The sequence below is a fragment of the Mustela nivalis genome (assembly GCF_964662115.1).
Source record: "Mustela nivalis genome assembly, chromosome: 10".
Taxonomy (NCBI): domain Eukaryota; kingdom Metazoa; phylum Chordata; class Mammalia; order Carnivora; family Mustelidae; genus Mustela; species Mustela nivalis.
In genome coordinates, this window is record NC_139029.1 from 41,025,811 (window position 1) to 41,097,088 (window position 71,278).

At 47.0% G+C, this 71,278-nt stretch overlaps 1 protein-coding gene, 1 long non-coding RNA gene and 1 pseudogene across 3 annotated transcripts; 1 reads left to right on the forward strand and 2 right to left on the reverse strand.

Annotated features, from left to right (window-relative positions):
• Positions 1-12,982: 12,982 nt before the first annotated feature.
• On the reverse strand, positions 12,983-38,579 carry LOC309843166. Its single transcript, XR_014299983.1, has 3 exons — positions 38,379-38,579; positions 27,956-28,122; positions 12,983-13,178 (listed from the first exon to the last, which is right to left on the reverse strand). It is a non-coding gene; the product is annotated as an uncharacterized lncRNA (long non-coding RNA).
• LOC309843165 (solute carrier family 25 member 3 pseudogene) lies at positions 35,704-38,304 on the reverse strand (annotated as a pseudogene). The gene has a single exon. The product of its transcript is annotated as a solute carrier family 25 member 3 pseudogene (transcript).
• Positions 38,580-50,233: 11,654 nt separating the features above from the next.
• On the forward strand, positions 50,234-58,297 carry DMRTB1 (DMRT like family B with proline rich C-terminal 1). The gene is made up of 4 exons (XM_082688556.1): positions 50,234-50,852; positions 52,458-52,663; positions 55,937-56,153; positions 57,394-58,297. Exons 1-4 carry the CDS (start codon positions 50,273-50,275, stop codon positions 57,474-57,476), a joined length of 1,086 nt encoding a protein of 361 aa, XP_082544682.1. The 5' UTR covers positions 50,234-50,272; the 3' UTR covers positions 57,477-58,297.
• Positions 58,298-71,278: the final 12,981 nt, after the last annotated feature.

Here is a 71,278-nt window from a genome sequence, read left to right on the forward strand (position 1 = left end):
CCGCCCCCCCCCACCCCATTCAGAGGCTGGCTCTTTGTTGCCTGACCTAACTCGTCGAAAAGGGTTAGAGCTCAGAGTCTTAACCCGATGACATGAGTCTGAATCCCGACTCCTCTGCTTACCAGCTGAGTAACCTTGGGCAAGTTCCTACCCCAATCTGGACCTCCTCCATAAAGTGAGGCAGCGGTAATAGTCATGACGTAGTCCTATGGATTAAGTCAGTATTCACGTAGACCTGCCCCCAGGAAGCACATAGCGAGGGTCTGGTGCCTGTTGCTACTACTCTCAAAGTTCAAGTGCATGACCAGGAAGACACCCAGGAGCCTCTCCTAGCCCAGCGGTAGCAATGCCCTTCATCTCAAGTGCCAGTTTCCTGAAGTGCTATGTTGAGGAGGATTCGGAGACCAAATCTGGGCTCAGTATAGAAATCTTTGAGCACTTAGAGACGTGGACATAGGCAGGAGAGGGCGATATGGGGGTCTAAGCTTCCCAAACTCACTCCTCCTGATCCAGCCTGACTTCTGATCTTCCAGATAAAGAACCACGCCCTGGAGAGGGCAAGGGATGTGTCCTAGGTCCGAGCTGGCATTTGGGCTAAGACCTCTGACTCAGTCCAGGGCTCCTGCTAACTTTCCTTCTGCCCCTGAGAGGGCGGGGTTACCCAGAGCAGCCAGCCAGCCTTTCCCAGGGAGCTACCATAACGTCTCCCTCCACGCCGCTCTGCTGGGGTCCAGGAGCTTGCAGTAGGCCTAATTGGGCTTGGGAACATTTGAGGCGAAACACAGGCCTGTGGAGAGCGTTCGCTTGAATGGCACTTTTTACGATGATGAATGTGCTTGTTTGGATTTGAATGAGGCCGAATCAGCAGATACGGTACTGCGCTGGAAACCGAAGGGGTGGGGACTCTCCTTTTTTCCCTTGAAAAAGCATGATTTTTTATATTGCAATTAAACAGCCCTTTGGGCTGATTTTGCTTCTCTGCTGCTGACATTGAAAAATGCCAAACAAAGATAGCAGCTCTGCTGTCCTTGAGATGTGACTCCAGGGATGGGGAGGCAGCCGCCGCCGCTTCTCAGGAAAACAGGGTAAAGGATGCAGACACCATCCTGAGAACCATGGCTCCCAGCTTCTATGGAAATAGCTCCAGGAAATGGCTCCTGGACATCGAGGGGACCCAGTTCTACTGTCACCACCAAGGACCACCAGCCCAAGCTCCAAGTTACCCACTCTACCCCCAAACCCAAAAATGACCCTATTTGCTAAGGAGCCTAGAGTCTGTGTGCCTAGCTCCCCACCTGGGGGCCTAAGGTTTTGAGGGCCGTACATGGCAGACAGTCTTCATTAGGACTGTAGGGGCCACTGATCCTTGAGGATTAGCCAGTATCTGAAACACCTTCCACATGTGGGGGACTATCAAGACAGTCCCAGGGCCATGCCTCCCACTGTGGAAATCCAGGCAGAACAGATGATCCTCTCTCCTCTCCTTGCCGTGAAAGGCGGGACATGGACTTAGCTCCAAACTCTGCTGGGACCTTGGCTCCTGAAGGAGGGACCCAAAGCAGGAAGACCATCAGAGATAATAGCCAGAAAGCCAACTGTGGTTATGAAGAGTGTGGGCTTCAGAACAAGCCTGCCAGATGGAATCCTGGCTCTTCCATGTACGAGCTGTTAATCGTGGGCAACTTGCTTCGCCTCACCATGTTTTGGTTTCCTGATCTATGAAATGAATTACTCGGGTCAAGCATTTGGTATGTGCCTGGAGCCCCCGGTGAGGGCTCAGTGAGGTCAGCTATTACTATAGAATATCCTTCTAACAAACCCCTTTCCTGCTCCAGCAGCTCAAGTCTATTTTTGTTGTCCTGACCAAGGACCCTGAAGGGTACATGTCATAATTAATCCACAGAGTGGTTTAGAAGAAGCCTCAGAATCAATTTGTGTGGTCAGGGCAGCCTTGGATTAAGAGTATAATATCCGTTATCTGTCTGATCCTCCATATCCCCTCTCCCTCCAGGAGGGACAGAGCGCCTTCTGTTTTCCACTCTGTAAGTATGTGTAGAGTCACACAGGAGACGATAAATACAAAGTCTGGCCACCGGTGGGTCGTCTCTTAGCCTGGTATGAGGGGGTCCTCAGCAGGCCTTCATTTAACCCGTTTCCTTTTACTTTCTTTGGACAAATTATCCCTCACCCCTGGGCTTGGTTTCCTCATCAGTAAAGTTGGAAGAATGATACCCAGAGGATTCTAAGAGAGCCTACACCACACTGGGAGTGTCGGTTAGCAGGACAATTGACAGACTTCACTAAAGAATTTTCTGGTTCTTTTAGAGCTCAGGGCAGTTGAAGGGCTCTGGGACGTGGGGGGAGGTTGTGGGTACGGGGACAGGAGAGATCTGCGCTGGGCAGAGGACCTACTCAGGCCACTCACAGTCAGGATTTCTTAGGGCTCGGTACTTCTCAGACTACCCCAGCCACCTAAGCTCCCCTGGAATTCTTGTGGGGGAGAAGGGCGGGTGGGAATTGGGAGTGTGTGTGGGGAGACTTCTATTAGCTAAACAAATCACAGTGCTTCAGAGAAATGTTTGTGGAGTTAGGTCATCTGGGAATTCCACCAATTCGCTGTGTGACCTTGAGCAAGTTACTTCACTTCCCTGAGCTGTAATTTCCCGATCTAACCCTCACATCGTTTTTGTAAGGATTACACACTGAGCACTGAGTCAATAAATGATCGTAATTAAGTATTGCCTGGCTGCTGAGTTTATCTTATCAACCCCCTCATAACGTGCTCCTTTTATCTTCTCCCCCAGGTCTCCACCAGCGCCACAGGAAACAAAAGTGGTGTTGGCGTTGGGCTAACAACAGGCCTTGGCCTGCTCCAGGCTCCCAGAGAGGCGTTCTTGGGGTTCACCAGTCTCTGGAGCAAATCCTTGCCCAGCTCTGGTGCCCAAGAAGTTGCCTGGTGGGAGCTCCAGTTATTATTATTTTGGGCACAGGGCCTCATTCAGAAAGTGGATGAGTTTAATTACAGGAAAACTGTGAATAATGTGATCCTTTCATTCCTGTAACTGTGACTCCCAGACACCTGCTCCATTCAGGAAAAAAATAGGTTTAAATTGAAAAACGCTTCTTCTGCAGTCTTTAATCACCACCTCATTGAAGTTCGTGGCACAGAATGTGTTCTGTTAGGAAGTGCGTCAGAATGATGGGCAAAGTCTGAGGAGGGAAGGCAGAGTCCCTGCTGTGGGAAGGGTCATGCCTTTTCTACTTGGCGGGGGCTGGGATTATCCAGACTCAGGGACAAGATCGATGAAACTTGGCCATGCCCTTGACAGGAGATTTTTGTCTCCCTCACAGTGACATCTGTGGACAGTTTATGGCCCCATGAAAATGCTTATGTTAAAATGCTGAGTAAGAAAAACAGAGAATTTGGACTACCCAAAACCAGTTCTCCATGAAAAGAGGAACTTTGTGTCCAATTGAGACAGAAGAGCGAGAACCTGATTTACCCTTCCACCCGACCGGTGCTGGTAGAATATATGAAACAATGGATTTCTGAGAGAAGAACTGCCCTGAAGAGTGAGCCTTTCTTACCTCAGCATTCCTGTCTGGAAAGTGTGCTCAGGCCGCAGTACAGTTAGAGGAATCCAGGCAGAGCCTGGGCCCCCCCAGGAGACAAAGTCTAGAGAGCCGTGACACTAATGTCCACTGGCGCCAGAGGAGAGATGTCCAGAGAGAAAGTTCTGGAAATCTGTTTCACTCATGCTTTCAGCTGAGAACCAACCAGGGCTTGTGGTATAGGAACAACCCAAGTCTAGGGAAAGAGCCACCTACAAGGAGCAGGGGACTTGATGTTCCTCATGTACAATAGGGAACCATTCGTGTTCCCCACCAGCCGTGGTTGCAAAATTCTTAACAATCCAGCAATATATAAAAAAAGGTTAACGTCATGACTAAGTGGAGTCGATCCTAGGAATATAAGGAGAGTTTAACAGAGTAACAGACTAAAAAAGAAAAATATATGATCATCTTAATACAAGAAAAATGTTTTGACAAAATCTAGTCTCTGTTCGTGCTCTCATGCAAGCTAAGGACAGACAGCAATTTTCTCAACCTGATATGAAAGGCATCCACAAAATACCTTCAGCTGATATCATACGTAATGGCAAAAGTCTGAGTGATTTCTAAGAAAGCAGAATCCTTCTAAGATCAGGAACAAGGCAAGGATGACCTCTTTATCACTTTTGTTAAGTATTATCCTGGAGGTGTTAGCCAGTATGATAAGGAAAGAAAAAAAAAAAATACTGACAGATTAGAAAGGAAGAAGTTAAACTTCTTTATTCACAGATGACATGATCATTTATGTAGAAAATCTTACACCGCCTAAAAAAGCTACTAGAAATAATAAGGGAGTTAAACAAGTTTGCAGGATACAAGTCCAATGGAATCAACTGTATTTCTTTTTTTCTTTTTTAAAAGATTTTATTTTTTATTTGCTAGAGATAGAGTGAGAGAGAGGGAGAGAGAGAGCGAGTGCAAAAGCAGGAGGAGCAGCAACCAGAGGAAGAAGCAGGCTCCCTGCTGAGCAAGAAACCCGATCAAGGACTCAATCCCAGGACCTTGGGATCATGACCTGAGCCACCCAGGCGTCCCCAGCTGTATTTCTACATACTAGAAATAAACACTTGGAAATTGATATTTTGAAAGTAATATGATTATAATTTCAAAAATGGGAAACACTTAAGAACAAATTTGTCAAAAGATATTCAAAATCCAAATATTGAAACAATATGGAGAGAAATTAAGACCTAAATAAATGGAGAAATAGACTGTCTATGGGTCAGAAGACTGTATTGCTAAGAAGTCGGTTCTCCCCAGGGCACTTGGGTGGTGCAGTTGGATAAGCATCAGACTTTGGTTACGGCTTGGGTCCTGATCTCCGGGTCATGGGATCGAGCTACTCATTGGGCTCCACGCTCAGTGGAGAGTCTGCTTAGGACTCTCTCTGCTCCTCCCTCAGCCACTCCCTCTTTCTTTCTTTTCATAAATAAATAAATAAATAAATAAATCTTTAAAGAGAGAGAGGGAGAGAGGGGAATCAGTTCTCCCCAAAATGATGTACAAATTCGATGCAATTCCAATAAAAACCATCAGGATTTTTTGCAAGTGTGGAAATTGACAAGCTGATTTCAAAATGTACATATAAATGCAAAGGATCTGGAATAGGCAAAACACCTTTGAAAGGCAAGAACACACCTAAAGTATATATACTGCCTGATTTCAAGACTTACTATAAAGCTGCTGTAATTAAGACAGTGTGGTATTGGCATTAAAATAGACAAATCAATGAAACAAAATAGAGATTCCAGAAAAGGGCCCATGCATAGGTGGCCAACTGATTTTCAGTAAAATGAAAAAGGTGAATGGATGTTCTTTTCCACAAATGGCGGCATATGACCAAAGTGACAGCAACAACAACAAAACCTGGGCTCTTATCTCACGCCACATACAAAAATCAACCTGAAGAGGCAATAGACCTAAATATAAGAGCTAAAAACAGTAAAACTTTTAAGAGAAAACATAGAGGAGAAAATCTTCATGACTTTGGTTTTTGCCAGGATTTCTTAAACTAAAAATTACAAAAGACAAATAATGAATAAATTGGACTTCATCAAAATCATAAAGGTTTGTTCTTCCCAAAGACTCTGTTAAAAAAATGGAAAAGCTGGGACACCTGGGTGGCTCAGGGGGTTAAGCCTCTGCCCTCGGCTTAGGTCATGGTCTCAGGGTCCTGGGATCGAGCCCTGCATCGGGCTCTCTGCTCAGCAGGGAGCCTGCTTTCCCCTCTCTCTGTCAAATAAATAAATAAAATCTTAAAAAAAAGAAGAGAGGAAGAGAAAGAAAATGGAAAAGCAAGCCACAGAGGGAGAGGAAATATCTGTAAGCATATATAACCAACATAACGATGCATAACTTTGTGAATATGCTGAAAGCCACTGAGTTATAACATTTTAAAAGGATGAACTTTATGGTATGTGAATTATATCTCAATAAAGTTATGAATGAAAACAAAAAATATCCCACGAAGGGCTTGTAGCTAGAATATATAAAGAGTTCTTGCCACTCAATTACATTTTAAAAACTCAATCTGAAAAGTTGAGCAGAAGATTTGAAGAGACACAACCGCAAAGATGATACAGGAAAGGCAGGAGATCACATACCAGCGTGCTCCAGATTCCCTGTCAATAGACACAGGCAAGTTAAAACCACAAGGGGACGCCACCACCACCGCAATGGCTCCAACTTCAGTTGTCATGTTGGCTCTCAGGCAGTGCCATCAATTTGGCTCACCAGCTCCTAGCAGTCTGAAGGAGACGGTTTGCCCCACCGTCTGTCCTCCACCTACAGCTTTCAACCCAGCACCCCCAAATACCCACCGTGTTTGGGAGCTGACTTAACTGCATTTGGCTGGCCAGCACCCGGGGCAACTCTGGTGGACGACAGCCACAGCCCCTGCCGTCCAGGGACGGGTGTGGGCGAGGCTGCCCCCTGGCTGCCACCTGTTGTATCATGGGGGAAGCTTGGGGATAGAGGAAGAAGGGTAAAGAATGAAGGCGAACCAGGCAGTTTCAAGGATGTGAAGTCAGAGAGGGATTGAGGAAGAGCAAAGCGGGCAGAAGAATTTAGCAGTAGCCTGAATGGTGGTGGTGGGGTTGGAGGACAAAGTCAGGAGTGAAGATGAACCAGGGGCTGGTGTCATGCTATTCACCAAGGCAGAGAGTACAAGGAGGAGGAAGTGGCACACGGAAAGACACCAGCTACCACCTTGCAAATGTGTGGTTTGGGTGCCTGTGGGCAGCCAGGCACCCATCCTGCAGGCTGCTGGCCGTCTGGGTCCAAGCAGGCACTGTGGTGGTCCACAGAGGGAAGTGTCTGGAGAGGGCAAAGTTGCTGGGGGGTGGGGTGAGGAGGACAGAGGAGCCAGGGCCAGGTGATGAGATGCACCTATGTTAAGGGAAGACCAAGTGCTTGCAAAGGGAAATAAAAACAAGTGGCCTGTTCGCCTGCCAGCTCCTTCCTGGCTGTGACTTGAGATGGCATAAGGGAGAGAGGGGAGTGGGGGAAGACTCTGGCCTTGAAATTGGAGGATACAGGCCCTCTAGGAGGTGGCAGACAAAGTGCTCATCCCAAAGAACAAGCCAACCTGGTGTTCTAACGTCCCAATCTGATTTATTTATTTATTTATTTAGTAAGAAGTTGGACCAAATTCATATCTGCAGTCCACCAGCCCTGCTTTTTCCTTTGTCATTCCCTCCTTCATCGAGCAAGTAGTCACTGAGCTCCCTTCACCACACCAGGCATAGCTTAGTGCTGAGGATACTCGGTCCTCCTATCTTCATTCCTTGGCAACATCTCCACTCTTAAGGCTTCCAGAAGCTCCCCTCTGCTGACCTAACACGGTGCCTACTCACCCCCATGATCCCCAGCCCATCTGGCTGCCCATAGGCATGTGAGCCATGCATTTGCAAAGTGGAAGCTGGTGGCTTTCCATGGATAGCCTCCTCCTTATACTCTCTGCCTTGTGAATGATGTCAAAGCTTCAGAAACAGCCAACATAAAACCAAAGAATCACCGAAATAGTAATTAGTAACGAATTATTGTGCATACATCGAAAAAGACAATTTGCAAACTGGGAGCATTCAAACCAAAACATGGAACGAGGCTCAGGGGTATGTCGTTATAAAACAGCTTATCTTAGCGAGAAGCCATGACTGTTTATTCTTCACAGCAACTGGTTATAATATTAGAATGTTCTTAAATGATAGGAAACTGGTGAGTGGTTACTTCATATCATCCTTGGAAAACAAGTTTTGTTTATGATTTTCAGAGGCATAAGCAAGAAATGACCCAGGTCATGTTAGTCTTGCAAAATAAACTAAATGAAGCTTTGTTTGTGTGACTAAACTGGTTTTGTCCCCTCAGGAAATTTTCAAGGCTGGACTCCTTTTGGTTTTGATTGTAACAATAGCAGGATGTTGGCCCCCGGCTCATCCTCACTCCTCTCTCTCTCTCAACAAATCCATTCATTTAGGGAGTCCCATTGGTGATGTCTGTCAAGTTCTTCTTGAACCTGTCCACTTCTCTCTCTCCCTAATATCTTCCCAAGTTCAGGCCCTCTTATCTGATTGGTTCCCTCTCATTCCCCACCTATCTTCCTTCGGCCTTAAATTTCTCTACTGTGAGATATTTTTACTTGTAAGTGGCATAAACCTAAGTCAAATTGACTTAAACAAAAAATTGAGGGGCGCCTGGGTAGCTGAGTGGGTTAAAGCCTCTGCTTTCGGCTCAGGTCATGATCCTAGGGTCCTGGGATCGAGCCACGCATCAGGCTATCTGCTTAGCGGGAAGCCTGCTTCCCTCTCTTTCTGCCTGCCTCTCTGGCTACTTGTAATCTCTCTCTCCCTGTCAAATAAATAAATTTTTAAAAATTGAATTTATTGGTTTTCATAACATAAAAGTTCATGGTGGCTTCAGGCATGGCTGGATCCAGGAGATCAATCATGTCCATAGGATCTGGTCTCTCTGCTTTTTTCCCCCTCTCCTCAACTAGCATAATGGGTTGATGTCACTTTCTCCACATTGAGGCCCCCAGAAAGAGAGATTTCTTTCTTCTCTAAAGATCTAACCAAAGTCTAATGGTTAAGTGTCACTGACAATGACTGGGTTGCATGCCCATTTCTAAGCTAGTCACTGGGGCATAGGTGTGTGTGGTGTTCTGACTGGGCATATCTGGGTCACATGTCCACTCTTGAAGTTGGGCATGGGGATGGCACCATCTAAACCACGAGGACTGCAAGTAAGAGAAGGAAGATTCCGACAATCAATGTCTCTGTCCAGGTGGGTAGGCTGGACATGAAACTAGGGTCAAGAGAAACCATCACCTCTACTTTAGCAAGGAAAGCATTAGCAGCGGACGGGAAGCTGGGAAAAGGTTTGCTGAGCAAATGCAGGATTCATTTTAGTCCTTTACACAGCACATTTTCTATTTCTGTCCAATTATCATGCCGCACACGTGCCATCACACGTGTCTTCACGTAGGTGTGGGATTAACTTTGTTGTGCGTAGTACTTAATTACAGCATTGAACTCTGCTTGCTTGAGGCTTATCTGCGCAGCACACGGCACGCTCCAGAGCAAGGCTGTCCGCCCTCAGCCTGAAGTAACTAAAGAAGACCTCCTCCAGCCCCACAGTACCCTCTGCCATCCAGGGCAGTTTTGGGCTGCCCTTAGAACTAACTTCAGGATGAACTTGACTCAAACCCTCAGCCTTGGGTCAGAACCAAACCTGCCCAGTGTGGGTATTGTGGGAGTAGGGTCCCAAGATTGTGACACCCCCGCAGATCCCTGGGAGTGGGGGCCTAATGAGAGAACAAGTTGAGTGGGCTTTGAGAAATGGCTCTGGTGAATGTTAGTAGGGGCCCCTGGGAACCTTGTCCAATCAGCAGCTCCCCACCGCCCAGCCTTCTCCCTACAATTATCCGTCTGCCTTACTTGGTTAATGAGACTGTCCAGTCGTCTTGGAAAAGCTTCTCCTGGTGAGCAGGACTTGTTCCAGAGGGCTGGTGGGCCTGGTGAAGAGTGTCACATGCATAAGGGCTCGTCTGAACATGATTTACAGAAGACATCTGATCATCTGGGCTTTGGGAAAAGAGGAAGAGCAGGGACACTCCTCTTGTGTGTGTGAAGGACAGGATTTCTGGGTGATCCTTGTGGACCCGTCCAAAGAAGTCGGCTGTCCTGGGGCGCCCCCTGCTGGTCATATCCCCAAATGGCATCCAGGCGAGCTCAGGCCTCTGCTGTGTGGACAAAGGTTCAGAGGGTGGGGGCAGACCTACTCAGTGTGTCAGGCCCAGAGCTTTCCAGGCTGGCCTGGCAGTCTTCCTGGGCACAGGCAGGTGGCACCCCATGGGAGACGGCTCAGGCTTCACAGCCTCTGACAACACCCAACCACTGAACATAGAAATGTGTGCATGATGTTTTCTCCTCTCCCTCTTTTGCAGACCCTGTGAAGAGGAATGGACCAGGCTCCAGTGTGGGCCGCCACACAATGGCTGGGAACCTGTGAATGACTCTTCATCATGCGCCCACCCGTAAGATGGGGTTCAAACACGTGCTGGCTTCCCAGGGCTGTCTGAGGTGGGTCATCATAGCTGTGCCTCTGTGTATGTTCCTTGAGACAGGGCACACATGAGTGCCCTGTGAGAGCTGTGCATGTCTTCAGTGTGTGGCTGTGGCTCACAGAAAGCCACCACGAGGGTTTTCCTCCAGTGCCAGTCTGATGACCTTGCTCTCCAGGGGCCTCACCACCACCCTAGGAAAGTTCAAAGTCCAGGGGTCTCAGAGCCTTCAGACCCAACAGGGCCCTTACCAGCTGCCTTTTTTGGGTCATTCTCCAGCAAGAACCAGTGGTGCTCCCTCCCCAGGCTCCCTCTCCAAACTCCAGCTACCTCGTGCTTGTCCTGGTTCACAATGTTCTCCTGGCCGCTTACCAGCTAAGTCCTCCCATCCCCGTCTCAGTCTAGCCTGAATGTCACTTCTGCCAGGAAGCCTTCCTTTCTGATCTCCCATCAAGATAAGCTTCTCCTTGAGGAAGTCAAGGAATTCCCTCCGCCTTGCACTGCCTTAGGTGTCTGCACCTGGCTCTGTCACCCCCACTAGAGTGTGAGTGCCTTCAGGGAAGGTTCCTGTCCCCCAGCATCTGCATGGGGCTTGGCACCCAGGAGGGGCTCAGTGGGACCCGGGGGTGAAGCAAGCAGGCAGTCCTCTGGAGCCCAGCCATGATGGCATCTACCAGGGAGCCTGCTGGGCAGAGGCCAGAGACCTGCCATTCCTCTCATCTGTGGGAGGTACCCCTCCTGGTGGGGTTGTCTGTGGATTCATTCGTTCACACATTAGGGTGAGTGCTGGGTCCAGGGCCTGCTGTGAACTTTCCATGGGCGCTGCTCTTCCCCAGAAAGATACTGACGGAACCCCTCCCAGATGACTGTCACCCAGCCACAGTCAGTGGCTGCCACCCTTCCCTCTTTCCCTTCCTTCCTTACTTTTTCAGCGATCTTCAATCAGTTGTATTGAGGGATAATTCACGTGATAAAATTTACCTTTTAGCACAGTTTGAGAAGTTTTGGAAAACAAACATAGAGCATTTCCATTGTCCCCAAAAGTTACCTGGGGACTCTATGCCATTGATGCCTGCCCCCTCCCCCTGCCAGCTCTGGTCCTTCTACACTTTCTATCACGGTAGCTTTACCTTGAGTCCATCACAGAAATGGACTCATGAAGTATGTGTCCTGAGATTGGCTTTCATCATTTAGTATTTTCTTTCTGAGATTCAGTGGTGTTGCTGCGTGTGTGGGTAGTTCCCTCCTTTTTACTGCTGAGTAGTATTCCATGGGAAGGACAAACCACAGTTCGCTTAGTCCCCAGCAGAGGGAGCACTCCCCGCCTTGGGAGAGAACAATGAAAGGTCTTAAAGAACTGTGTAGATGATGTGGTTCCGGGACAAAAAGTGTGGTAGGGACCCCTTCCAGGGAGGACAGTCAGGGCAGGCCCCTCCCAAAGTCTTCTCGAATGGGGTCATTGTCTCTATTCCCAATGGGGCTGTGGAAATAATTCTTTCCCGGCTTGCATTCCCAAATCGGATCAAAAGCTTTCCCCAACCAGTCTTTTTTGATCAGTGCGTTCATTTAATTTTCTCTGTGTGTGGGTGTTCTTCTTTTTCCAATGGGCAGGTATTAAAGGTCTTTTAAAAAGCTGCATCCACTCTCCTGGATGATGCCTGTTTTTCCTGAGCCCAACAGAGAAATCGGGGCATCAGGAGCACCCCTGCTTGTCCAAATGGGTGGCAGCTACAAGGGTGTCTTTCTTTACCCTGAGTGTGCGGCCGTAGCAAGAAAGCCCCTTCACTAGCAGCCTGGAGTGTGGCCCTGCAGGAGTCAGGAGACAAAGGAACAGGACTGGAGAGACAGAGAGACCTGGATCCCTGGCTCCGGCCAGCAGTGCCCTCAGCAAGATCCTCTCGGATCTGAGTAAGTGGGGACTCATGGTTCTTAGAGAGTCGTGGGCAAGTCCCAGCTTGTACTCGCTAGTGTGTGTGGGGGGGTCCTAGCCAAGTTGTACCCCTTGTTCCAAATCTTGTACCCTTGACTGCATTAATACATTTCTTAAACAGGGAATCTTCTTTGTTTTTTGTTTTTTTTTTTGGGTATACTCTTTGATGTTTTGACATATGTCTATCTTCTGGGAAACCATCTCCATCATCTAGAGAGAACGTACCTATTGCCCCCAAAAGTTTTCTCTTGCCCCTTAGAAGTCACTTTCTCCCAACTCCCACTTTCTCCAGGCAGCCACGGGTCTGCTTTCTGTCACTATAAATTAATCGGCGCTTTCTCGAGTTTTATGTGTACCCTTGTTTTGCCCGGCTTCTTTCACTCAGAATCACAATTTTGAGATTCGTCCCGGTGTGGTGTGCTTCAGGGGTTGGGATCATCTTTGAGTTCCTGTGATAAGCCCTACTCAGTCATGGCCTGTTTTTAATCTTCTGTTAGATTTGGTTTGCTAATAGTTCCCTGAGGACATGAGCATTCGTATTCCTTGGTGAGGGCAATGAACCAAGACTTGGATCCAGAATAGACCAACCAGCTAGACAAGGGCAGTCTAGAAAAAAAAAAAATGTGGTTTAGAAGCTTTAGGGCACTAAGAAGGACAATTTAGAAAATGCTGGGATTGCAGGATCCTGTATCTGTGTGCAAACCCCACAGAAGAGGCCCACGGTGGGCTCCTGTTAACAAGGGACCAGCAACTGTCTCCTCCACTGGGCACAGAGTGGGCTCATGCTGAATTAACTGACCCATCTCCGTTTGGGGCTTCCTTAGAAGAAGGAAAAAAACAGTCTTTTTTTTTTTTTTTTTTAACTTTATTAATTCCGGAGAGAATGCAGAAGGGTGAAAAGCCAAAAATTATTATAAAACACTTGAAAAAAGCAGCCCCAATCTATGACAAGCTGGAGAGGAAAGCCTTCATGTGCTCACTGGAACAAAGCAGACACTCGGGATTTTTATAACAACTGAGAAACATTCTCCCTGGTCATCGGGTCTGAGAAAAAGATGGTGTCTTCTAGGCAGGTACCTAAGCAAGGTGGAACAGGGAGAGAGAGAGACAAAAAAAGGACAGAATAAGAGAGGGGGAAGGGGAAGGAAAAAGAAAAGAGATAGAGAGAGGGAGAGGAGGAGAGAAAAGGGACCAGGAAAAGAGAAAGATGTTTGTCATTTAAAAAAGTATTGAATAAGGGGAGGTCAGTCAATGCTCTTTCTGAATCTTTTAGCAAAATAATTGTCCCTGAGCATTGCTAAGGCCAGGAGGGCAGGGGAATAAGAAGAGGAGGTCTGTAATGGGTTGGATTTTGTCTCCCCAAAAGATATGTTCAAGGTCTAACTCCCAATACCTGTGAATGTGACCTAATGTGGAAAGAGAGCTCACAGGTAGAATCAAGTTAAGGGTGCTCATGCTAGATCAGGGTGCCCTTCTAAGGAGAGAGAAGTTTAGACACACACACACACACACCCAGAGAGGAAAGTACCATGAGACGTGGAGGCAGAGACTGGAAGGACAGTTCTACAAGCCAAGGAATGCCAAGCATTGCCAGAAAACACCAGAGCTGGGACAAGCAAAGAACAAACCTGCTCTGGAGCCTTTGGATACAAAACATGGCCCTGCCAACACCTTGATTTCAAACTTCCAGGCTCCAGAACTGGAAGAAGATCAGCTTTGGTTATGTCAAGGCACTCACTCCGTGGTCATCTGTTATGGTGGCCCTAGGAGCAGGGTCCCTAGGAAAATAAAGCATCCGGAGCTTCCTGTCATGGTGGAATGGTGTCCGCTCCAAGTTCTCATGTGGATGACCTCAGAACACAACTGTATTCTGAGAGAAGCTCTTTAAAGAAGGGATTAAGTGAAAATGGAATGATTAGGGTGAAGCCTAATCCACCTTAGGAGAGGATATTGGGACACAGGTGGCAGGAAGACCATGTGGAGACAGGAGGAGAAAATGAGCCAGCAAGCCAAGGAGAAGAGCCTCTGGAGATGGACCCTGCTGATAGCTGGATCTTGGACTTCTAGTCTCTAGAACTGTGAGAAAATGAAGTTCTGTTGTTTAAGCCACCCAGCCTTGTGATGATAGCTCGAGCAAACTAGTAGAGCTCCTCCATCCTTCAGCGTTCCTCAGTGCCACTGAGTGGGGAGGGTGACTGGAGCCTCTCCTATCTGCTTCTTGGGGCTGGCTTCCAGGACGGCCATGGCCGCTGCCTCAAGCTCAGATGGAGGAGCCAGCACACAGTGCTGTGGGCTCTGCCTGGTACCTGCCCAGCCCTGAGGGAGCACAGAATCGGTCTAGCTCCCATGTCAGCAGCCCAAGGTGCACCCCTGAACAGTCTGCTACCCCAGGTCACTCTCCTGCCCGATTCCCTACAGGCCTTGGCCTGAACCCTTTCTCCCATGACCTGGAGCTTCTTCCCTCACACGGTTTTGGACACCTTTCCTGCCAACCCCCCACCAGCCATTAGCATGAAGTGACAAGATACTAACAGTGACAGACTGGGGTTTCCACAACTGGGTGAATGATCCTTAGGTTTACAATTTTGTCCCTAACCCTTCACTTTCTGTCAGGTCCGGGAATTCACCTTTCAGAGCTGCCGGCTGTTGAGTGGGCTCAAATTCCTGAGGAGAATGTCAGAGCAGAAGGGTCCAGCCTCCTTGTGTGTTTTTATTTTTGTTTTGAACAGATGAGGAAACCAAGGCCCAGAGTTGGGGAGGAACTTGCCCTAGGTCACACAGCTATTTGAGGGTGAGCTGAATCCAGAACACGAGGCTCCTGAGGCCAGCCAAGGCCAAAGCATGCTCAACACAAGTAGCCCAAGAATTCTTAGATAATACAATTAGGTCACTGTTTTTTTTTCCCCTGCCTCACACTCATAGTAAGATTTGGGGTGGGCTGCAGAGGTTGTGTTTTGTTTTGTTTTATTTTTTAATTTTCCCAATTTTAAAAGCACTCAGTATCTTATTACAGCAAAATCCAGTTCATGTCACTGTTAATAAAACTGTGATTTAACAAAGGGCTTTTATTACAAAAATAAATTCCAGTAATAACTGCTCAACCAGACACTTTGCAATTAAAAATAAAACTGTGCAGTAAAGAGAAATGCAATTCACAATAAACTAAGTCATTCCCTCTCCCTGCTCTCCACCCGCCTGGCTTCCACAATAGTGCTTCTCAACTGCGAACCATTTTCTGGCATTAGGCTGTTTAGTACTGCTCTGTTCTCCAAATAATGAAACAATTTCATATTTTTAGCTTGGGGCTGATTCCCGAACAGATAGTCACACTTCCTCTCAGTCAATAACCAGCTCTAAGGAACCAGGAGCCAGCGACACCTGCCCTCGCCAGCCCGGCAAAGCCAATAACAAACCCCATTCCCCTCCCTGCCCACAGCTGCTTGAGTGTGTCCCTTTGCTTAAAGCAATCCCAAATTTTGATCTCATCACTGTCTAAGATGAAAGCACGGAGTGTAGGAAACCCAACTTAGGAGTCAGCTAGGGCTGCCATAACAAAATACCACAGACTGGGGGCTTAAACAACAGATATCTATTCTCTCGCTGTCCCGGAGACTGAAATCCAAGAGCAGGTCGAGTTCTGCTGAGCTCACTCTTCCTGGCTTGCAGAGGACCCCTTCTTGCTCTGTCCTGGAGGGGCACAGAGAGAGAGGAAGCAAGACCTTTGCTGTTGCTTCTCATAAGGGCGCTGATCCCATCATAGGCCCCACCCTTATGGCCTCATCAGAAACCTAATTACATCCCAAAGTCCCCGTCTCCAAATTCCATCACACTGGGGGTTAGAGCTCCAACATATGAAGAGGGGGGCCCACAATTCGGTCCATGGCCCCCACCCACTAAAACAGCTGACTGGTGGTGTTTGCAGGGTCCTTACGGGCAAATTTGCACCTGGAATCATATTAACGGGAATAGTTTTTCCCCTGGCATGTCTCCTGTGCAAAAAACCTTTTTGCCTCCAAGCAAATTCCCCTTTAGTCTGTTGGCAAGGACAATTGAGAAGGAGTGGACTGTGTCTGAGTCCCAGGAGTTAAAAGCAAATGGAAGGCTTAATTGCTGTTCATAGCTCTGGAACTGCTTGGTTTACCTGCAAAGGTTCTGATCCACTGCTAGTAGGAGACCCCAGGGAATTCCTATAATTCCCCCTTGATTATCGTTGCATTAATTCTTCACTCCTCCAACCTTTCTGTAGTTTATGGGTGAAACAGCTCTAAAAGAAGAGAACAAATTAGGCAAATGCTTTTGATTGTAAGAGCAGATGATACACACCCCACAGGCTCTCTTTTGTGGGTTTTTTCTATATATATTGACACAGCTAATCTTTGTTTCAGCAGCATGCATATAAATATTATCCAAGATGACTGGCATATGGAACTGTTATGAGTCTTTTAAGAAAATCTCCAACTGAATCCGATGTTTCCCATGTGGCACCTGATCCACAGTGGGTGTGGGATATTTATAGAACAGTAATAATGATATTTGAAAACACTGTAACGTCTAAAGCCTCTATTTCCCTGCAAATTTCATCTCGAAGGCTGCATATTGCAGACATAAGCTCCTGCCAGCCATTCGCGCTGATTGCTGGAATGCGGGGCATTGTTGAGATTCACAAAGCGGCTGTTTTGAGCATTATTGCCTGTGAACCCTTCAGAAGGAAAGTCACCTTCTCATGTGGATGGAAATGTTTGCAGGTAAGGACTTGCCAGCTGACTTGGCCTTCCAGTGTTGGTCTTTTGCCCTTCAGGAGAATTCCATTTTGGATGCATGTGCCCCTAAAAGCCACAGTAGGGCCTCAGGCTTCGTACGACAGTTCATGAAATTGCAGAATCAAAGGATCTTATGATCCGACAATCTATAGGCTGGGAGGGCAACTAGCTCCCATTTTAACCAATTTCCCTCCTTTTAAACCAACGAGGGTGTCAACAATAGCCAAACTATGGAAAGAACCTAGATGTCTATCAACAGATGAATAGATAAAGAAGATGTGGTATATATATATATACAATGGAATACTATGCAGCCATCAAAAGAAATGAAATCTTGCCATTTGTGATGATGTGGATGGAACTAGAAGGTATTATGCTTAGTAAAATAAGTCAATTGGAGAAAGACAACTATCATATGATCTCCCTGATATGAGGAAGTGGAGATGCAACAGTGGGGGGTAGTTGGGGGGTAGGAGAAGAATAAATGAAACAAGATGGTATCAGGAGGGAGACAAACCAGAAGAGACTCTTAATGTCACAAAAGAAACTGAAGGGGGACAGGGGGAGGGGTATAGGGAGAGGGTGGTGGGGTTATGGACATTGGGGAAGGTGTGTGTTATGGTGAGTGCTGTGGAGTGTGTAAACCTGGCGATTCACAGACCTGTACCCCCGGGGCTAATAATATACTATATGTTTATTAAAAAAAATAATAATAAAAAAACCAATGAGGGTATTGGTTTGGTGGTAGAGGTGGAACTGATGCCTTTTTGTTCCTCTCCCAATGCTCCCTCCATCACCCGTAGCTGCTTCTGTTGCTTGTGTCATAGTGTGTGTCCTAGTGGATTCAGACCTATCATTTAATACATGTTTACTAAAAAGCTCACTGGGAGAATAACTTCTACTTTTCAGTGTCTACTTTGTGCAGACCCTCTACCAGGCCCTTATTTGCAAACCCTCATTTCATTTTTTTTTTTTAAGATTTCATTTATTTATTTGACAGACAGAGATCACAAGTAGGCAGAGAGGCAGGCAGAGAGAGAGGAGGAAGCAGGCTCCCCGCCGAGCAGAGAGCCCGATGCGGGACTCGATCCCAGGACCCTGAGATCACGACCCGAGCCGAAGGCAGCGGCCCAACCCACTGAGCCACCCAGGCACCCCCCTCATTTCATTTTTTTATCAGAACTTTATGAGGCAGGCATTAACATCCCCATTTTACACATGGGAAAACAAAGTTTCAGAGAGGTTGTCCAAAGTTCCCTGACTAGGAAGTGGCCAAGTCAGTGTGGGAAGCTGGGACTGTTCGGCCCTGTAGCCCCCATCTTGCCATCGGAGCGGAGAGGAGGAGAAGGTGAAGCTGGAGTAAGCAAGACACGTTCTTCTCTCTGGACAGACCGGAGGCCTGGGCTTTGCATATTCACAGCTGGGGGGCCCAGAGGCGAATAGATAATGCCCTCTGCCTGGGAAGAACATTCCAGGTTTGTGGGAGACACAGGTATAAACAGAAGCAACAGCTTGTGTTCCAGGCTGGACAAAGAAGTGTTGGCAGGGGGTGCGGGGGATGGCAAGGAGTCAGCCAGCTTCGAAGGGGGCTGGGAGGGGAGGTAGGCCTGCAGGCAGGGGACCTGCATGGAGAAGGCCCAGGAAGTAGGAAGTGTAGAGGGAGAGGACCGTGGTAGAGCGACTGACAGACACCAGATCACAGAGGGCCATGGATGTACTGACAAATTCGGGGGTAGACCTCACCCAGGAAGCCTGAGGGTCACAGACGGGGAGGGAATCTGACTTGGACAGCTAACCTATTCAGTGTCAGGGGAGGCCTGAGCAAGGGGTCCAGGCTGGGGGCAGGGTGATAGTGACCATGGGAAGTGACAGAAGGGAGCCTGACAGGAAGCGAGATGGATAGACAGCCTGAAGGAAGGAAGAGAGAATCAGGGGCGACTTCCAGGTACCAGAAGAAGGGGGATGGGAGGTGGCGGGCATTGCCGGCAGTTTAGAAAATGTGGAGGCTGAGATTCCCCTGAGAGAGCTAGAGCCAGAGGATGGGGGGAGTAGGCAGGGGGCTCCGGAGAGGAGTAAGGGGCTGAGCAGCCGGTGGGCTGGAATAGGGAGAATGACCGTTGGGAACAGCCCAGCAGTGCTCAGCAGCCTGGGTAGGCACAGAGGAGGGGGACTGTGGGGTTGTCCTTGGGGTGGGCTTGCCAGCAGGGTGAGGGAAGGACTGGGGCCCAGGTATGTGGGTATGTTTGGGCCTGGCAAGGAGGGGGCGCCAGGATGAACTCCCAGGGCACAAACCCCACAGGATCTGAAGAAAGCCATAGGACAAGGTCACGTAAGTCTCTAGACAGTGGTGCCAGGGTGACTTGTGTCCGATCTTCCAGGAAGCCCCCCAGTCAACAGCGGCCAGACCCCAAAACAGCTGCTCTAAGCACAGCGTTTGCTGCCCGCCTTCCTGCCGGCGTGAGGCTGGCTGTGTTGCCAAGGCAGCCGGAGCAGCACATCTGAACAGCGTCTCCCTGGCAACTCCACTCAGGTCACACACGCCCAGGGCAGCATGGGGAACAGAAGGAGCACTGGACCAGGAGTCTGGGGAGATCACCCATGGGTCTGCCATGGCCCTCCGTTACCCCATCTGGGAGCCAGATGGTCAGTCTGGTCTCTTCTGGCTCTTTGAAGCCATTAGTGCCAGCTCGGAAGGGGGAACCCATGAGAGGAGAGGCAAGCGCCTTCAGGAGAAGCCCTTGCAGGGAAGTCGGCGCACCCTGTCACAGAGAAGCTAAGGAAACCCACGGGGAATTTCAGCCCATGTCCCCGGGCCTATGTGGGAGTCTACATACTGTTGGGGAGCTCAGCAGAAGGAGAGTCTTGGGCGCTTGGCAGTCCCTCTTGGCTCATGGCGGCTTCAGACCTCAGGACAATCTCTTACATGCCTCATGGGTGGCCGTTTCTTAAAGATAGTCACCATGAACACACCCCCCAGTGAACAGGACACCCGGGCGTGGTGCTTCTGCACCTGTGAGCCTGGCGACAATGCTTGGAGGTGGGCATTACCACGCCCACTTTCCCGGCGAGGAGATCAAGGCTCCCGTTTGGTTAGGGAGCTTGTGCAGGTGGCTGGGCCGGAGTCTGCCTCCAGATCCGAGTGCCCCCACACGGAGACCCAGGGACCTCAGGAGACTCACCCACCTGTCCAGGCAGAAAGATGGCTGCTTTGGGGCCACGGCCATTTTGGGGGATGTGCCACATGCTAAAAAGTCACCCTGAGGGTCCAGGTGGCCACTCTCAAGGAACTTCCAGTGTGATCAGCAACCTTAGAGAAGGTTTAAGGAAACTGCCTTTATGGGATTTAGACCCGTGGGAAAGATGAGCCCCCTAAGCAACCAGTAGCATGGCCTGTCTGGAAGCCACTGGCGACCAGCACCCCCCTGCCCCCCGCCCATCAACACACCCCAGCAGCTTCCCACTGAGGCTGCACACATCTGCCCTGCCACTCTGGGGCAGACAACAGGAGATGACACGTCTACACCAAAGGGAGTGTGAGCCCGACGTGTCTAGGAGGAGAGGTGCTGGGGGCTCCTCCTCTCCTCCCAGGGCCCCCCCAGCCCCACAGCGCGTGGACTTCCATCTGTGCTGGCATTTTCTAATGCAGCCTGGCAGGTGCTTGGGCTGCGGGGCAGGAGGATAAGGGTCTGGATGGAACGTTGGTTCATTTTTGTGGCAGGAGATGGATGAGATGTTTGAGGGTGGCAGGATGCACTCTAGTTCACCACCTTCAGGAAAGGATCAAGCTGGTGGAAACAAATTCAGTCATTCCAATTTAGGAAAAGGCATCTTGAGGCCTTTTCCTTTCTTTTTGTATCACCCCCTGGAGTCTCTCTCTCTCTTCTTCTTCTTCTTCTTCTTCTTCTTTTTTTTTTTTTTGTAAGATTTTATTTATTTATTTGACAGAGATCACAGGTAGGCAGAGAGGCACGCAGAGAGAGAGGAGGAAGCAGTCTCCCCGCTGAGCAGAGAGCTGGATGTGGGGTTTGATCCCAGGACCCTGGAATCATGATCTGAGCCGAAGGCAGAGGCTTTAACCCACTGAACCACCCAGGCGCCCCTCTCTCTCTTCTTTTTTAAGATTGTATTTTTAAGTAATCTCTATACCTAGTATGGGACTCGAACTTACAACCCTGAGGTCGGGTCGCACACTCTTCTGACTGAGAAAGCCATGTGTCGCACTCCTGAAGTCTTAAATTTTAAATTACCTTTTCATTCAAAACACATTTATTTTTAAAGGACTGGCCCATTGTCATTTTAGAAACCTTACCCAGAGTTGAGTTTAAGGAGCTCATCGGGTACCTTTAACTACAACTTGGGCTTGCCAAAGACATAGTGCACTGCGTATATTTTGTTTTTAGAAGGATGGGTTTAATGTTCAGACTTCATCTGACTGTCATGCCCACTACAATTATGGATAATTATGCTGTCTTGCTGAGAAATCACAGCAAGATATGGGCTGTGCAGAAGAAGACAGACTGACACACAGGGTCTGCCTGATAGATTCAGACCTGAAATCGCCATGTTTAGGTTTTAGTAATGGCGCGGAACACGAAGAATTCTCTCATGCTGTGTGTGTGTCGCGGGGAGGTGGAGAATGAAAATTACTTCCAAAAACAAAAAGCCCTTTCCAACAGTGCAAATGGAGGTAATCAGTCATCTAAAAGGAGGTAAGAAACAGGGAAATAAATAAAGGACTGAAAAATTAGGATACTTTAAGACTGAAAATGAGGCTTTGTTTGTAACATGCTCACAAAAAAAAAAAAAAAAAAAAAAAAAGGGAAAAAAACCCCCATCAATCTCTCCATAAAGGAGACAATTACTGGCATGTAATTACTGGTGTGACAAGCCTCTGTTTCTCATTCCTCAATGCAGCAAATATTGATTAGGTGTCTACCATGTACCAGATTCCAAAGATGCCAATTAAAAAAAATTAGAAATCCTTAAATGTCAAATTCTCTTGCTATCCATGTTACAGTCACTGGATGATAAGACATTAAAAAAAAAACCTTATAAACATTAGATTTCTAAATGTTAGTATACTCCTTTTTTTTTCATGATTTAGATCCTGAAACAGATCCTCCAAAGGACAAATAGTTTTAAAATATAGTGGAGGAATTTTTCATCTAGAATGAATTTGGGCATTTTGTATCCTGGTGCATTTCTGATTTGGGCCACAGACTCTTTGGAGCCAAGAGGGGGGCTGCACAGACAGATGGGGGCTTGAGGGGGCCAGGGTGAGAGCCCAGAGGGCCAATGGAGAGGGCGGGCCTGGAAACCAAGGAAAACAGGGCAGAAAGGAGGAGAGGAGGCTAGTGGTGGGAATCGGGGCCGCTGGCTAATATGAGAAAGGCTCCTGTGTGGTTTACCTGTGGCTTCCAGAGCCTCAGTAGACAATGACTGACTTCCGTCTAAACCACGCTGGTGAAGCTTGACTCACAGTTCTGTCTCTTCCTGGCTGTGTGATCTTGACCGTGTTACTCAGTTTCCTGTGCCACGGTTTCTCATCTGTAGAATGAAGACCCCTCAAACAGGCTTGTGGTGAGGACTGAATGAATTCATCCCTTTCAGTGCGTGGCACAGTGCTCTGTAAATGTTAGCTCTTATTATCGGAAGGAGTGATGAGGACATTTTCCCTCTTTTGACTACCCAACATCCAAATCTCCTCCTGTGTGGGTCCTGGGGGGAAGCAGGGCTTGCTTTGCCCAGAGGACACAAGAAAGTGGGCCTGGGGCAGATAAACACACAAGATATTTTAATCCTGAGCGAGGGAGGTAGAGGTGCTGGCCCACACTTGAAGATGATTTGCAGAGCTGGTAGCCATGAGGAAGCATGGCTGGGTTGACATGCTAGGGCGGCTGGACTGTCCCCGTGGTAACTTAGCATAGTCCTGGCTGCCAACCTCCTTGGCTTCTGCCCCTTCTCTTGCAATAAATTCCTTTTCTGCTGCGTTAGCCAGAGGCCGTCCTATGGTTTGCAATCGAGAACTCTTAGAGGAGCCATGCTCCTGCTAGAGCACCTCCTGCTAGAGACCACGGGGAGGGAGCACAGCCCCCTGGACTTCCCGCAGACTAGGGAGAGAAGGCAGACCTCAAAGTCCATTGCCGAGTCCAGAATGACTCCAGAATGGAACAGCAAGACCCCAGAGCAGATATCGCTCATAGGGAGAACTTGGTAGACTGCCCAGAAGGGCCAGAAGCATCACGATGGAGTCCCTAGGAGGGCAAGGCCAGGAGCGATGACACACCATACCTCTGAACTTGAAGATGGCAGGGGGCTGGGAGGCCGTGGAGGTAGGGGAGATGAGCAAACATTTACCCAGTGCCTAAACCATGGCTTTTGGGTCTCTAATCCTTTATTACTATTTTTCTGCCAACTGCTTCCTTGCAGGGAGCGGGAGATTTTTCTGCAAGTGGGGCAGGGGTGTGTTTATCCGATTGTTGCAAATTACATGGTAAACACAGATCCCCCCCGGTTGAGGCAGTCACCGAGTCTCTTTGTTAGATTAATAAGATTACAACAATCTGGGCAGACTTTCAAGTGTTTATTTTCGAAACCTTACTTCAGGGGGTGGTAGTCACATAGTACCAGACCTGACTGGCTTCCTCCTATTTGGGTAGAGAGTGTTTCTGTTCCAAGGGCTTATTTTCCCACATATGGAAGGGAAAAAAGATCATTCACCCTTAACTTCTACCAATTTATAATCAGTACCCTATAGCCTGTTTTGCGATCGACAAGTTAGTGTTTATTTTAACACCTACGTGGCGGTTGGCCTTTCCTGCAGATTTTAAAGGGAATCCCTGTTACAGGGAACGATTTCCTGCAACTTGAAAGCCTTTCGGCAGACTGGCCTTCGGTCTGTTAACTGTACGCATTTCAATAAAATTGACTCAAAGCAAAACCAACAAACCCTGTTGACTTGCTTTATGACATTATGGATGTCGTAGCTCCTTGGCAAAAACACACCACTCCTGCCACCCAGGGCCAGGAAGGAGGATTGGGGAACTCAGGGGGCACAGCTGGGCTGGTGGCTGGAGTGGTGGTCTTTGCTGCCCTTTGGTACTTCCCATCATGGTCTGCCCTTCAGACTCACGGCTCAGCACTGTGGGCCACGGGCTGAGCCCTGAGAGCCGTGCGGGGATAAGAGGGACTGATTCTGATCTTGGCCTTCAAGGAGGTGTCAGCTCAGCTGGGACCAGAACCCTTGGTACCATCCCAGCACACAAGCACAGAAAACCTTCATCCCAGGTCAGGATTGTGTGTCCTGCCTCCGGTCCTGCCACAATTTCCCTAGGTCCACCCTGCCCCATTCCACTCTCCTCTCTAACCCACAGCCCCAGACCCAGCTCCTTGGCCCCCACTGCAGATCCCCCACACCCTAAGAAGTCTCACACTCCCTCCATCAGCTTCCTCCACCTGCTACGTCCTCCTTCCCCTCACCGCATTCTTCCAGACCCAAACACAGGGCCTGCGTTCTGGAACTCATCCCTCAGCCTTCTCACATTCTACAGCACCCACCTGGTTTTAGACTTGACTGCCTCCCTGTCTGATTCTCCCATGAGGCTCTCTGGGAACATTTCAAATTCTTCTTGATATCCCCACATGCTGGGCTTGTGATGTACCAAATACTGGGAATTTTTAATAAATGTTAAATGAATAACTAGATGAATGAATGAAAAAAATGATGACTATGCTGGTAGAGATACCAGTAATAATTAGCTTTATTTAAAGGCTTTTCAGTTTATAGGGGTTTCCTACTCATCAATTTATATAATCCTCATAGCAAGTTAGAAAGGTGGTTACTCTTGCCTGAATTTCACAAAGAGGTTAAATTATTATGATAATAATAAGAGCTCGAATGTCCAAGGGCTGACTGTGTGTCAGGTAGGCAGTCATCTTTTACCATTGGGGAAACTGAATCTCAGAAGCTTGTCTAAAGCCAGAGCCAAGATTGAAGCCCACATCTTGGGTCTCCAAAACCTTTGTTGAGTCCTTGACACCACACTGGCAGACAGGGTACCGGAGCCAAATCTGCACAGATAAAGGGCACCTGAGCTAAATCTTAAAGGACTGAAGTGAAGATCAGTGAGGGTCAGACAACGTGGTCAGTGGGACTCACCTAGACAAAGGAGGGAGCTGGAAGTCAGCAGATCAGACTTGGGGCCTGGCCCCCAGGAACAGTGTGTGAGCAGGAAGCGATCAATGTCAGTGGCAGGGGGGTGTGGGATCAACTCACCACAGGCCTCAATGCTCTGGGTAAGCTGCTCAGACTTCATCCGGCAGTGGTGTGGTGTGGTGTGTGTGTGTGTGTGTGTGTGTGTATAGAGGGGGCAAGGATGAACACTGCAGGAGCTTTTGAAGTATTCTTTTTTTTTTTTTTAAGATTTTATTTATTTGACAGACAGCGATCACAAGTAGGCAGACAGGCAGGCAGAGAGAGAGAGAAGCAGGCTCCCCGCTGAGCAGAGAACCCCACGCGGGGCTCAATCCCAGGACCCTGGGATCATGACTTGAGCCAAAGGCAGAGGCTTTAACCCACTGAGCCACCCAGGCACCCCACTTTTGAAGTATTCTTACATGTTAGTAGGGGAAGGAGCTGAGAGCAGCAACATCAGTTACAAACTATGACAATAGTTTGGTCAAGTTATAAGGTGACTTAACATGATGTAGAAATACTAAAGGGGAAACAAATACAGAACATATTGAGAATATTTCCCATCCCTCTCCCATTCTCTGTTCTTAGGCCAAGGGAATTTCTCCTATGAAAAACTTACCCACACTCTCCTGGTTCAGGCCCCCGTGCCTTTGTATGTACTGTTGGATCTGCCTCAGGCGCTCTCTCCCCTATATGCCCTTACCCACCTGGAGAATTACCTATTTATTCTTCAAAATATTTCATAGATGTAACTCTTCCAAAATCTTTCCTCACTACAGGCATGATGGAGCTAATGACCTCCCCTTTGTAGGATGTACATACTTCTGCGGGGACATGGGTGTGAGTGGAATTGTTTCTACATCTGCTTCCCCTGAGAGACAGTGAATCCTGCAAGGGTTGTAACGGGTTTCCGGTTTGGGTTCCTGTGCTTCCGGTAATGCCTGACCCACGCTAAGCACGATGTTGAATGAATGAATGCATGTGGGCATAAAGGAGGAAATGAATGAGTGATGCTATTATTCCCCTCCCTCTTTTCCAGCCATTCCTGATGTCCGATAGAAGAAAGCTAACTTGTCATTCTCTCTCAGATGAGGTGTTTTATCTTGAAAAATGCCCCGAACTTAAGCTTTGTTTTTGTGAAATTAGTGAGTGTCTCATTTGGCATCCATCACTAGCAAAAAAGGCCTGGGTGGAAAAGAAAAGGAAGAGGAGAGAGGAGAAGCATGGTGGGCCATTGGCTGACAGGTGCTGTTTGATAAAGAAAAACAAAACACCCAAAGGGTGGTGGGCCTTTCATATAAGTGACCTCAGAGGAACTTTTTCCTCCCAAAAGGAGCCAATAGGAAAAGACTTTGAAAACCGTAAGGAACAGTGGCAAAAAGATGTATTATTACCTGACTGGATGGTAAAATATTGCCTTGCTAAGTAAGAGCTAGCTTTCCATGTTCCTATCCTTCGAAACGGATGATTTTTAATATTAAATGTACTCCTTTCACTTACTAAGACACACATTAATTATGAGGAAAATGTTTCCAAAACATAAATTTGAATCTGTTGATAAGCACACAACTTCACAGAAAAGTAGGAAGTAATGGAGATCAGCAGCTTAACCTGCACAGGGAAGCCATCTGTGACTTTGGAACAAGCACATTTACTAACTGGAGGGGGCACGCCATTGTGAAATGCTAAATTAAATACCACTAAACATTATTATGGCTTCACAAAGTAGTTACAGGCTTCAGTAAGCGCACTTTTATCACAAGGACACACAATCGAAAGCCAAATAGTTCAGTTTAATGTGCCAAAAATACGCTCACCCCATACATTGTTAGAAAGAGCAGTAGGAAAAGAAATCTGAAATTTGCTGCTAATTCATTTGACGGCAGCCAACATCGCCTATCTTCCTTGGCAAGAGGGCCGTTTTTCTATGCTGTATTTTGCACACAGAAATCTGCATAGAGTGATTTGCATACCAAAAACACATTTGTAAAGGAAACTGTTTGCCTAGAAGCCAGGGAGAGATGGGGTTGCCTCTGTTGGCTTTTACACACACAACACCCCCAGGCTACTTGCTTTTCATTTCCCTATACACGACATTTCCACAAAGGGTTATGTACTTTATGAAGCATGAAAAATTAAAGCAAAAAATCTTGTATATATCCAAGAACAACCATAAGAACAATAACCATACAGGCTCCATTTCTCTAGGCTAACAGACTTCAGTGTTGACTAAGGAGGGGGTAGTCGCAACTAATAATAATATAGTGAGCTTTTATTTTATATCAGGCATTCTGCATAAATTATTGCAAATTCTCACAGTCTTCAAGATAGGTGCTGTGGTTCCCCATCTCACCCAGGACGACACTGAGGCTCGGGGAGCTGGAGGTAAGGTAACTTGTCAAAGCCACAAGAGCCAGCACCGGTGAAGCCAGGTTTGGGAACCTGTCTCCTCTCTCAGCCCTTTCCTGCCACACCCCTGCTGCCTCTCTTGTTCCCCAGTTTTGTTGCATACCGTTGTCTCATTTCCAAGGGCTGAATCTACCAGTCTGGGGTGGGGGGTAGGGAGTCATGCTGGGAGAGGTGCACCCCTTTGGTTTCCTGGCATTTTTTCTGACCAGCGCTTGGAAGCAGGACAGCCCATCTCAAGGCCCAGTGAAGGTGCCCAGTAAAGCAGCTCAGTGACGGACACGGGGTGAATGGGCAATGGCCTGCGATTCAGAGGGTGTTGGGGCTGTGAGGGAGGTGGCTTGGTCCCCGCACAAAGAAGGTACATGGTATTTGAGAGGCACTGGAACCCTCCGGCTCAGTGCCCATGCACTATTGCCCATTTGGTGCTAGCCCAGCTGTATTCTTGGAAACACAGAATGGTTTTGTGTGTGCTTAATTACAATGCTACTTACAGAGAATTGATCAGCAGTGAATCAGATGCTTGAATTGATCAGCAGTGAATCAGATGCTTGATGTATTTCTTAAGGAAAAAAACTGGTGGTGGCACTTTGGAATTTGTTTGTCTGATGAATCCTTTGGATTCCTCCAGGGTACAGCCTTCAAAAGAAATCGGTCATTTCTGGAAAATCAAGAGAGGGAAAAGGGCAGGATGAAAAGACAGGATGACTGCAAAGCAGAATTATAAACTTTTGCTGTCTTTTCAGATGTTTCTTTGTGTGTATTTTCTCACCTACTTTCTCTTTTTCAGAGGACAGCAAAATTTATCCCTAATCATCTCTCGTTATTTGTGGATTGCCATTGTCCAAAGATTCCTGGCTTTGAGACTTCCTTATTATTTAGTCACTGTTAGAAAGCAGTTTTTCTGACACTTTCAGTAATAAATCTCTTTTAATCTGATCTATAGTAGCTCTGTTCATAGCAAGTTCCAGGCTAAAGCAAGTAAAGTGACAGCAAACTGCTGCGTGGGCAGAAAGTCCCGGTTTGAATCCTGGTTTTGTCACTATGGTTTTTACCTCACTTAATCCCTCTGAGCCGCTGTTTCCTCATCTATGAAATGGGGGAGGCTATAAGGGCAGAGCCTTCTTGGTCAACAGCTAGTCCACTCTCCTTCCTTGCTGACAGCAGCAGCAGCAGCAACGAACCCACATTTATTTGGCTCCAAGTGGACCTAATCCCAGCAGATACATTGCACCGACCTAAGTCCCCTGCTGTTGCTGGTGAGCCATTTATGGAGGCCACAGGAAAGCAAGTGACCTAATTCTGGCCAATGAGGCCAGAGGAGAAATCTGGCAGAAGCTTCTGAGGAAGATTTTCCTCTCTGATAAGAGAGACAAATGAAGAGAAAGCCCCCCTGCCTTTGCCCTTCTTGCTTCCTGGTCTGGATGCTGTTGCCAATAAATGACATTTGGTGCTAAGGCAGCCGTGTCTTCAAAATATGGGGGAGCATCACCGACATATTAAAGATGGCAGAGCCGAAGGACTGGAAGAGCTTAGGTCCTTGGAGTAACTATTGAACCATCTTGGTTGAATCAAGATCTATTGAACCAAACTTGGTTTACCTATCTCCAGATTTCTCCTTAACAATAAACGTCTTTTTTTAAAAAAAGATTTTATTTATTTATTTGACAGAGATCATAAGTAGGCAGAGAGGCAGGCAGAGAGAGAGAGAGAGAGGAGGAAGCACGATCCCCACTGAGCAGAGAGCATGACTTGGGGCTTGATCTGAGGACCCTGGGATCATGACCTGAGCCAAAGGCAGAGGCTTTAACCCATTGAGCCACCCAGGCACCCCCAGTAAACGTCTTTTATTGTTTAACCTGTTGTGTGTTGGGTTTTGTGCTGCTGGCAGCGGGCAAAACAAAATCTTAACTTACACAAATACCAATCTCACAAAATGGTTATAAATACAGGATACGATGGATGTAATATATTTAGTATAATACCTGGGCCAGTGAATTGCTGCTATAATTATTAGTAACAACAGTTAGTAGATACAGGTGATGATCGAAGAGAACAAAAGTTTCCAAACACAACAGGCGAATCAAATGAATGGTACTGATTCAACACAACAAAAAAGCTTTGTATTTTTGATAAGGGTCGGGGGAGACATCGAAGTCTAAGACAATGACTGCAGCGACAAATCCTCGTGTCTGGGAGTGAGATGTAAGTACGGGCCTGAGTGCAGACGTTAATAGAGATGAAAGGACTGGGGCTCTTTGCCAGGTTTCCGTCCACCCTCTTACAAACGGACAATCGCCCTGTCAGCAGCTCTGATTCATGTCTGAAGACTAACAATTACGCGTATGTGAATTACCAGCCTTGAGAAGGAGCAGAACGCTTTCAACCCACAAAATCTCTTTACAGAATACCAAATTTTACTAGCATTTTCCAAAAACATGTTTTATGTCTTTGTGGCAGGAGAGATAGATATACTGACATATATTAAACATATAATAACTTAGAAATATCATTTCCTTAGATATAGCCTGCCATTTCTGAGTGCTGTCATAACTCGCAGGACAACATCTAGTTTACACATGAAATCACTAGTTTTTGAAACAACCTAATAGAACACAAAGGATAAACCAAGATAACATGCGAAAGTACCTAGCATAATAGAAGTGATATCATAGATTGGACACTCAGTAGTAATTTTATTTTATTATTTTATTATTTTTAAAATATTTTATTTATTTATTTGACAGAGATCACAAGTAGGCAGAGAGGCAGGCAGAGAGAGAGGAGGAAGCAGGCTCCCCACTGAGCCCAATGCGGGGCTCCATCCCAGGACCCTGGGATCATGACCTGAGCCGAAGGCAGAGGCTTTAACCCACTGAGCCACCCAGGCACCCCACAGTAAGTAATTTTAAAGTAAGCTAGATTTCCCCCTTCACTCTGCTTTAGCAAAGAAGCAAATGACAAGATATCAGTCAGTGAGGATTAAACACACATATACTCACATCCATATGCACTTATGTATAGGGTCAGTGTACCTCTGTCCAAAAGCCTTATACTTTCTATGGCAAGACAATAACATTGATTTTCATAACCGATAGACACGAAGCTTTCTGAATCTCTGAATTATTCATCATATTTGGCAGAGTATAAAAAAGAAGTACTCAGGCATATAGACAAAAGTTCATCAAGAACTGAAGACAAAAAAGGATTTCTGGTTATCTTGCAGTTAATTAAATAAAACCACCAATTCTTGAACATTTTGGTTAACTGAGATTTTCTTGTACTTTATACACACATCTGCCTTTCTCAAAAGCCATCTGCTCCTCTTTCTTTCTTACAATAAAGGGCAAAACTGTTGGCAGCTCAACTCACGTTGTGAGGTGATTCTCCAAAATGAATGATCTCTGTGTCATTAAGAGATGGAGATACCATTCATTCCTTAGAGGCGATTTCCAGCCTTTAGGATGACATACTGGACTTTTCCTTACTCACTTATATGGAATTTAACATGACAATGACACCAGCTAGCGGCTTACTTTTGCAGCTGTTGTCTTTGTGGTTTTTTTTTTTTTTTTTTTAACCCTAGGTTTCTTATTGTTTGACTTGAAGTATAATTGACATAGAACATCATCTTAGTTTCAGGTGTACAACATAACAATTCAATATTTGCATACACTGTGAAACGATCACCACAGTAAGTCTAGATTGAGAAAGACAGAAGTAAGGTCTATATCTTGAGGAAGGAAAAGATATCTGAGGTGTATGTAATAGTCTCAAGACATTTTTTTTATTATAACAGCTTTATTGAGATATAATCACATATCACGAAATTCATCTTTTTAAAGTGTATTCACAAAATTGAGTGTATTCACAAAATTGAGCAACCATCACCACTAATTCCACAACACTTTCATCATATCAAAAAGAAACTACCCACTACACATGAGCGGTCACTCCCCATTCCTCCCTCCCAACCCTCCAACCCCACACCAGCCTCTGGCAACCACTGATCTACTCTCTACGGGTTTGCCTATTCTGGACATTTCATAGAAATGAAATCACACAGTATTTGGCTGTGTCAGTCCTTAGCATATGATTTCAAGTTTCATCACGTTGTAGCATGTATGTTATTTTGTCGAATAGAGTTGTATTCCTTTTTATGGTGAAAATATTCCATTGTATGGATATGAAATATTTTTAATCTATTCATCAGTTGATGGGCAGTTGGGTTGTTTCCACTTTGGGACTATTGCAAATAAAACATCCCATATCTTGATTGAGGTGAAATTAATTTAGCACACAATTAATCATCTTTAAGTGTATAATTGTCATTCAGTGCATTCAAAAGGTGGTTCAATGACCACCTCTCCCTGCTTTCAAAACTTTATCACCCCAGAAAAATACTCCATATCCAGTAAGTAATCACTTCCCCTTCCCTTCACCCTAGCCCCTGGTAACCACTCATCTGCTTTCTATCTCTATGAATTTGCCTATTTTGATGTATTATAGAAATCATACAATATGTGACCTTTTGTGTCTGACTTTGTTCAGTTAGCATAAAGTCTTTGAAGTTCATCCATGCTGCAGCATATATCAGTACTTTGTTCCTTTTTATGATTGAGTAATATTCCATCCTATGGATAGACCACAATTTATCCATCAAACAGACATTTGGGTTGTTTCCACCTTCTGACTTCTCATGATATTTTAACATCCCCCATTGTCATCATCCTAGTCCAGGCTTCCCTAAATTCTCTCACTGAATTACAGCAACATTTTAACTGATCTCCTCTCCCCCTACTCCATTTGTTTCCTGAAAGTCATTCCAGCAACCTGAAAGTCATTCCATGCTTAAGGTCAGCATTCCATGCTGAAGGTCACTCCATGCCTTTCGTGGGTTTTCTAATGGCTGTACGAACGATCTAAGGAGCCCAGATTTTTAAACATGAACTACAAAGTAGGAGTCACCCCCTTCCTGTTTACCTTTCCCACTTCATTTCATACCCCTCCCCCTAGAACTGGAAGGCTCCATTCAAAATAAACTTCTCAGTTCCTCAAAACCATCAGCCTTTCTCTTTCTTCAGGGCAGGTGCACATGTTGTGCCCACTGCCATATACCGTCTCTTTGCCGGTCTAACTCCTACTTATTCTCTAGGTCTCATCTCAAATGGCAGATGTGCAATCTTACATATACCCTGTACTTCTTCGCAGCACTTTGCAGAACTGTAAATTATTTTTCCTACTAGACTGTGAGTTCCATAACGGCAAGAAGCATGTATTATGCTCATCACAAAAACCCTTCTGCCTAGCCCAACACTAGGCATATGATAAACGATGATTAATAGTAGTTATAGACTGGGCATGGGCAGAATTATCAAATTGTCCCTAGAATTTTAGATACTCTATTACTGAAGGTCTTAAAATACACGAACACACATACACATAAATCTTAGTTATAATTACATTGTCAGAACTCTCCCTACTTATCCACTCACTCAAATACAGCTTTCAGAAAAGACAAGACCGTGGTGCCTGGGGCGGGGAGCTCATCAGCTGAGCATCTGACTCTTGACTTTGGCTCAGGTCATGATCTCAGTCGGGCTCTACACTCAGTGCAGAGTGTGTTTGTCCCTCTCCCTCTGCTCCTCCCCCTCCTCACTCTCTCTCTCTCTCTCTTTAAAGAATACATTTTTAAAAATTCTAAAAAAAGAAAAAAAAAGAAAAAGCAAGATGAAGCCTTTTAAATATTAAAATTTAAATTCCCTTTCAGGGATGCCCAGGTGGCTTAGTCAGTTAACCATCCCACTCTTCATCCTAGGTCAGGTCTTAATCTCTGAGTTGTGAGCTTAAGCCCTACGTTGGGCTCCAAACTGGGTATGGAACTTACTTTAAATAAATCAATGAAGAGATAGATAGATAAATAAACAAATAAATTTCCTTTCAAACTGTTCTTTGTTCATGATTTTTGAAAAAATGATCTTTTAAAAAAATATTTATTTGACAGAGAGAGAGAGAGATCACAAGTAGGCAGAGAGGCAGGCAGGGGGGAGGGGGAAGCAGGCTCCCTTTCTGAGCAGAGAGCCTGATGTGGGGCTCAATCCCAGGACCCTGAGATCATGACCTGAGCAGAAGGCAGAGGCTTAACCCACTGGGCCACCCAGGCCCCCTAAAACAATGATCTTTCAGAGCACATAGAACAAGCCTACTATAACTGAATGGCTGCCTATCAAAATGTGATCTTCTGACTTCAGAGATTATTCTTGCCTTTGAAAGGCTCAAAAGAAATACCTTCTAAAGACACACTTAAACAGTAAGGAAAAATACTCGTAACATTAATACCTTGATTCTTTCTAATCTTTATCAGTGTGGTTTAACATGTAAATATGGCTTTTGTTTTTCAAGATTTTACCTACTCTATTCGCTTCTCAGAGAACAGATCAATGGATGAGATTACAGCTCCCGATCATGAAATTAATTTCATATACTTGAAAAAGCTACTTTGATCACCACCTGGGGGAAAAGATAAATAGCCTAAGCCAGCTTTTTTAGCTGCAGGAACTGAAGATTAGAGGAAAGAATTAGAAAATGTGATAAAATAAAGCCTTGAAACTGAAGTACCACAAGTTACAAGAAAAAAATTAAGACACACTGTTTTTATGACCATCAGTCCTCTCAATTTAGGACTGATGCACTGACCTGATGTGGAAAATGACTTAAATATTAAATTAAATGTATTTAAGTATTTAGCAGTTTGATTACTTCTAAGCAATTATGCCATAGGTTTTTCCACAACTGAACCATGTTACAAACTTTCCATTAGTGCAAAATTAGGAAAGCTTTATAGTACAAATAGAAATCCTTTTTTACAAAAAGAAATGTAAAAAAATATTTTTGAGGGTTTATAAAAAGCAATTTATGAAAAAGATAATTATTTGTTATGTCAAGGTGCTGAGCTTGAGTAGTGAAGAAAATGTGAACTCTGATTCAGACTGTATCACTTATTAGCTATATGATGTTGAGAAAGTTACCTAGCTCCTGAGTCCCAGTTTCTTTATATACAAAATGTACAACTTCAAGGATTGAGATTATGAGAAAATGCACATAAATTGTCTCACAATACCAAGGCACCTGGGTGGCTCAGCCATTGAGCATCTGACTCTTGGTTTTGGCTCAGGTCGTGGTCTCAGGATCAGGGGGCTGAGCCCCTCATTAGGCTCAGCTCTCAGTGGGGAGTCTGCTTGAGATTCTCTCCCTTTCCCTCTGCAGCTTCCCACCCCCTACCTTCCCACCTCCATTTGCGTGCATGTACAGGCTCACTTGCTCTTACTTAGGTAAATAAATGAATCTTAAAAAAAAAAAAAGTCTCACAATACTAGACATATACTATGGCTTTTCTAATTCTAACAGATTTGCATAATTTCACAGAACAGTAATTACAAAGTAAAACATTGAATAGAAGTTTCAGTTGTACCAAAGGAATAGTAACTAGGAAAAAAATCCCCAATGACTTTGAACGTAAAAGAGTCATTAAATTATTTAATTAAATTAATTTTTACTTAGTAATCTTACTTAAATGTATTTGTTTATTAACCTTTATTAACCTTACTTGAATTAATTTTTATTCTTTATTGTTAGCTACTGTGGCCCCTATTTAGTCAGACATTTATAAACCAGCAACCAAAAAAAAGTGAATAGAAATCTAGGAACTGAAGAGGAAAACTGCTGACCCAAACTAAATAAATTTCCTTGACCATGTCCACGATAGTCAAAATCATAGCCAAAGAGTTCTCCTTAGATTATAATCCTATAAGCATACGCAGTGTATACTGCAGAAATCATCTGGTGTTCTCAACAGAACAATCAAGAAATATCACAGAACAGAACAAGTGGTATCCTGAAACTCCACAAAGATTTTGCAGCAACCCCCTAAATTATAGTAAAGATAGAACTTTACTTAATAAATTGTTGACCAAAGAAACTTCCTACAAACATTTTACAAGGCAACACTAGACAGAAAGACACTTGTCTTAAAAATTTCCAAGAAAGATCCCACACAATTTAGTCCCTTGAAATTTATCATTCTCCTTCATTGAGAACTTCTCTTTTCAAAAACCTGGACACTAAGTGCCTACGGAAAGTCAGTGTCTTAATAATATATAGTATCCTTCCCTTGCATCCTCCCCCAAAACAAACAAAATAGGACTAAATATAAATTTGATTCTAGTTCATTCACAAGTTCTGATTTTTCCAAGTTCTTTATTATCAAATCAAGACAATTCAAATATACTTACTTAAATTTAGACATTTTAAAACTTCTGTTAACCCCTAAACAGTTTACTATTACACAGTTAAAACATCCATATATTTTAAATTTGCTGTCCTTAATACAAGTTAAGGCAATCATGTAACACTGTGACAAATTGCAGCAAATATCACATTAAAATTTATTTCTTACTTACATTCTACAAACATCTCTAATTCACAGTTGCACTAATTTTATAATTTCCCCAATGAGAGATGTGAAGGCTACAGAAAACCATATGTGCTTTATAACTTCAGTAAATTTTATGAACCTCAACCATCATAAGGATCATGGAAACATGTACCAAATTAAATGAAGGCATTTGTGACATTAAAAGTGAGATTTTCCTTCCAAAGTCACCAAAACCACTCTTTAATATTCAACAAAAAATTGGAATTGCAGGGTTTCATGTGTGTGTTTTTAAATGTCAGGGTGGTATGATCTTCTTTGGATGTATGGCTGTTGAAAGCTGACTTGTACAAAAGAAATTTTTAGAGAACAGAGGCTTTTCTTTACATATTTATTCCCAGAGCCTGCCCTTCATCTCATTTTGGTTTTCCACATTGATCCAATTGTAGCACTTCCTGGAGAGAGCTATGTTCTAATCAGCAACATCAGGAAGAGAATTGGACAAAGCAAAATGAGAAAATGCAGATCTTCTCATGTCACGTCTCTTTGAAAATAGTGAATACATTCTAAGTTACGAGGCAATAGAAGCCACCATTTATTTAACTTTTAATAGTTTTTTCCTGTGATGGACATGAACAGGAAACATGGAATGGGTCCTTCATCTATTCAATAGGTGCACAATTTCTATTGAGGTGAGTAGCAGAATTTGACTTTGTTCCCTGCCCTGCGCGGTAGTGCTGACCTTCAAACCTCATTAGTCGGCTATTCAGTAAATCTCCACTGAATGGTGACTCAAATGAGAAACAATCTAGAGACCCTAAATTACCTAACATTACTTCCCGTTAAGAATTTTCTCCTTAAAGTTGCCGGAAAGCTACCGAGTTAAAGCAGCCGTGCCGATTCCCCAAAGGTAATGGTTTGGACTCCTACTAATTGAAAAGGCTGCAGTTGGCAAAAAAGGAAGGAATCAATCCTTTAAAGAGAACTCTGGACTACATTTCGTCACCTCTCCAAAGCTAGAAAACGAAATATGTGACACACTAGCACTGCCTGGACACTTGGGCCCAGGGTGGCCGCACGAGCTGCCAAATCCACGCCTACTCCGGCTGCTTCTGGGTTGGGGGCGCTTGGGCGGCCGGAGGGCGAGGCAGCTTGAAATAGACCTTGACCGAGTCATAGATGAACCACTGCAGCGACGTCAGGGTGCCGATCATGATGATGCGGGCGAAGAGGCCCTTCCAGACACCCTTAAAGCCCAGTCTGCGCAGAACCTCGAAGGCCGTGCTGCCCTTCTCCTTGTTCAAAACGGACACGACGGAGTCGGCCGGGTGGGACACGACGGCGCAGAAGATGCCGGCGATGTAGCCGGCCACGAAGGTGACGGCTAGCTGCTCGGCCTTGGTGCACTGGCATTGGGGCTTGGGGACCACATACTTGTAGAGAGCCTCCACCGTGCGCTCGAAGCAGGCGAACTTCATCATGGTGTAGGGGATCTGCCGCAGCCACAGCGGCGCCACGCCCTTGTAGAAGGCCCACAGGCCCTCCTCGGCGAACATCCGCTGGGCGGCGGCGCGCAGCATGAGGGCGAAGCCGGGCTGCGTCTGCATGCGCACCTTCACCGCCTCCATGGGGGCCAGCGCCACATCGGCAAAGAACTCAGCGCTGGCCGACGCGGCCAGGTACAGGCTGGTTCTCCACTCGTACGCCCCCTCCGGGCCCAGCAGCTCGCTGTATCGGATCTTGAAGACCTCGTAGAGCCCGAACTTGAACAGGCCCTGCAGGGAGTACCCCAGGAGGGTCGGGGCCCAGCCTCGGGCCAGGTCGCGCAGCCCGTCCTCGCGCACGGTCGCACTGAAGCCGCTGAGGATGCCCTTGTACTTGCCGGGGTCCGCCTGCATGCGGCACTTGACCAGGTCCAGGGGCACGATGACCGTGTGCGTCAGCCCGCAGCTCAGCATGCCGCCCAGGCCGCACAGCAGCAGGTACCTCGTGGAGCCATACTCGTAGCTCTGCTTCTCCTCTTCCCCCACCGCCGCCGCCCCCCAGAGCCTACCCCGGAGCGGGCCCGTGCTTCCCGCCTGCCGGCCTCTGTAACCGCCAGCGTCACGCATGACCGCGCCCGCTCCGGTCACACACTTTGGTCTCCTGAGCTCTTTCCTCGCGGGGGCCGCGGAACAAGTGCGTGTGCGTCGTGCGCTTCCCCCGCGCGCCCGCGAGCCCAACGGTCGGGTCGGTCGGTGGGTCGGTCAGGGTGGGCCACAGGTGCAGCTGGGAGCCGCCAGGCTTCTTCTGCCCAAGCTCCAGGTGCGCCTGCGCAGGCCCCACTGGCGGGTGAGGTGGCTGTACCGAGTCCCGCTCCCGCGTTGGGGAAATCAAGGAGGAGTGTCCCCTTGCCCTTCACCACCAGGACCGTCCTCCATCCCTCCCTCACGCCTCCAGGGCCTCCCGTCAGCCCTCCCTCACCCGAGGGACAGTGGTCCCCTCACCTTGAGTGGTAGGTAAGGCTTTGCTCTGTCCAGCCCAGCTGCCTAGTCTTCTACTAAGATGCTAAAGAAATAAATCAACAGGTACAAACAGGAGTACACACAGGAATAGGCAAGCAGATAGATCAGGAGTTGGACGAGGGGACAAAGAGTCGCCATGCACTGCTGCCTTCCTGAGGGGCCTTTCTGGAGTCCGTGCCTCACTGAGCCCACTTAGGACAATGGTCATCTCCATAGCAACGGAGTGTTCTACGGAGGGAACGGCTAGAAAGAATTGGGAACATGGTGTTGGAGGCCAGTCCTGCGGCTCCTGGCCTGACATTCTCATCTGTTAGATAGGGACATCTGCCCCCAGCACTCCCACTCCACGGCTGTTTCTCGCCAAGAGTTGCAGTGAGGGCCTAGGAAGCATGGAGGTATTCACTAAATTGGGGGGACAGAGTCTGTTGATTATTTTCGTTCATTAGGTATTTTTTCATTGACTGCTGAGCTCCTGGCATAATTTTGGAGTTCACAAAGTGAGTCAAAACCCCTCACTTCCCTGAGGGAGACTGCGGTCTCACTCGCCTGGGAAATAAGAGCTAAGTGACTCCACTGGTAAATCAGTAGCATACCTTCATTCATTCACCCACTGTGTGTCCTGCTGTGTGCAGAGCTGGGGGTTTAAGAAAGAGTTAGACATAATCCTGCTTATATCTAAACAAGGAGATTTAAAAATCAGCATCGTGTGGTATGTAGTATAATAGGGGTCTGAATAAAATTCTGGATGAACAATGAGAGCAATAATACTGCATCATGAGGTTGAGAAGACTTCCCAGAGGAGATGACAATGTAGCTAGGTTTTGAAAGATGAGTAAGAGCCCATCACTCACATAGAGTAGATGGAAAGGTAAGTCCAGGTTATGGGAAACATGAATACGTGAACTACTGAGGAGAGGTGACTAATTCAACATGGTGGAAACTAGCCAGGGTTGAGTCCAGAAAAGTAGAATTGGGTCAAATTAGGGAAAGCCTTAACATCCTGTTCAGTATCTTGCCTTTTATGCTCTCGGGAGGCCAGCGTTTCTCAAAAGGGTGATCCATAGACCGCCTGTGTCAGGATCACCTGGAATGCTTTTATTTAAAATCCAGGATCATACCCCCAGGTCCTCTGAATGAGAATCTCTGAGGGTAGGAATGTGCCATTTTAATAAGCTCCCCTAGATGGATTCGTCATTAACTTCACTGAAGTTTGAAATCCACAGTATGTGGATGAGGGGAGGTCAAAGATTTTTTTTTAAGTTTCTCTGATCAAGAATTTAGTACTTTTATCTGGAAGTAGGTGTGTATACAACTCTGCAAATTCATCATGAAGCTGTACACTTAAGATTACTGAACACTAGACACTTTATGTATGTTATACTACTTTTTAAGTTGATGGTATAAAATTCTAATCACAAACTGAGGATGTTGGCCATTGGGAGAGCAGAGGCAGATATAGGTTTTCTCGATCACCCAGTCTTATTGAACTCCTGTCCTTACTGTAATCTTACACCAGTGTTAAATTAATTAAACAAAGCAAATAGACTAGGGTGGCTTTAATGCTTTAGCAGTCTATGTAAGGAAACCGAAATCTAAGCCTGCAAATCTATCAATGTTAAGATATTGAAAGCCAAGGACAGCCTATCACAAATGACCAAGCTGGGCTTTTCCAAATAAGGCAACCACTTAAGCAACAGCCTATCAAAACAAATCATTTCTTTGGTCTGTTTTGGCATCTTCTCTATAGAAGTCTTTCCCTAGTTCCTGTCATTGGAGTCTTCTAGCTACTTCCGATTTGGTTGTTGCTGCCCAACTGAAATTGATCTTTGCACTAATAAACTCTTAAAACTTTTAATATGTCTCAGTGTATCTTTTAACGTCAGGAATTTTGGTGTGAAAGAGAAGATTCTCTCCTGGAGTCATAAGAAAACAACAAAGTGTTAAACTATCTCATTCTGAATAAATCGGGATTCCTAGAGTCTGTTCCTGGGAATATTGTTCCACTTGAAAAATGTCAGGGGTTGGTCAAACATGTCTAAGGAGCATTTCCTACCAGAACCTACATTCTCAAATGAAGCAATATCATCCCCAAGGGTCAAAAATTAGTTCTTAGGGAGCAAAAAACTCTCCATACAATGGTTTGTGGCCCCCCAAAACTCAACTTACTTACCAAAGTCTTGTTCCTTAGTATTTAGTCTGGCGGAGGGTGGGGACAGGTGGATGGAAAGGAGCGATTAGGGGATTGTCTAAAAAAACTTCTAGAGATGGAGGGCTAATAATGAATAACAGGTTGAGAACACAGCACTAGCGTTTCCTTGTGGAGATTCACTGGGTTTGTGAACATACTATAGAGTGAGAAGTTCCATCGTAAAGAACTTGAACTTTGCTAATGTAGGGTGTGCTAATTTTTACTAGATTTCAGAACACCTTTTATATACGATACCTAGTCTCATGTCACAGACGTATTCTTCCATGGAGCATGTTTCGGGAAATGCTGAACTCTATCAAATATAGAGCTTAAAGAAAATAAAGAATAAGGAAAGGCCAGAGTAATAATAGCAGGTACAATTTACTTACACCTCTATTTCCTAAACGTATAATGTAGATTTTTTATTTGTTTTAAAGATTTGATTTATTTGAGATAGAGCAAGAGAGAGACAGCGTAAGCACATGTACAAGCAGTGGGGAAGGGCAGAGGGAGAGGGAGAAGCAGGTTCTCCGCTGAGCAGGGAGCCCAACACGGGGCTCGATCCCAGCAGCGTGGTAGGATCATGACCTGAGCCGAAGGAGCCACCCAGGCGTCCATAACTTGGAAGTTTTGCTAACACGTAGCATGTGTCACTGGCTACTTTATGAAAACAGAGGTTAAATCAGTTTATCTCATTCATAGGAGATACATGTTCTGCACCACTAAAATATTGGTAAAGAAAATATACAAGTTGAAGGAAGCAATTTAGTGATCTTCACTACCAAATTTTTTCAAAAAATTTTTTTCTAGCTGCATGATCTGAGCCAAGTTTTTTAGCCTCTTCCTGAGCTTCATTTGTTTATTTTTTAAAATCTGTAATTAGGATTAATTATAACTACCTTTAGAGTTGTTAAAAGATGAGATAATGCACACAAACTACCTGGCCTAGCACCTTGTATGTTAATAAGCATTCCATGAATGTCAGTTTTTGTTACTCTCCCACCTTTTCTGGCCTTCATTGGTCCTCACAGCATTCACGGTTCTGTGATGGCCCAGTCTCGGCTCTTTCCCCTCCACTTGAGTGATTTATTCAGTTAACTGAATTCCCACTAACTGATGGTTTAGGGCAGGGACTGAAGAAATCAGAAGTGGCAGGGATGTGAACACCTTTGACAGTGCCCCAGGATGTGTCACAGCATCAAATAAATAGGACAGAGATGGCTCACCTGTGACCTAACAGCCTGTCAGAGCCACAGACCGGAATGGGACAGACACAACAGGGCAGCCTTCCTCCTCTTCCAAACTGCCCCTCCTAGGCTGGTGCTTTATTCAGTTGCATTCTAGCTAGGGCAGCCAGCCTGTCCTGGTTTGCCCCCTACTTTTCCGTGTGTAGCACTGAAAGTCCAGCAACCCGAAAACGCTCTCAGTCCCAAGCAAATCAGGATGGCTGGTCATGACACTTTCATGAGTCCCAGCTGTGCCCAAGGCCTCCAGCCACTGCTAGCAGGCTGTGTCAGAAGAATCACTGGCTTGGAAGCCAGGCGTACTTGGGTGCAAGTCCTGGCTCGTTCCATTTCTAGCTACATATCCTGTAAATGTCATCTTTCTTGAACCGCAATTTATCTGTACACTTCATCCCAGTCTTTCCTGAATTTGTGATACTTCATATTATCGTTAAATTAAATGACAACACAGTGCTTGCAACGATATAGGCCCTCAATGAATGCTAGTTTTTTTCCCCTTCCTGACCTCCTTATACTTGGGAGAGTTTCATTATTTCCTGGGGTTCCAGATGTCTAAAATATCCCCGCAACAAGTTTCGGGGAAGGGAGGTGGCCGTCAGGCAGTAGGGGGCGCTGTTGCCGCTCTTCCTCTCTTCGCTCCCCACACCAAAGCAATAAAGCTTTAGTAAACCACTGATCAAAGGTGGCTAAACTCTAAACCCACACTTGGTTTGAACTTATCTAAATGTGTCCCACATGCCTGCAATAACGTTCCGGGTGTATCGGGATGATTTTGAATCTTGTACATTCAGTTTGTAATCCTTCTCACTCCAGGAGGTTTACGCTGTGCCAGGAGGTCAGATGTTTGTTCGTAGAATTATTTAACCCCAATCAGCTAATTATTCTTATGAGTTACATGCCTTTTTCCTTTTTGCTTGACCAGTCTGGAAACAATGACAGGCATTCAACTGAGATTTACTGTAAAACTTGAACAGGCTGGGAATTACGGAGTTCCTTAAACTGCCTCTGAAAATAAATATTTCTGATTTATCTGGCAAGTTGCAGGGGGAAAAAGCAACAACCTCCAAACTCATTAAACTAAGTAAGTCTAACCATGTTTAAAGAAAATGTTGTGGGAGGTAATATTCCTTAGATGTTTAGATGAAAACTGTTCATAGCAAATCTTCATGCCTTTTTGTTTGTTTGTTTAAGGAATTATTTGTGCAAAGCAACATTAGTGCTCCCAGGGTTGCAATTTTTATCCAGGGTGGGTTCTGGGGCAGAAGGGTGTAAATCAAACAATTTTTTATTAAATTTCCAAAGTTCTTAACAATATTAAATGTCCAAAGGACTTCATTTATCAAGCAGCATGTGTATGGTTTATCCAAGCTCTCTGGTTGGGATCTTAGGAGACTCTAAAGGGCTACACAGGAATGGTGTAACCTTAGTATATAATGACACCCTTCTTTCTTTTCTAGTTCACAGAGTTTTTCCCTGGTAATTTATACCTAGCAAGATAAATATGAAAATATGAAAAATAAATATGAAAAAAATAAATGTGAAAACATTCCTATAAAAATGACTTCAATGCATCTGAAGATTCAAAATGCAAACCAGAATTTTATTAGACTCTTCTAGCTGATATCTTTTAATAGGTTAATGTTTCTAATTCTAAAGCACGAGACAGAGTTTCGATTCCATTAGAAAGGCCCTCAGTGACAAAAAGTATATTCACGTTAGTGAACATAATCTAACCAGTGTGAGGAAGGGACTTGTTGAAATGGCCTACTACACGCGGCAGTGGTGTAACAGCTTGAATCAGAGCTACCGTTGGAAACCTGCTCTTTGGAAGTGGAAGAAGGCCTGCACAGACAAATCTCTCCTTCAGTGCTGTCCAGTAGAAATACCATGTGGGACATATATGTATTTTGAAATTTTCTGGTCGCCACATTGAAAAAGTGAAAAACCACGTTAAAATACAGTATGTCATTTAACTCAAAATATCATGATTCCAATATATCATCCATACAAAATTATCAGATATTTTCCACTCTTTTTTATACCATGTCTCTGAATTCTGGTATGTATTTTATATTTTTAGCACATCTTAATTTGGACTGGCCACACTTCAAAGTGCTCAACAGCCACATGGTAGTAAAGCTATGGTGTCAGTCAGCTGGGGTTTAATCTATGCCTGGAGAGCCTGGAGCCACCCGGAAAGGTGGAGCAGCGGAATCTACTCTCCTGGCTGGAGGCGGGGACACTATTTCTTTCTCTTCGATCCGCATTCCCTTGCTCTTCCTCCTCTTTGGTACCATGTAATGTATGTTAACCATGCGCCAGATACCAGACACTGTGCTGGGCATTGTAAATGCATTATAATCCCGCAAGAGTCAGAGATCTTACTTTATAAAAAAGTATAAAGTAAATGAAATAACTAAATAATGGCAATGAGAGCATAATGGTTGAGAGAACAGACTTGAGAGCTATTCAGACATGTTTCTGCCACTTCCTGTACACCTTGGGGAAAGCATATCTTAACTTCTCTAAGCCTTGGTTTTAATAGCTGTCAAATGGACATAACAAAAGCACCTCCCTTATAGACGGTTCTGTGATTTAAATGAAACCATGCCTGTGTTGGGGACCATGCCTGTATTTCAAAGTTTCTTCTGGCTGGTCTGAGAATTCAATTGACATGAGACAGATGAACAGAAGAGAAACAAATTTAATTTTGTATTATGGGAACCCTCACGTGTATGAGGGGTTTAAAAATGGAAAAGTTAAATGAGGTATATATACCTTCTTGAGCTAATGAATGGGATAGGGGGCTGGGGCTTCAAAGGGGAGGAGGGCAAATAAGAGCAGCTTAGTAATTAGGTGCCTGCCCTGCCATACAAATGAATCATTCAGATAAAAGTTATCTCTGATAATAATTCTTATTCTGGCAAAACCCCTCCGTTTAGATTCTTCTAGGTATTTAAGGCAGGGTTGAAAGTTTCGCTTAAATCGGCAGGGTTTTGATTACCTTCTGCTCAAAATAGTTCAGATGCCAAAGCAGCACATTTTGGGGAGACTCATTCTGAACCCCTCGACCTGCAAAGCTGTATGCACTCATATATTAATATCATTAAATGGGATAAATGTGGGGGTACTTTAGAATTTGTAGCACATTATACAAATATTACTAATGCTTGTACTACTGATGAGCAAAAAATTTAAGTGACCTAGCCAAGCAAGGTAACACAGCTAATGAGCGGTAAACACGTTCTCGTCCAGTTTGCCTATCTCTAAAGCAATTATTTCCTGCCGTTTGTTTATAGTTACAATACAGACTAAATTTGTCCTGAAGCTGTGACATAAAATGAAAAGGTTTCTTGAAAGAGAAATTCTTGATATCTGCGTGCTGTTCTCTTAGAAGCAGAGGTTGGGGAAATTCTGGGTGTTTTATTCTTTTTTTTTTTTTTTGCATAAATAAGAATTTACTATTTAAAAAAACTAGACAAGTTACACGTAAAAAATTAAATTTAATTTTCTTTGCTCCTTTCTTCTTTTTGACTCTCATTTTAATAGGGAATGGTGCCTTGCATATATTGACATTAAATTCATGCAGGTTGTATTAAACCAAATTTGCATTTTACTAAAGGAGAGAGATACTAAGGCGATTATTTCCTATTAACAATGTATTTATAGGGACATGTATTTCTCATCTTTTAAGACAAAAAATTTCTTGAAATTTGACTGTACTTGTAATAGTTTCTGTGTGTAAAAAAATTTCTTCCCATCAAGTTAGCAAGAAAGCAAAACAAAGATCAGTGCTATATTCAGTTAACTGTACCATTCTGAGTATGCCCTCTCTGCCCAGATTGTATACTTTCCATTTGTTCCAGAGGATTGTTTATTCTAGTCTTTACCTACAAAAGCTTTCATCTCGTTCTATTTTTCTGTCACTCTTTTGTCTTCCCTCGCTGCTGCTTTAGGACTCCTAGGAGATTCCCAGGAGAGGTCACTTGAACCAGTGAGCAGGGCTGCAGGCTTCGGAGAATCAAGTGGCTAGGCTAGCACAGTGTTAGTCCAGGGCCATGGCTAGCCTCGAGTGTATGCCCCACCCACAACAACCACCCCACTCCATTTTCAACTTGCAACACCTATGTGAGTCCTAGTTACTTATTGTTTTACTTTCTGAAAGAAAAGCCAAGGTCGGGACATGTCTGGATATGTGGGTTTCAGTTTGGTCTGCCTCTGCCATGTCATTTCTTCTCCTTAATCTTAGATAGTGGCCCCTGTAATTTCTCCCCAATGACCCCACCATCTGGCTACTGTTTAACTTCTATACCTTCTCTTTCTCCAATCCTGACTTCCCTGAACTAGAACCACACCGCAGGCCTTCAGACGTGCTCTTCCCTCTGTCTGAGACACCCCTCTCCTGCTCCTGTCCCTGACTATTTCCTGTTCAGCCTTAGCAGGGAAACCAACCCCTCAACAAGCTGGGTTTTCTCTTCTCTTCTCCCCTCCTCTTTCTTCCTTCCCTCCCACCTCTCCCTCCCTCCTTTTTCTTTTCTTTTTAAAGTAAGCTCCATACCCACCGTAAAGCTCAACGTGGGGCTTGAAATCATGACCCTGAGGTCAAGACCTGAGCTGAGATCAAGAGTTGAACACTTAACCAACTGAATCATCAACACACCCTGGGAGCCAATCTCTTGATCCAGGCTAGGCCCTCATATGGGTTCCCACAGCATCCTGGTTTTCCCCACCACCCCGACTCCCCAGCTTTCATTTGGAATTACTTGCTTACTGTCTGGTTTGCAAGCTAGAATGTTTGCCTAAAGGTAAGGATACTGATTTTTTTTTTTAATTTACTTCTGTGTCTTATACTTGGCACATAGTTGGCACTCAGTAAATATTCCCTGTTGGGGGTGGAAAGCAACTGAGCAGGGCATCTTAGGAAGCCTCCCCAGGGTGCTACCACCTTCATAGCCTTTGCCCCAACTGTAATGGGGTATGTAATAAGACAAACAATTCTATTCATCATCCAAAGCGTTCTTGGGAAGAGCACTATATTTGTTTAGGAGAAATATTGAAATAGATGATATATGGTTCAGAATATGGACTTTGAGGATAGATTTCCTGGTTTTGAGTCATGGTTCTGCCACTCAATGGCTGGAAAACCTTGGGCAAACTACTTCTCTAGGCCTCAGTTTCTTCATGTGTAAAATGGTGGTGAAAATAACACACCCACTTTAAAAGGGCTGTTGTGAGGATTATATGAATGAATACACACAAGGACTGAAGAACTACTGCATACAGAAACAGTAAGTGCTCGCTGTTATTATTACTATTAGTAAACCATTAGGGGCTGGGTGTGAACCAAGGTTGATCACCAAATTCTGCTTGTCGGGAGAGTGGTTCTGTTCACTGTGGGCTTTCTGTTTTGTATGTTTGGGGAGAGTTGCTGAAGCCAAGCTGATTTACTATGCCAATTAGAGATGAGATAATTTTGACATTGGCAGGAGAGGGAGGCAAGAGCCATTTCGTACATTCAACAAATATTTACCGAATATCTATTTTGTGCTTAACATTCCAAAAAAATCAAGGAGGGAGAGAGAAGCTAAAGAGTCTGGGGGGACTCAGGGGGTGTGGGGGGCAGACGAGTTCCTCTCCAGTGGGTGCAACACAGCAAAGGAGGATGTTGAGAGAACAGAAGTGCTAAGGCAGGAAAATAAAGTGTCTGCTATAGGATGTATCATGTAAATCCTCCCTTCCATCCTCTACAAAATCTTCAATAAAGTTTTCATTGCTCACTGGAGAGAGCCTGAGGAAGGGGAAGATAGCAGATATCTGGGTTATAACTGTTAGGGGAAAGAAGCTATAGACAAAAATCCCTTCCATACTCTTGTGTACTCCCAGTAAGGAGGGATTACGGTGCATGCAATATTTAATGATTATAAACGACACCTCCATGCATTGTATAATACAAGACTCTTTACAATGAATATAAATTAAACAGTACCAAGAGCAACCATATAACTGAAAAGAAGAGGCATTATTCAAGACAGGAAACCTTGGACTTTGAGGGAAAAGGAGCCTCATACTTGGGAGTCACATTTGACCACCAACCAGCCCCTTTGTGGTTCATTAGTCGTTGCTGTGATTCCTCAGCAGCTATGACTTGTTATTTTATAAACCACTGGTTAAGAGGATGCAGGCTTTCTTAAACATAAATATCCTAAGGTTTAGGTATGGCAGAAAAAAAGGGGTCCACCATATACTTATGGCTCCCATCCTTTTATGACTTCCAGTTTTTCACTTTTTCCATTTTTTTAAGAATTTGAAAATTTGTATATAACAACATAAAGAAATAACAATTTAAAGAAACGTATCTATTTCTTTAAAATAACAATTTAAAGAAATGTACATATTTCTTTAAAAAAAAAAAACAGCAGCCTAAGAAGTAATCAGTCAGCAAAGCAAATAAAACAAAACTATCAATTTGCCTGAATTTCCAAGAGTGAAGTAAATAAAGCTCTGTTGGAATTTACCTACACAAATTGAGACTTTCCAGGGAAGAAAGAAACAAACCAGTGTTTTTTTCTTTTTTCTTAGATTTGTTTACTGTGTAAACCCTGGGTTTTTTTGCATCTTATAATGTGACTACTGATTAAAAAGATATACGGTTGTTTATTAATGTTCTCAAGGCATGATGCAAATTCACACCACCTTGGGTATATTTTGCCCCTAAAGCTATGAAGTAAATATGGAAGCATTTTGTAGTTAACAAGGCCAAAATATGTTAATTCAAATAGTTGGCTTTGAATAGGATTTCCCTTTAAATCATTAATAGGAAAATGAAGAGAGCTTGGGTGGTCAAGCATGAAATGTAAATGAGAGTAGTTTTCTTTTTTGTCTCATCTGCCCATGTTATTTGATGTTAAAATTTAAATTTGATAATGTGGAATATGACCTTATCATGAAACAATGCAGCTTATGCCCCAGATTTTTTGACAGCAGTATTGTAACTATGATTTTTAAGTACCATTTTCAAATGAGAAGTTCAGTGAAAAAATTAGACATTTTGAATTGGTGGAGTCAGAAAATGAGTTTCTCTCTCTTTTATCTACAGGACCTTATTTTTTAAATCAAAAACTAAGATAGAGGGTGTTAGAGCAAAGCAGAGACAAACCTAGATCTCTTTAAATGGATGTAAAATCACCAGTGAAATCCCTGAAGGGCCAAATAATACAGGAAGCGTATACTTTTGCCCTCTTATTAAAATGAGGAATATTTTTCTTTAAAGCAGAAAAGGGCTTTACAAACCTCTTTTCAGCTGTGGGTTTCTAATCAGCCTCAGAACAGCAACCGTTCCCCTATCGTCAGGCTGCTGGTGAGAAGTGCAAAGGAGCCACCCGTAACTAAGAGTTCCAGAAAATCAAGGTGGACACCAGGCCCCGCTTTTGCCATTCTGCTACCAGGAAGAAAATTTTAGAAAGAGGTCAGTTTAAAACACACACATTTTAGCCAGGTTTTAAGTATAACTACCTCCTTAAATATAACTGATCCTATGATTATAATCTTTTCAATGTAGGTGTCAGTGACCTATTTTCCCCCGTTTTTTGGACTGGAGAAAAATAAAAAAGACCTGAGTGTCACACATTTCTATCAAAAAAATGAATTAACTTGTAGCCTTGGAAAACTATGAACTTTGTGCCAGTTTCCAGATGACCCAAGATTTGGGCTGCTTTACAGAGGTAACTAAATATATGGCAAAGTTAAGAATGATAAAAGCTCATGCTAAAATATTCTGTGTAAAGTATGCTTTACTTTGGAAGGCATCGACAACAGCAATGCACCATTTGCCAGAAATGCATGACTATACCAACGAAATCCTTGCTATTAGGGCACACCCTTGAGCAACTATCACACTGCACTGAGCTCTTGAGAATATTCTGGAAGCATCACTGCGAGCTGCTTCTCAGCAGGGGAGGGAAATGAAATTCAGCAGAAGCAGCAACTTTTGGAAGGAGAAGCACAGTTTGCCTCTTAAGATGCTTCTCTCCCGGAATGGGTTTACTGAGAGCTCCGTGCCTCCGGAGGTTTAAATCTGTGGACCGTTGACTATCACTCCGCCTCTTTTGAAGTTACAAAAATACCTTCTGTGTGGCGGGAACAGCAAGTTTGGAAAATTAAATGGGTAAAACTTCAGATAATTCAGATGACATACATGCAATAGCATTCCATGAAGAATTTATTCAACCCAATCCCTTGCATGTAATTAACCAAGACACACAAAGTCTCCAAATTTTGCACTCCAAAAAAGGAGGGAAAAATGCAAGGGTCCTATGCAGCTACCAGGACCTACTGAGAGCCACTTTGTTACAAATGTATCCAAAGTCCCCAGCACCAGAGACTTGTGGGGCGCCGCTCGTCCTGGCTGCACTCGCTCGGCAGCTTCCAGAGGTGGCGGTTGTGCTATGAAGGCAGATCCTGCCAAGCTGGCTGACAAGATGCTGCGTACCCCCAAGTGCTCGCGGTGCCGGAACCACGGTTTCCTGGTGCCAGTCAAGGGCCACGCGGGCAAGTGTCGCTGGAAGCAGTGCACCTGCGAGAAGTGCTACCTGATCACTGAGCGCCAGAAGATTATGGCCGCGCAGAAGGTGCTCAAGAAGCAGGCCTCCGAGGAGGAGCAGGAGATGGCCCTTGGCGCACACGGGCCGGAGCTGTTGTCTGGGGCTGCGGCTGCCGTCCCGGGCCCAAGCCTCCGCCAGCTGCTTCCACTGGCCGTTTCGGGAGACCGGGAGCTTGGCCCAGAGTGCCGCGTGGCCGCGGGCTTCCCCGAGAGGCCTCCGCGGGGCCCGAGCCCGGGCCCGAGCGCCTTCCAGCCAGTTCTGGGCAGCCGCGGCCACGTGGGGCTGAGCGAACGAGCCACCGTCGCCATGCCCAGTTCCGTGGGGCCCCAGCTTGGGGCGGAGGCCGCAGGCAAGGGCTATCCCGGCCGCTTGGAGCTGCGCAGGCCGCTGCGGCCCATGCCCAGCCCGCCGTTCGCTGACTTCGGTAAGATTCCCTGGCCCCGCGTGGCCTCGCCCCACCCCCCGGGATGCCTTTCTGGGTTGCAGCCTCCCGGTGCCCCACGCCAGCGGCCGGGGCCACCCTGGATCGTGCCGGGATGGGCCCTTGGGGTGTGGGTGGTAAATGCTTTCAGAGGTACTCTTGCTGTGGAAAGCCGTTCTCTATGTACAGAATTGGGTTGGGGCCATTTTGCAAAAAGATAAAAAAAAAAAAAGCTAGAAAGTAATGGGTGGTTCTGGCAACTTTTAACATATAGCTTCTTGCGTTTCCATCTTGGGAAAAAGAAAATGGCCCCCAATCCCTTAACTGTGGCTTCTCCTCCAGGAAGACGCCTTAGCTAGATGGGTCCTACTGCACTTGCGCACTTCTTCCCGCGCTTTTCTTGGGCTGGTGGCGCCTTTTTCAAGGTGCCCCGGTGGGTGGGCCCGCGCAATGATGACTGCGCATGTGCAACTATGACTGCGCATGCGCACTCTTCCTGTTCCAGTTGCTGGAGGCTCCGCCCAGTCAACTTCCTTTGAAAAGGCCTGGCCCAATGCGCCTGCGCACCCGTTCCCACCCTTTTCCAGAAAGTGGAAAGGAGACGGTTCTCTGCACCCCACTGGAGAACAGTTGGTCTGTTAATATTGCCTCTTTTTCCTCCCTTCCCACCATATGCCTAAATTACATGGTTCCTTATGTCTTGGTGGTTTTCAATATTAAAGCACAGTTTCAAGTTACATTTAGATTTGAGGCTCTTTTGGGGGTGCAGACACGTGATTTCTTTTGGTTTTCTCTTATGGCAGTGTGGTAGAAAGAGCATAGGTGACTGGGAGACTGCTCAGGCACCTTAGGCAAACTCCTTCCTTCTGTGGCAGTCTCTCCCCTCTGTGTGAAGGGGATTGGCCTGGATGCTCTCTGAAGGCCAGTTCCTTGTGGGACATTCTAAGAATATTTAGGCCCCCAAGAAACTAGAGGGGAAGACAGACCTGAAACAGCAATTCTAGAAGATAACTTTCCACAGACATAGTGCCTTTCTCCGTTCCATCTCAAAAGGGACTGAGCACTTAACCGTTCCACAGCACTAGTGATGAAGACGCAAAGAAGGAAAAGTCACATTTGTTGCCTTCAAGGATCTTGCCCTCATGGGAGGGACAGTGCCGATCAAGGAACCATGCAAATCAATGTATAGAGCTCGAATAATTGATGGTTTTGTTGCGGTCTGAGGGAAGAGTCAGCTGAGTACTGAGGACTTTCTGAGGCACAGTGAGGTTGGGGAGAAAGCCTTCTAAACTGAGGGAGCAGCATCTGCAAAGGCAGTGAGGTTGATGAGAAAAGAGAAGCTGCTGGGTTATAGTGCATGAGGAGGCTGGAGTGGAGACAGGAACCAGCCCTCATGGGGCTTTATGACTGTGCCAAGGACTTTTTTTAAGAGCAGTGGGACATAGCTGAAGGGCTTAAAAAGCGGAGAGGATCAAAATTGCACAATGGATGAGGGAGTTCTTTGTAAGTGGCTTTGAGTGTTGTGCTGCTACCTTTGTACAGTGATGTGATGCTCTTTTCTCTAGCTGTGTGTGTTTTTAACGTTTCCTTCATTGCTTACCTTTCCAGGGTTCCCTCTGAGCATCGGCTCAGACTGTGTGGTGGGGTCTGAGTACCTGGAGAGAGACCCTTCTAAGCTGTACCCCAGCTGCTCCAACATGCATTCTTATTGTCCATTCCCACTGGGCTACCAAGAAGGCTCCCCAACCCCAGGGATCCCCCTGCAGCGGGGCTTCCGGCATGTGTCCTGCAGCCACTTCCATGGAGGAGCCTTGGTAAGTCCCGTCCCCATTCCTTTCCCAGTTCCTCCTTATCCCAGATGCCCCATTGCTCTTATGGATGCTCAGTCCCAGAAAGCAAGCTGATGGGGCAGTCTGTGCCAGGCCCTGAGCACTGGCAGGACTGGTACAACACTGACCTTGTACAGTGTACACCTTTCAGAGGGGACGCGTGTGGGCAAGTCCATTCATATGTAAACAAGTTGGCCTGGCTGGGCTGTAGCATGTGCTTTTCAGAGCTGGGAGATCAGGCAAGAAGGAACACAGAGAAACCTCAGATAAACCTGGGGGGCAGCTGCACGGTACCCCCCACTGAGTGAGACTGCCAGTCTAGACTGATGGCATGGTGGGGCCAGAAGGGCTTTATTTCGCTGAGGTATCAGGAAGGAAGTCTCACTGTCCCGGCACCACACAGTTGAGGGCAGAGCTAGGAGCAGACATAGGTCCCTTGCCCAAAGATAGGGGCCCCTTGAGATTTTGCCTGCTTTCGGGAAGTATTGAATGTTAGTCATGAAAAATAGGGAAATCTTTCACCAAACACCTGTCACCTCAGGAAATATTTGTTGAAAGAACGATGAGATTTAATCTTTTGTAAGATTACTGGTCCTAAACTAACTGTGGTGCTCTTTAAGCCTCGAGTTTTGAATACGGAGTATGGAGGAGTCAGGCCATCCCTGCTGTGTGAGGTACTAGTTGGGGAGACCAGGTTTTGTGGCCTTGGTTACCAGCTCCTTCCAGACCAGAGTGGCTAAAAGCCCTTTCCCTTTTGGCAACCCTGAAGTCAGTCAGGACTGTAGGATAGTCAGAGGCTTGGGTAACCAGTCCTGACTTGGCCGCATTGGGCTGGACCTGTGGGGCAGGTTGTCTCGAATGCAGCTCAAGTTCATGAAAACGTAGACCACCATTACTTTTCCCCCCTCCCTCAGAGCTAAATGCCTAATCTTGGGTGTTAGATGTTTCTCTTGGGTGGAGGGTAGAGAAGAGTGAAGACTGAGCAGCCTTCTTGGTTTAATGTGGAAAGTGATTGAGAAGAAAGAAGAGCACTTGATATTTTCTTAGCTGCAGAACAGAGCCAGTGGAATTCTGCCACTCCCTCCCAGATGTGTCCACACAGGTCAGGCAAGCAGGGCACTGGGTCCCCACTCTGGCTGCCACCCCAACAGCATCTCTTCTATTTTAGACATTGTAAAGTTTTACATAAGTCATTTTCCATTGATTCATGGCAAAAGAGTTTGAAGACCCCTGGTCTTGATAATTTCCAAGATGCTACTCACCCTTGTGTGAACCATCAGGGTACGCTGTATTACCCCAACTGTAGAGTAGAAGACAAAGACTCGGGGAAGCAAAGTATTTGTTTGTGGGCACAGAACTGGGGAGGGAGGGCCTGGGGTTCAGATTACATAGCTGGTCAGTAACAGAGCAGTCCCCAACCTGGAGCCCTGGTACTCACTGGGGACACCCTTCCCGAGGTATGTTTGTCATACAGAGACAGAACAAACATGGACCTTGACTGTCACCACCACCCCTGCCACACCTGAACTCTCATGCTGGCCACCCCCATTACAGCCCCAAGGAGAGCACAGAGCCTCCAGCCTTCACACAAAGAGGGGGCTCTGGCCAAGTGAAGCACGCACCCACCGTCTGCTCACACAGAAGCTTGGATGGAGCCTGGCGTCCAGGGTAGAGCTCTGATTGACAGGCTTGCCAGACGGCCTTTGTTAAGAGTGTGATCTCAGTTGGTTTATCTGGGCCTGAGCTGCCACCACGGGCCCCAGGCAGGAGCTGTGATCCAGGGAGAGACTTGGCTGAGCAGCTTGGAATTAAAGCACTAATAATCCCCCTTCCCACCCCCTTCACGTCTGGATAGAGGATCAGGCATTTATTTTTGATGCTGTTTCAAGACCCAAGAGCCTATGAACTGCTTTCATCCTTGTCCTGCTGCCCCCTGCCTGGGCTCGGAGATACTCCCCAGAGATATCTTCAGCCTCCTATTCCTGTCCCTGCCCCATTTGCTGCTTCTTCACTTCCTCTGTTCTCTTCCCACGAAACAGCACAAGCTTGGAGTTGGACAGACCTGGGATCCAGTCCTGTCTCCGATGTTTACTAGCCATATGGCCTGGGGAAGCCATCTAACCTCCAAGGGTCTGACTCAGGTTCTCAGTCTGGCTGGTAGGGGAAAGAGGACCTATCTCATAGGGCCGTTGACAGATTGAAGAAGATGTAATGCATGGAAAGTGCTTGGCACGGGGTCTGGCACGTAGTAGATACTTGAAGGTGGGCTTTCTTCCTTTCCTTGTTAGGAAAGGCTGGAAGAATCTAAGATTTTTACAGACTGTCTCAAGGCTTTATTTAATGTGCTCATGTGTGACTCACCGATGTGGTGGCAGTGTGTGGGGTTTCTCAAACTTCTTTGTCAAAGGACACTTTTAAGAGCACATAAAATATCTTATAGGACACCAGGGTTCTCCAGAACACAGCTTGTAAAGTGCTCTGAAGTTTCTGGATGCAGAAGTAAATAAGAGGAACTACATCTGAAATTTATTATGATTTTTTATTGCATTCACATCTTTCTCTGTTCAGCGCTAAGCTGTGTAGTCCTCCCTCCAGACGCCCCCATTCCAGCCTTAGGGTCCTGCGGCACAAGCACCGCTTCCATGTCCGGAAGGAGGAGTAGCTGCACAGAGGGCGGCCCGCCTAAACCGCTTTGCTGAGGTCCCCCAGCTGCCCTTGCCTCAGGAATGGCTGCACCGCACTCAGCTCTTCTGTGGTGTTAGAATAGGGCCTCCAAGGCCCCCTGACTCTCAAGTCTAAGTTCTCAGCTGTACCAGGAAAAGGGACCACAAGGGGTTGGGATGCATTCAGACCCTTCTGCAGCACGAAGCAGTAGAGACCGACAGATGGATCCGGTTCCGCCTCTACCGCTTACCAGTTCTGCGGCCCAGGGCCCAGAGCTTGCCCTCATGGACTGGACACAGTCTGTCGTCGTTATAGTGAGGAACATCATGGGGTCCTGAGGGTGGAAGGAGGTTCTGCATCTATGCCTATACGAGAGGGCTCAGTGTAACTTTGTGCCTGAATTCCTTCTTCCCTTCAATCATTTGGTGGGTATTTGCCAAACACCATGTCTCAAGTGCCCTGTGCCCAGGTGTGAGGGGCACATGGTAAATCTGCCCCTTGGGGAGACCCCCCGTCCCCACCATTGAGGAGCGTGAGACCCATTTGAGAAGCCTGTCTGACTAACCCTCTCCTTCTCTGGCTTGCCTGCTGCAGGTGCCCGAGCCGGTGGGAGACTACCAGCCCAGCTACTACCCGCCGCCACCCCCACCGCAGCCGCTGCAGCCGCCGCAGCCGCCACAACCGCCGCAGCCTCAGTTTCTCCCGCCGGGCTTCCTGTCTGCGCTGCACTTCCTGCCGCCGCTGCCGCCACCGCCGCCCCCGGCATCCTTCTCTCTCACTGTCCTGTCTGATACGGACAAGGAAACCACTGGTAAGTGGGCTCCAGTCTGCCAATTTCTGGGGAGCCAGGAAGGTTTTCCAGAGGAAGGGGGCCTACTCTGAAGTGGATGCGGAAAGAAGGGAAATGGAGAGCAGAAATTAGAATGCATTGGGCCCAGGCTTGAGCTTTTTCTTTATACACCTCCCTTTATTCCATATGCAAGCATCCACAAGAGGGAGTCCCCAGTCCCAGGTGAGAAAACCAGTGGAACCCAGAGAGGCTCCAGGTGCAATGGTGATTCTCTCCCCATCCGCGCCTGAGGGCTAAGTGTGCAGGTTGCCATGCGTGCTGTGTGTTGAGAGGACCAGAGGGGCCTGGCCTCTCTGGCTTGGCTGGGCCTCTCCAGCTAGGGAGAGATTAGATGCTGAGCCTGGAGCAGCGGCTGGGGTTGGGCTGGGGCTGGGCTGGGGCTGGGCTGGGCTGCTAGGGGTAACCCTCTGCCCCCAGCTGCTTGGTGGAGAGAAACAGGCCAGGAGCTAGGCCTGTCTTTGCCTCTGTAAAATGGGTCCTGTCCCGGGGTGACTGTGACAGTCAACTGACAATCTGGATGTAAAAATGCTTTAGGTTTTCTGTTGAGGGCTCTTGCAGCTTTGAAGGTTCTAGGGTTTTTTTTTTTCCCTTTCAATCCTTCCCTGAGGCTCCTTAGGAAAGAAAAGGAAGTAAGAGACCTGTTGCACTCTTGCTGTGTGTGAGACGCCCAGATCTGCGGGCTGAAGAGATGTCATGTAGCTTGAAGCACGCCCAGCCGCGGAGCCAGACAGCGGGGTTGTGGGTCCTGACTTGGGCCCTTAGCAGCTGTGGGGGGCCCGCAGCAAGTCTCTTCAGTCCTTGTGCCTCAGCTTCACCTTCTGCCAAGGCAGACGGGTGGTCCCCACCTCAGGAGGGGATTCTGAGGACTAAACAGAACATGAGCCCGAGGATGGCCTTAGTGTGCGTTCTTGTTTACTGTTTCCCCTCACCCCCTGGCTGACGTGATCTATTGTGAGGCAGAAAGACGCTGAGGTTCAGAGCCGCGGGGTAGCTGGCTTCTCACTGCCTGGCTGGAGGGTCAGTTGGACTCTGTGTCGCGGGGCCCAGGCTCAGTTGCCAGTGTCCGAATACCCAGCAGAGGAAAGGCAAAGGCATCCTCCGCTGGGGCTGGGAGTGGGGAGAATGCCTTACAGAAAGTCTGCCTCTGAAAGTAGGTCATTCCCTCTTTGTAAATCCAGCCCTTCTTCTTTGTCCTTCCCAGACGACCAGGAGCAGGACGCCGAAGTGCCCGCAGCACTGCCCTGTGAGCCCAGCCAGCCACCCTCTCAGGAGCCGTCTGATTAGGCCCAGGCCCTCGGGCCAGCAGGGTGGGGGTGTGGGGTGTTCCAGCAACGATGTTCTCATCTGCTTTTGGCCGTGTGTAGGGAGGAAGGGTAGTGGTGGGTGTAAGATGGCAGTTTATTTCCATTTCAAGACAGGAGGGAGGAGGGGGATTTCTAAAGTTCTCTCGATTCTGAGATGTGGGATTGACCAGGAGCGTGGAGGATGGTTGGTTAGCAGGGGAGGGCCAGGGCTCTGAGGATCACGGGGCTGGTGGAAGCTCACATTTAGGAATGAATTTAACCGAGTCTGGGTTGTGTGGCTGTTAAACTCACTCCCAGTTGCGGTCTTTGATTTCCTCAGGCCCCGCTCCAGGACAGGAGGCAGGAGTCCAGCCTTCTGCTTCTGCCTCTATTTGGTCCCAACTGGGGGCAGCACAGACACCAAGCCCCCAGCACATCCAGGTGGCCGGTGTGGTCAGCAGGACCCTCAGCACTGACAGCCAGTTCCACAGCGTTGTTCTCTGCTGCTCTGGCCCGCGAGGGCTACTTGGCCATTGCCCCTCGCCCCATCTCCAAGGGGCTTCTCTAAGTATTCTGACCGCTGGGGCTGCTTCGTCTCCCCTCCATAAAGTTTAAGCCATTATAGGCATTATTTCTGGTTTGAAAAAAAATCTATTACAGTTTGACTATTTGATATTTTTATAGTGATTGCCAACTTTAAAAAGTAGGCTGTTCCTAAGCACTGATGCAATTCTCAGAGAGTAGAATGTGCTTCTAAACCATCTCTGTATCTACTTCCTCTCTGGGATCAGTTGACTGTTGAAATAAAATAAGCAGTAGAAATTGTTGTGGAAGGTTTATTCTCTCTTTAAATCCTTGTGGGAGGTGGTGTTGGGTAGAGGGTTGGGTCAGGGCCTGGCCTGCCTCCCTTCTCCCTTTGCCTCTGTTAGCAAGCAAGAGGCTTGGGCCAGGCTACGAGACTTTTGACTATCATTGTTGGTATTATCACCATTTTGGTTTTTTCTTTTTAAAGCAGCGGAGAGCTTTCGAGGAAATCTGATGCAGATCCCAAAATATAAAGATATCTTTTAGTTTCCCTCATCCAGCTGTGGGAGGTAGTGAGAGAAAGCCTTCTGGAGAAGTTGGGGTCTCAACTCCATCTTGAAAGTGAAAGTAGGCACTCCCAGTAGGGGGATGTGGAGAGTAGGGGACCTGGAGTGAACAATTCTGGGTAAGAGACTGTGTCCTGTTCTCTGTCCAGGGAAGGACTGACATTCAAGAGAACAGGCTGACCTTCCTGCAACTTGCCTGCAGGCAGGGGTGTCCCAGCATGGTCATAGGACAAGTGGTAGGACGACCACTGAAAAGTGATACTCGGCTGTTCTCCCAACATAAGGGCAGTGGCTGGGCCTGGGGCTGCTCTGTTGGAAGGCCCTGGAACAGGATATAGTTTTAGAAATGTTTCATTTACTGCATTATAGAAAGTTCTTCCAGCGGGGCTGATCTAAGCATGCCGAGGCCCATAGGTCAGCATTGGCTTCAGTCTGGACCTGATGATGTGACTTCAGACTAGCTTGGCTTTGATGTTGAAGGTACCCCCATGCCAGCCCTCCCCTCAACAGTGCTGGTTGTGCCCTGGGTTCACAGCACTGCAGGAGCCCTGCCTTCCCGTTGGCCTCACTCCCCCTGCACTCACTGGCCCTGGCATGTCAGTGTGGCCAAGTAAGCCTGGATCCGTGCCCCTATTTTTTCATTACACTTTGTTTTATCTTAGACTCCCATGTTTTGAAAGCTTTTTCAGCCAAACTGCATTAAAGTATTTCTGATCAACACACACACACAAGTTATAAAAGTTTGACTACATGGACTCCATAGCAATCCAGACCAGTGCAAGAAAGTGAGTATTTATTTAAGCCTGTGGGGTTTGAGATGGGAAGTTCTGGCCTGCTGAGAAGGGCAGTATCTGTTGCTGGAGTTTGTGTCCACAGGACTTCACAAAGGGAGGATTTCTCAGTTCGAGAGGCCTGTGATCTGTTGAACCTCTGGAGCCCAGTTTGTATCTTTCCTGAAAACTTGAGGGTGCCGGCTGGGGTGAAAAGAACTGGGGGCAGGATTGGAGACCTACCATCTTCCCTTGCCCCTGGTGTGAAGCTCAAGTTTTGATAGCCCCACTTTGCCCTTGTGTGTGTGTTACCATGTTTACTTACCTCGTAGGGGTCAGTGGACACCTGCTCCTTTTCCCAGTAGCCTTCCCAGTCAATCCAGTCTGAGCCCCCTTTAATGCCCTGTTCCTCCAGGCTGTCCCTTTAGCAGCAACAGCATGAGCACTGAAACACCAGATCTTCTCATATTGCTGCTTTGCTCACACACCTTCTATGGCTCCCTGCTGCTCTGAGGCCAACATTTTCAACAGAGTCGGCCTGCCCACCTCTCCAGCCTCCATTCTTAAGAAGCTAACCCAGCCCAGGTCTTGCAGTAGAGTGCAGGAAAGGATGAGAAGAGAGAAACGCAGCCAGGAGCAGTACTGCTCTTCCCCAAAGACAGACTTGGCTATAAGCTTGGAGAATGTTCTGGAAGGCAGCTGGCTGGCATTGTGGGACGCCAGGTGTACTGTAAGGGCGCTGCCAGGAGGGGGCGCGCAGGCAACAACCGTGCTGTTGCCTAGCGACGGACCACAAAGAATAGCGCAGCTCCCACGCCAGAGGAGGCGAAGGAATAGTTTTTCTGCAGCGCGGGCTTGAAGCGCCCCCCAGAGACCTGGGGTCTTCCGGGAAATCAAAGCGATGAGCGTCCAGTCTGCGCTAGGTGATTGCTAGCCGCTGCGCAGTCCTCTTTGCGTTGCCCTGCCTAGGAAATAGGTGCCCTTTTATCTTGTCTTCAGACACCAGCCCCAACCCTGTGCCCCCATAGAAGGTGAAGGGAAGAGGGGTTTTACCATTTGTATTTTATGAAGGAAAGTGAGGCAAAGAGAGGGATAGTGATTTGCCCAAAGTCACATAGCTTCTACGTGACCAGGAGGGTGCAGAGGAACACATACATCCCTGAGCACCAGTCACAGAGTTTTTAATATCCATTTCTCCCTGAGTTACTTCTTCAGATTTTTTTTTAAACCAGGTGAATGCACCCTAGTTTCTGAGCGGATTCTAACATAGCATAGGGAGAGCAGCCTAAGGACACTGGCCTCTTGAAACCACCACCCACTCTACTGACCACAGCACACATAGCCTCCTGAGAAAACACTGAAGTAGGCATTCTGGAGACCGGTGTGAGAAGGATGCTCAGGATATCTGGGCCAGAAGGCAGGCAGCATTTGCTGGTGCCTGAGCTCTGACTGTGGCCTGGGGTTCACCATAAACACCACTGTGTGAGCTGGGACTGACAGAACGTTTGGTCTTTTCTTTCCTTCTTTCTTCCTTCCTTCTTTTCTTTTCTTTCTTTATCTCTCTTTTTTTTTTTTTTAAAGATTTTATTTATTTATTTGACAGAGATCACAAGTAGGCAGAGAGGCAGGCAGAGAGAGAGAGAGGAGGAAGCAGGCTCCCCACCGAGCAGAGAGCCTGATGGCGGGGCTCGATTCCAAGACCCTGGGATCATGACCTGAGCCAAAAGCAGAGGCTTTAACCCACTGAGGCACCCAGGCGCCCCAGAATGCTTGTTCTTGAGGTTTGTGTGGAGCAAGGAGGTGTGTCTTCTAAGGCAGCACTAATAGGTTTGATCCCCAAAACCCTCTGGAGAGAATCTCTCCCACCCTGACACCACCCCCCCCCCCTGGCTTTTCTGGAGAGTGGGGGTGCTTTGCAACCTCTTGTAGACAAAACACATCCCTTGGACCCTGAGGCAGGGGAGGAGATCCTCTCTCTGCAGCTCTGGGGATCCTAGCAGCTCCTTCCACTCCTGGGTGTTATAGCCTTGGTGGACCTGGGCCTAGGCTCCTCTTACTTGAGGGCTGCTCAGAGACCTTGGTTGAGGCATGGCCTCTTCTCATTGGCCAAGGCTCAGGGTCTTCAGGCCCCGCTCTTCCTCCTCGCCTTTCTATAGCTGTGTGTTTTGGGGCACATCACATACCCTCTCTGAGCCTCCCTTTGGTTCAGGGGGCATGCTAAGAATGTAGGGAGCTCTTGCCTGAAATGTCACCTCTGATGCCGCCTCTCAAAGTACATAATATGTGGTACCTGCATTATCAGATGATCGACAGCAGCCTCTTCTTTAAGACTGTGTTGGGGGTGAAGACTTACAAAGCATATTAGCTGTGGCTCTTTACTTGCCAGCCCTCCCCATGTACCAGGCACTGTACTGTGCACTTTCCACAAATTGTCTCTGTGAATTCTCACAGTGACTCCCCCAGGCAGACACCACAATACCCCCATCTTACAGACCGCAAGACGGACACCTACAGAGGTTAGGTTCTCATGCTTGACCATACCATCTCTAAGTGGCAGAGTTGGGGTTAAATCCGAGTTCCACTTGAGTCTAGAGCTAAGTTCCTAGCCACCCTGTACTCTCCTCCTCCTCCACAAGGGAGAGGTATGAGTCCTGGAAAGGTTGTGTTGCCTACTGGGACTCTGCCCAGCCCAGCTGCCCTTCAAGACGCGGACAGGCTGCCTGCACACTGTAATTCAGCTCAGTTCTCACACAAGGAATGAAATCATTTTAAACATTTTTTCCCCCAAACCCTGTAATTTCATTTTGAAAATGAACAAAGAAGCATGAAGTCATTTTTCAAAGAAATGAGTATTAATAGCATATTCACATTTTGATCAAAATCCTTTCACAAAGTTGCTGGAAAATTTATCAATAATAATACTTGTAATTCAAGTGTAACCCAGGAAAGAGTTTTGACTCTGACTGGGATAATTTCTTCTCACACTCATTTCTTCATCTCTCTCCAGGAGACGTTTGTTTTTTTCTCTTTAAAAATAATTGTGAATATGAAGAATGCATGGAAATCATACACAGTTTGTAAGGATAAGCCAGAAACAGATTTTTCCCCCACCTCCATTTCCCCTTCTCGTTTTTCTCCTCACCGATGTCCCCCTTTTGTGTGTGTCTCCCCACCCAGAGATAATTTGTACAAGCTTTATTTTGTTGACTAATTTTTAATTTTGAGATAATTATATATTCACATGCACTTGTCAGAAATAACACAGAGAAATCTCATGGACGCTTGACCTACTTTCCCCCAATGGTTACATGATGCAAAACTATAGTATAAGATCACAAGCAGAATACTGACATTGGTACAGCCCACCCAATTTATTTGGATTCACTTTCACCTGTTACATTTGAGTTAAATTTTGTATAAGGTGTGATTTTTTTTGCCCATGGATGTCCCAGTGCTCTAGCACCTTGTATTGAAAAGACCATCCTTCCTCCATTGAATTGTTTTTACACTTTTGTCAAACATCAATTGAGTCTACTCGTGTGAGTCTATTTCTGAGGTTTTAATCTGTTCCATTGATCTGCTTGGGAAAAAAAAAAAAGCCATACAAATGGTAGCACATGATCCACGCTGTTCTCCACATTTCTCTTTTCATTAACACCGGATCAGGGCTTCTGAGCCTTTTTTTAAACCATGGACCCCTTTGTCAGTCTGGGAAAGCCTTTGACCCCTTCACAGAACAGTGCTTTAAATGGATAAAATAAAACACATAAGGTTACAGAGGAAACCAATTATGTTTAATATACTTGTCAAAATAGAGAAATACATTTGTGGTTTAGTAATACATGTATTTCTTTACTAATGCATTAAATAATAAGATTGAGCAGCGGGTATAATCATTATTAATAGTTTCATAGTCGTGATGTAATTGATTTTTCTGAGATACCTGCAGCAACTCGAAGGCCCTATGAGAAAATCTGTGACTTCTCTCTCTGGTGACCAAGTCACCACTAATTCTTCCGGGGTTTGTGGCCTATATTCATAATTGAAGGAAACACTAAATTATAGTTAGAGGTTAGCAAACATCAAGATGTAATTCTTCCCCAGCCAAGTTCACAGAGCCCTTAATTCACTTCCGACCCCAGTCGTGAACTGCATTCAAGTTTGGAGAGCCTCCCAGCTGTCTTGTTCTTCTTAGCAGCTGTGTAGTATTTCGTCGAAGGGATGTGTTTTCCTTTATTTAAGCAGTGCACTGTTACCAGATGTTGAGGTGGTTTCCGGTTGTTTGCTCTGACCGCTGACTTAATTTTATATGTGTTTTTCTCTTGCTGGAATTTTCTTCTCAAGCGGGGGCCATCCAGCTGACCCCTCAGGGCTCAGAGACCCTCGGCCGGTGACACAGACACCGCCATTCTGCTGAGGGCATCTTGGCCAGCAGGCCTCAGCCCGTGTCACCCTCCGGGGGGCTGTCCACTCCCCACAGCACGACATCCTTCGCCCCGGCCCCGCGAGCCCAGACCAGGGATCCCACTGCAGCCGTGGTGAGCCAGCGGGCCAGCAGGCCGGGAAGTTTCCCCAAGCTGAGCAGCATCCTGTGAGCAGATGTACGGCTCCTCTGGGCCTTTGTGCTACATTTTATTAACAGCAGAGAGTAAGATGCTAACATTCTATCCTGTCAGCTCTTCCATTTGAGCTGGTACAGGCTTCGGCCTGTCAGTAATTAGCTGCTGGGTGGTGTCTTTGCTTCATCTTTTTTCTTTTTATAATTGGAATCAGAACATATTTTTTCTTTCTTTCTTTCTTTCTTTCTTTCTTTCTTCTTGGTAGTAGACGCAGGCCATGGAACATTCTGTGGGGACTTGGCTGTTTTTCCACATTCATGGGCAATTAATTCCCAGCTCTATGCCAGTTCCCCAGCAAACACCGAGTTGCCTTCTGACGTCGTCAGCCATTTGCCAAAACCATAGCTCTCTGCACTCCCTCGCCCCACTTGGGAAAAACAAGTGATAACACCTCGGTCTGAAATGTGTGAAACATACCTGGTTTTGAAACCCTGGCCATTTCACGGTCAGTCTATAATTAAGCCAGTGCTTTTGAACATCTGGCTTTTAGATTCCCCCCCCCCCCCAATTTGGAGTAGATTTTTTACTACCGCGGCATATTAACATCAGTCATGGGTGATGTCAGCCACCATCTCCAACATTCAAAACAGCCTGTGCTCTGTTTTCGGAGTCAGCATTTATCAGGCACCTACAGTGGGCCCAGCCTGGTGTTGCCCCAAGACGAGGTGGGATTTTCCTTCCCATGAGCTAACCTGGGCATCCTAACACCCTGATCTGATGACTCCCTCACCTAAACCCTTCTCTGGCTCCTCACTGCTCTGGGACCAAGGCCCAGATCCCCAGGCTGGCCTATAAGGCCTTTGAAACCCGCAACCCATTTGATTGCTCCAGAGTCTTCTACGTCTTTAGTCCTCTTTTGCACTGCAATTTCCCCAAATGCCTATATGCCTTGCTGGTGCGGTGCCTTCTGCCTCGGCCAGCCCTCCCTTGGGCCTCATGGGCACCTCCGAGGAGCCTGCACAGAGTCTCATGAGGAAGTCTGGACTTGCCTGAGTTTGGGGCCAGCTGTGCCCTGCAAGTTTCCCTGCAAGACTTCATGGCACTCACTTGCCTCTTCTTTGGGTTCATCGCAGGAAAGGATGACCTCTAACTCTCCCATTGAGGTCACTAGTGATGACCTTGGGGCCAAACCCAGAGGTCAGTTCTCTGTCTTTTGCTCTCTCAACCTCCTAACCCATTTTCATGCATTTCTCTAGACTTCTGGGACACTCCTCTCTCCTTCCTATCTCCTGGCAGCTCCTCCTCCATTTATTGCTGCTTCCCGCCCCCTTCTGGGCCTGCTTTCTGCGTGTCCGCACTCTCTTGGGGGCCTGGGCACTCCTTTCTGCATCTCAGGGCTGTTTCTCTCCAGTAGCTTATGCAGGTCCGTCCCTTACCCTCCATCTAATACACAGTAAGGACTAGCCTGGGCTCTGGACATGTGTCACCTTTGTCCATGCGACCTCTCCAACTGCCTGTCCTGTAGGTTCAGGTTCAGGTTCAGGTTCAATACCATATGGTTCTGGTAGGAAACAGAAGTCAACTTGGAAAGTTCTAGAGATTCACAAAAAGTGTTCCTCAAGCGGGTTGGATGCTGGGGGGAAGGTGGGTTAGAGGTGGGTCTGTACAGGGGCTGTGTCACTCCCTGTTTTTGCTCTTCTCTCAGAGCAAGAAACTTTCATCTTAAAAATGAGGGGAGGGCCACGAAGCCCACCAGCTGCTACATTCCCATGAGTGCCCTCAGGTAGTCACATTCCCACCTAATGCCTAAGCTAGAACGTGAGCTGGATGGCAGAAAAGGGGAAGGAAATTCATTAGTCAAGCTATAGTGTAGATGGTGGCTGTGGTCACCATGTCTGCAGCCCATTGAAAGGTGGAGGCCAATCATTCCTGCTGTTTCCTAGCACACATTCTATGTTCCCCTCATGCTCTGGAAGTGCCACGGCTGGGGGTTCCCTACCTGGTAGGGTGACCTAGTTCTTTACCCTCCTAGGGCCCGAATCCTTGTCATCCTGGCTTGGGGTTTGCTGCAGCTTCTTGCCAACCGGAAGTGTCTGTCCCCAACCTCAGTGGGTCCCTGGGGGATGTCCTCTTCCCCATGTGCTGCAGAGTTCCCTTGCCTATCGGTAATCGGTACCACCCACCCAGGCCAGCACAACCACTCTGCCTATCGGACCAGTAGCTCGAAGAGCTCAGAGTGGCTCAGTGGAAGCCCTAATCGGGGGGAATCATGGCTGTGTTTCCCGGTGGAAGCCCCTTGAGAAGGGCTAAGGGGAAAGAGCACCCCCAAAACTGCTGAGCCAAAGACTGCTGTCCTAGTGTGGATTTCTCAGAAGCAGACCCCCAACATGAGGTTTGGTGAAGAAGTGATTTATGAAAGAAGTTGTCTTGGGAGAGGCCAGGAAGGGGGAATGGGGATTAGGACAGGGAATGGGGGGAAGCCAAAATGATGCCGTTTCAGGCCAGCTCTCAGCCTCAGTGTGACAGCTCTGGAGTGGACGTCATGACTCCAAGTTATCAGCACACAAGGCTGGAGAGTCAGGCTTCTGCTCCTCTCCACTCTCAGTCCCTGATTAAGGGCTGCTCGGTGGGAGATGTACGTGCCTGGGCACTACCAGCTGTCTGAGCCTGTGGGCCAAGCCGGTTCTGGGAATGCAAGCGATGTTCTTGGAGAAAGAGCCTCGATGGCCCCCATTGGATGCAAAAACACTCTGAATCCAGGAGGGGCCCAAATATGGAAAAAAGGAATCTGAGGGGATCTGGGCAGAGCTCAACATGATCTGCTATGTTGCAGAGATGGGAACCGAAAGTTCTGTAAGAGAGTTATGGTGGGGGGAGCGTGAGCGGGCTCTGGTGATGCTTGCACATCTGTGAAGATGCTAAAACCCATTGAATTGTACACTTGGAATGGGCGAGCAGTATGACATGTGAATCCCATGCAAGCAAGCGGTTATTGAAATAAAAACGTGGGTGGGGATACCCCTGGTGGGAGACAGCCCCACCCACTGGTCACTAATTAAGGCACACAGCCCACCCTACGTGACAGCTCTGCTGCTTCCCAAGATGCTAGCCTCCCGCCAGCACAATCACTGAAACTTCCGAAGCCATCCGCCACCTCTGCAGGCTAGCAGCTCCTAGGTGCGAGCCCATGACCACACTTCTCTCCCTGTTAATTGCATTCCTGGGTTGGAGGCAATACAGCGCGGCATCCCTGGTGATGGAGAAAGGATTCTGCATGGCCACAGATGGTGCTCCTGGCGGAAGCATCCAGCAGAGAAGGCAGATCTATACCCAGATTCCAAGAGGATTAATTGATGGCGCTCCTCATAGTGGACGACACCCAGTGTGATTAACTTGCCATCATCATGGTTCCTGAGGAGTGATGTCCAAACTGGGCAGCACTAGCCCGTGTTGCACACAGACCGGGCCCTCACCAATGGCAGTAGCCAAACCAATTTTGGTAGACGGAGACCCATGCTGTCGAGCCTGAGAGGACCCTCTACCCCAGCTGATATGGATGAAATGTTCGTGTCCCCCAGTAATTCATATATGGAAGGTCCAACCCTCCCATGTGGCTGTAGAGGCCCCATCTACGGGGACTCTACAGAGGTAATGAGGGTTAAATGACATTCTAAGGGAAGGGCCCTGATCCCATAGGATTAGTGTCTTTCTAACAAGTGACACCCGAGAGTTCCCTCTCTTCCTTTCCATGCACACCAAGAAGAGGTCACAGAAGCCCAAAGTAAGACGGCACCACCTCTAAGCCAAGAGAAGAAGCCGCAGAATGAAACCTACCTTGCGGGCACCTTGACCTTGAACTTCCCAGCCTCCAAAACCACGAGCGGTAAAATTCTGTTGTTTAAGCCACCCGCTCTGTTATGGCGGCCCACGCAGACTAATACAATGCCTGCCATGGTCATTTTGTTCATGAGCCCAAGGAGGGAGGCCAGGACTGGCTGGAGAGAGTCGGACTGATGTCCAACTCATCCCCCCAGTTCACGAAAGCCTCTTCTGCAGTGACTACCCTCTGGCGCTCATCTACTCAGGAGAGGAAGGTCTTCACTTTTCGCCTATCTGGAGAGGCTGGGCCGCATACCTACTGACCTGCCCCCAGCTTTCCAGTCTTGTTCAAGTTGCCGAGTAGCCGGCTGACCCTGGAACCTCTGCCCATGAATCAGTGTAAGTGCACACCTCAGGCTGTCTCTCCTCCCACAGGGAGCGGTCACGCACCCCTGGAAGCATCTCCCTTTACAACTCTCTTTGGGGAGCCCCAAGTAGGCTGTAATGTGCCTCCATTCACTCCAGTGCACACTCATGTGTAAACCTGGGGCTTCTAGTGGTTTCTCTTCTGCTCACTGGTCACAGGGATTTCCCCAAAGGGATAGCAGAACACCAGCAGCAGGTCCAATGGCATCTAAGCCATATGTCCATTTGATGTACTTGTGCCTGCTGGACCTGTTCCCCCCAGTTTTGTGCACGCGTCTACATGGAATGAGGGAGAGTTGCTGCTCACACCCAGCTTTATGATTTGGAGGGATGGGTCCAATCCAGCGTGTTTGTTTTCTTTTGCTGCGTGACAAATCACTACAGACTTAGCGGCTTCAAACAACACTCACTTGTCATCTCACAGGGACTGGAGATCAGAAACTGGGTAACCGCACGCCTGCGTTCTGTGCTTAGCATCTCACCAGGCAGAAATCAGAGGGATGGCCCGGGCTGCAATGTTATCTGAGGCTTAAGGTCCTTGTTCAGACTCATTCTGCTTGTTGGCAGAATTTGGTTCCCGGCAGTTGCAGGACTGGCGTCCCCCTCTTCCAGCTGGCTGTTGATTGGAAATCACTCAGTTCCTACCGGCCATCCTCTGGTTCTAATCACACGGGTCTCTCTCAGCATACTAGTTTCTTCTTCAAGGCCAGCAGAAGAGTCTCCCTCCAGTGAGCCAGGATAGGGTCTTACGTTACATAACCCCAGGAGTGACTGTTAGTTACAGCAGAGGAAGACTCAAGCGAAGGGGATTATACAGGACACATACCCCAGGGGGCTTCTGCCTGCATGGGGTGCCATGGTGGCTCAATTGGTTAAGTGTCTGACTCTTGATTTTGGCTCAGGTCATGATCTCAGGGTCTTAGAGTCAAGCCCTCTGTTGGGGTTCAGCTCGAAGCTCGAAAAGGAGTTTGCTTGAGATTCTCTCTCTCCCTCTCCCTCGCTACTTAAAAAAAAAAAAAAAAAATTAAGTAAAATTCTGCCTACATACCTATCATCTTATAGGGTCCCCACAGGAAACAGCATGCTGAAATTGGGATAAGTTAAGGAGGCGTGTGTCAGTAAGGGAACTTATAAGAAGATTTGGTAAGTAGTAGGAAATTATACTGGGTTAGTGCAGTGACTGGAGAGTTTGTTAGCATCCCTAGGGCTGAAGAAGTGAGGGGACAGAGTAGCTAGCCCACTAGCTAGCTGTGGAGAATCTGCTATGACAGAGCAATGATGTCCCTCCCAGGGATACCCTGGAAAAGGGAGCCGGGAGTATAATGACTGTGACCCCCCCTCCCCCGCCATCCAGTCTCCTGCCAGGGCTCCCTGATGCTGAGCTCAGCCAAAAGCCAGAGGGCAAAGGAGCCCCTTAATATAGTCCCACATGTTAGCCCCCTGGGGCCCAGAGCAGGGGAGAGGACAGGGGCCAGGGGAACAGAGGCACCAGGAGGACATCCAGCCAGCAGCTCAGGTCACACAGCCCTTGGGTGTCTCGTGACTGTGGGGTCCGGCCCCTCCCAGAGCCAGTGGCCAGCCTGGGCTGCTTTCTAAGGAGGAGAGCTGCCAGCAGGGGTGAGCAAGCTGGGCTCCGGAAGCTCAGCAGCATGCACCGATTCTGTGGGGCACAACGGCAATTGCACCCCGCCTGCGCCCCCATCTGCCCCAGAGCTTGCTCACCCCACTGAGGCTGCTGGGTCACATGGCCATGCAGCAGACCAGCAGCCTGGACAGAATGCAGAGCCCTCTCTTACTTCAGGTCCATCCCCAGCTAGCAGGCCTGCCAGGCCCCCAGGAGATGATGGTCCCCATGAATGTTGTAGACAACTTGCAAAATCCAAAGAGACCCTTCCAGTATGAGCTTCTTGTGCAGGCATCATTGCTATAAGGTGTAACAGTACATCTTTCATGGTGGCAGCAGTATTCCAGATTCTAGCCTCTCCTGCCCTCTGATTTCCTCCAGGAAACCAGACACTCCGGGAGCCCGGGGCATTCTGTCTACGGGGGTCACGGCTTCTCTGGACACAACATGGGGTGGAGAAGAGAAGGGAGACATGAAGGGAGAGTAACTACTACACATCTCCAGCCTGAGGGGCAAACCAGAGCCCTCACTTTAACAGCCCCTGCTGGCCCCTTGCACTCCCATATTTCCTCCTGTAGTCCCACACCGCTCCCTGCCTGGGCAATGGCAGTGGTCTTCTGACTGGCAGGTTTGCCTCCCTCTCCTCCCCACCCCTCGCTCTGATTTCCATAAATAGAGGGATCCTTATAAAATGGGAACCAAATGAAGTCACTCCCTGGCCCAAACCCTGCAGTGGCTCCCACTGCTCTTTGAGTAAAACCCCAATCCCCAGGCCCAGTCTCGGAGGTTCTGGATCAAATGGCTCCTACCCAGGCTGGTCCATGAGACAAATTCACCATGGGTGCGTGCATGAGCCGCTCGGGTTTGCTTGTTTGTTTTTAATAATGTGATAAGCACCCACGAATCCATCGCTCCAGACAAAAGTCCTCTGCCCAGCCATCTGGTCCCCAATCCTGCTCTCACCTCCCCCACCCACAGTCACCAGCATCCTGAATCCCAGTGCCTCATTTGCTTGCTTTCCTTTTTTTTTTTTTTTTTTTTTTTTTTTAAATTTCATCACATCCATATGTATTCCTAAATGGCTGGTTTTTAAAAGTTATTTTAGGCTATTGTCTTTGGAACAAACTTTTTTCACCGAATATTACATTGCTTACACTCACCCATTTGTTTTACCTGCATTCTCACACTCTCCCTCCAGCTGGTACTCAGGTGTGCAGGTTCCACTGTGGGCCAGTGCTACTGAGGACATCACTGCCCAAGCCTCTACTGGCCCATCTCTCCCTTCATCTTCTGCCACTCTTCCCCTCACCCGCCATATGCCAGCAGGCTGGCCTCTTCGGACACATTCTGAGTTCATCCTTGCCTCAGGGCCTTTGCACCTGCTGTTTGCTCTCCCTAGAATGCTTTTGCTGGTCTGGCTCTTGTCTCTGTCTTTCTGGTTTCAGGGCAATGTTACCTTTCAGATGCCTGCCCTGGCCCACCTGAGTCTACAACTCTCCCCTCCCAGGAACTCT

Excerpts from the sequence above, each read along its gene's own strand:
- DMRTB1 (XM_082688556.1), top strand. The coding sequence starts at position 50,273 with ATGAAGGCAGATCCTGCCAAGCTGGCTGACAAGATGCTGCGTACCCCC. Across the intron at positions 52,664-55,936 it reads ACTTCCATGGAGGAGCCTTG|GTGCCCGAGCCGGTGGGAGA; the intron begins GTAAGTCCCGTC and ends TGCCTGCTGCAG. Across the intron at positions 56,154-57,393 it reads TACGGACAAGGAAACCACTG|ACGACCAGGAGCAGGACGCC; the intron begins GTAAGTGGGCTC and ends TGTCCTTCCCAG.